Genomic DNA, 72,089 nt, shown 5'->3' with positions numbered 1-72,089 from the left:
ATACTGCCTTTAAGTTGCTATTGCAGCCTTTTTATTTTGCAGGACTCAGAAGCAGGCAAATCAAACAATTTCACATGGCAACTCAGATTTGGCAAGCATTTTGACCATAGTATTTGGTGAGCAATATGCACAGAAGGGCAGCTAGGCTATCACTTCGTTGTGGTTTCCTCTTGGAATAAACAGCTCCATTTCATTATGAAAACAAATCATGGCAAGTGAGTGCCATTACAGAGCTATGAAATTCATTCAGTATATGGAGTCTGCGTTATCTCATGCCTCATCCATGAGACACTATTAAGCAGTGTCTTAACATCCACTGCTTTATGCTTTATGTTTTCTTATAGATTTGTTTCCTGACTAGAACAGACCCAGAAAACACCAAGTGCATTTTCTGTGATATAACTCTCAATAATATTTTCTTTTTTTTTTTTTTAGGGAATTGTTTTTCGCTAAAGGTCATTGCAGCAGCACAGCAGCACAGCAACATTGAGCTTTTGCCCATGATGGAGCAGCTCCCTAAATGAGCCTTTGGCATGGTACCTGGCGCATCTGTTACAATAAGAAAATAGCTGCCAATGGTTTAATCACTAGGACCACTCTAAAATTTGTGAGGGACCATAAACCTAATATTCTCTCAGCATTTTGAAAATTCAGGCCTTGCATGAGAGCCCACTGAACCCCAAAACTTCAGTATGTTTTCCCCAAGAGTTCTCATGGATGTTTTGAAAGTTGGAATATTTTTACTTGCTTTATAATAGCTCCCAGGAGCACCTGCCAAGGACTGGATACCCCGGTGTCATAAAACCATGAAACAACAGAGTGCCTGTAAGTGAAAAGCAGCCGTGGTTCAGAGCAGCAGAGTGCTGGCAGCAACTTGTTGGGCTCTCCCTGCTCATGCTCATGGTGCCCAGAATGCCTTGGTTAGGCCTTTGAACTAGTTAAAAAAAGACCTGGTGCTGCCCAGGCTTTTCCACAACATGCCTGGCCCTGCCAAGTACAGAGTGTGGCTTCCCCTTCACTTGTAACCTTGGGCTGGAAGCGGTCACAGTGCTCATGCTGACACACCAACCTGCATCCACCTTCCCAGATTTCTTGAACTCCTTCCTTACATGCGGCACCCTGTCTAGGCTCCAGGTGGTTCACTAGCAGAAGCAGTGCCCACACCTGCGTGGCTGTGACCATAGCTAAGCTTTTGCTGACACAAAAACATCACCCTATTGAGTCACCATGGAAAATTGACCTCACCCAGGATGACTTGTACCTTTAACAGCTAGAGGACTCATTGCTAATGTGAGATTTGTCCTTTTCTTAACCTTCTGGCTTAGCACACCGGAGTCTGATGGTCTACAGGAAAGGAGGGGGGGGATAATAAGGACATCTTATTAGCTCTTTGCCCACTCTTTGCCTTTCTATGCTCCAGAGCTGCCCTTTTCCCATGACACAGTAGCTTTCAGGATGTTATAAAAGAGAATACTACACTGTGTAGTCCCTCCCTGTTCTGTAATAAAACCTTGTAACAATTAAATACCATATTTGTATAACTACTTAGTACATCCATTTTTCTCCCTGAAGATCAAATAATTAATTATGTGTTCCCCTAATCCCTGCATTTGGCGTGAACTGTTGTATCTACACCAACCTCCAAACTTTCATCAAGTTATGCTCCCTTTGGCATAGTCTCTTCCTTCTGACCTCACCAAAAAAATTATGCCTTTCCCTTACCCCTAGGCCTCTGCCTTTCCCTAAATCAGTTAATTTTGGCCTCACAGCAGCTGTGTGCACCTCCCTGACTAATAGGATAAGACACATCTATGGGAAATAAACAGTAGGATTTAACAGGGCGATAGATAGTTGCTTGCAACACACGGCAGATGAACTTCTGACTTGGCTGAAATCTGTGGCAAAACATAATGAAGGCAGGATTTCTGTTTACAGTGTTGAAAGAGTAATACCGTGCATTATACAGGGTTCTTAACTCTTCCCATACACTTCCCTACCAGGCTTGTAATTTGCTATTAAAATTTACAGGATGTTTCAAAAAAAGCCAAACAAACTTTAAAAAGAATAACTGTTGATCCTTTATGGTAATAGTTTTTCCATGAAATAATACTGGAGTCTTCAATTCATGATTTCACAGTTCCTTTCAAACACTGCATTTGAATAACGTTGACTTACTTAAAAAAAACCAAAACCAAATAAAACCAACCAAACAAGAAAAAAACCAAAACAAACCAAAAAACAAATAAAACCAAAACCAAAGAAAGAAGTAAACTCTTATTTCCATTCCTATTAGAGAAGTTTGCAAGTTGGCTAGGTGAATCTATTAAAAGGATATAATTCTTGAGTAAGTTCTACATCTGAAATCTCATTAAAGCAACCACAAACTTTGTCATTTGTTTTGATGTAAAGAAGATTTCAGGGTACAGGTGTCTTGAGTCAGATGTATAGAAATTCATGGGTGCCATTGTGCCCCACTGTTAGTGATTTAGGAGTTTTGGCAGTTTTGGTATTGCCAAAAGTCCAGATCAGCTTAGAGTCTGGTCCAGCTCATGTAGATGCATATTTTTTCTGCCTTCTATGAGGTCTTTAAGAGAAAGGAATTAGCAAACGCCCAAATATCGCTAATCTCTGTACAAAAACAGCTGCGAAGAGAATCACAGTCCTTCTTCCTCTGTTTTTTTTTTGTGTCAGACATCTTTAGTTTCACCTTCATGAACAAACCTAAGTCCAGCTAAATAGCTCAGAGTTCCAGCTTTCATAGTGAATGATCCATGCAGCTTAAATACTATCCTCAGGCACAAATGACAGAAAGCTAAACTTGTTCATGAGAAGTGGTAGATCTTGGACCTGTATATTCAGAGCCCTCTACCCAAAAATTATAGCCCACCATGTTATCAGCTTCATGGCCATCATCCAAGATGGCAGTAGCACATTTTCAGTACTTATAGATTCCATGGTATCTGTATTTGTAACAAGAATCACCAAATCCTTTTTCTTTATTTTAAATCAGACTGTGTACCAGTAAAGATATAATTGACCAAAATGTGCCTGTCCAGTACCCACTCATCCCAACCATTCTTGCCCAAAGATGGTCAAAGACAATAACTAAAGCTAGGTTAAATCCTCAATCTGCATCATCTGTTGGTGACTAAGGCTTATGGAGAAAGCCTGAGGCAAACCCATCAGAATATGCAACACTGTGCCATCCATGGCTCTGGAAAATTACCCTGAGACAGTAATTTTTCTGCCTCTGTTTTCTCACCTCTGAAATCTCTTTTGCAGAAACTCTTTGAGTCTTTTAGCTGAGTAAACTTTCCTGAAAGCTCAGCATTATAGTAATTAACAACAGCATCTCTGTTACCTCCTTCAAGGTAAGGAGGGCTGCCTGGCCCATGTGAAATAAGTCCTGAAAGAGCACTGCAGAGGGGTGAGGAGAAAGGAGGGATGCCCCATCTCTGTGTGTTGCACTGAAGGTACAATCATAGAATCATGGAATAGTATGGGTTGGAAGGGACCTTCGATGCAGAGCCTCTGTTGACAGTTGTCACCTGCCTACTAGATGGCACCATGAGTAAACAAGGAGGGACATATAAATGGAGATTTGTAACCATTATCTCCACTTTTTGCATTTTCACACACATGTTTATAAGTGCTGTTGTGATTACTGCCAAAAGGTGACTAAATGGGAGGGTCGCTAGAAACCCTCCAGAGCAGAGGTCAGTATATAATTCATATAGTCATTTACAAACAGGCCTCCAAAGATGTACTTTGCTATGCAGGATTTTACAGTTCCTGGCATGTTTAGAGTAACTCTTGCTAGAACACCTAGACTTTTGCTTGATCAGGAACGTCAGATAAATGTTTCAAGAACATTTACAGCTGTTTCCTGCACTGTTTCCTACAAACAACTCTTAGACTAACCTGGTAAAACCCATCCTGGGGAAATGTGCTAAGCCAACCTTGCATCTAAAAGAAAGCATCTGATATCAAAATGTTACAGGTTATTTATGTGTATTGACTTATTCCTGTGCCAGGAATGGAGGCAGAAGTTTGTTTATTTATGTGAAAATCAAAATTTTGCAGAGCTGTTCCAAACTATAAACTTCTAAATTCTCTGATCCTAGCACTCGGCACCATGTCCAACAGAGATTGTATGCATCCAGAGACCACTGTGATTTTGCAGTTGTTGGCTTTGGTTGTCTTTATGGTTGTTTACATAAGTGCAGACCCGGGAGCAGTGACATTATGCCAGCTGGATGGTCTCCCTTTCCCAGAATGGGTGAGGGATGACACAGCTTCTGATATTAAAAGATCTCAGATGATGCCATCACTGAGACCACACATAAGGCAGCTATGTCCTGGCAGTGCCCCCTTGCCATGCCCTAAACCAATGCTGGGGTCCTCTCTTGATGGAGAAAAAGAATCAAACTAGAAAGCTTTTGGCCATCTTGGGATGCCTATTCACACTAAGTCTCCTGGTAACAGAGATGTGGCTCTCTGTGAATTTTTATTGTACTTTCCTGAAAACATCAGGTTCTACTAAGAAACAAGCAGTATTATAGCAAGGGAGGAAAAAAAGGGAAATGGATAATGAAACAGCAATAAAATTGAAAGCAAATTCAGTTTAAAAAGTTTAAATGCTTCCACACATCTCAGCTTCGCTGTGGGAAACTCGACAGTGAAATATTAAACATTACACCATCTCACTGAATTTTATGTCATTATAGTAACAACATTATTAAGCTTAATATGGTTTTATTTTTAATTTCAATGAAACATATTTCCTGATCTTTTCATAAAAATGACCTTTGGGAACCATAGCAATCTAGAAATTTCTTTATTTATCCTGCTGCATCAGCTAATACTTCCAGTCAGAAGCTATATTGAAAAGCATATGAAAGCCCTTACAGGGTACTGTAATGTTAAGAGCTAAATGTTTTATTAGAACATTTTAAATGAGCAAGCTGAGATCTCTCTTTTACGAAATTACTTTATGTGTTACCATGAAAAAGATAGTGTCAATGGATCTGCAGTCTGCTTTTGCAAAGATCGCTCTATAATCTTCTGAAATCTGATACCTGTTTTTTTCTGTCCTGCAAACTTTTGTTTTATAATACATCCTTTTCACTAAGTAAAAAAGGGCAAATATGTAAATATATGTACATATTATTTAAGCTAGCCATTTTTCATCTTCAGAAATTTTTTTTAGATGGTTTTCCATTATACGGAGAGAATATTGCTAACAGTTTCCTCTGTTGGTTGAATTTCATAGATGGCTATAGTTGCTGAAAACTGCCCAATAGGCAAAACACCTTGCGAGAATCAGGAAAACTTGAAGCTTGGGCTCAACCTAGTCTTCCCACTGATTTTCTGCATAAGACTGTGGAATTCATTGAAGAAAAGAGTGTTTGAAAATCAGAGCTTTCCAAAATATCTCAGTTTGGGTTTAATGAAGAGAATAAGCCTAAAAGGCCTAAAGGGCACTGAAAGCCTTGTTTGTGCTTCAACAGGCTTTCTGAGCATTCTGAATATTTGAAAATCCAGCAGCTGTCTAAACTGGACCCAAAAACTGCCAAGTCTCCAAAACTTACAAGCAGCTTCTAAATATGAACTTTTAAATGCAAATCCTTAAATCTTCATTAAATAATGTCTCGAAACCCACTTCAGTATTCAGAAAGTTAGAAACATGGAAAATGATCAGGAAGAGTTGGTCTCATTTTTGAGCATTCAGAAAGTCAGAAGAAGAGCATTAGAAAACAGAAAAGAAATTATCCCATCCACACAGCTTTCAAAGCAAGTCAGGAGTAAAAAGGGGATTGCATTCCACAAGAAACATTGCAATATGGATTGGAAACAGGATTACATTTTCCCCAGAATTGATCCATTAATTGGGAAAAATATGCATTAGAGAAGTTGCTTCCTAACTTACCAAGTGACAGAACGACTAAATTTAACATATGACTCTTCTGTTTCTCTGTTGCAATTTAGGATTTAGTGGAATTTAGTATCAAGCTCACATTTCTGATAGGAACAAAGAAATAATTGACTTGATGCTGGAATTTTTCTGTGCAGTTGTCTTGAATTGTGTGGGTGACCACAAATGGAATTTACTCTACTGCAGTTCTCACTAGAAAAATAAATTTCTTGAGAGAAGACAGAATAGAACAATTTTTTCCTTCACTTATAACATTACCTAGAAGCCTATTTCTGTGTTTACAATCTTGGTGGTGTCAGTCTAATAAAAGGAAGAGTTAGACCTATACCATTTTCCATAATATATTTTGACATCATTATATAATTTTTGGCCTGGATCTTTGTTAGCACAAAAAGCTAATTAATTCATTTCACTGACCACAGCATTATGTTTTGATTAGATCTTATTTAACAGCAAGTCTGCTGGCCTAATATAATTCAGCCAGTCAGGTCAAGTGAGGAATTTGGAAATCTGAGGTATCAAAATAGTTGTAAATACTGTTCTGCAGAAATGCATATGAAGATGCAAACCAAAACTAGGCCTAAACCCAATGTGATTTTCAGATAACACTGTGCACAAATCACTGTATGCCATATCCATCCAAAAGTAAGTCCATTAATTTCACAGGTTTGCACCTGCTTATCTTGGGATGAAGTTTATCTGAGGACATCAATTAGAGTAGGCAAAGTGACACAATGAAATGCTGTGAATCAGCCCATTTTTTTTAACAGAACAGGCCAAATGTTACCTTTAGTTACATTCCCAGGCCTCAGATAACATGAGTATAATTGAAAGAAGTTTTGGTTCAATATTTCTTGTATTTTAGAAGCTCTGGAGCAGTCAAGCAATATGACCTTTAGTGGTCCACCAAAGAATCAAGGTCTGCTCTGTATGGGATCCAGACTAATCAATATCCTATTACAAGCACAGCCTGTTTTTTTACAACTGAGACATACTGGGTATAGTCTGGACAAAGCATTTCTCCCTGCAATGGCTGAGATGCAGCAGATTCACAAACTATTAGCTTGTTAAATCTATGCTTTTCAATAAAATGACATAGAAGTTTAAGCTGTAGTGTATGATATGGTACAAACATATCCAATCTTAACTCACTTAAGCACTCCTTATAAAGCCAAATATCCAAATAACATTCACCAAGACTTTCTGAGTTTGTAATGCTACATCAGTCTATATAAACAAACAAATAAGTAAATAAATAGAAATAACAATCTCAAGTTAGTTTGTCCTGTGTAATAGGGGTATAACAATCAGAAGCATGGGATAAAGTCAGTATTGGTACAAGGTCTAATTTCTCTCTTGGATGATAGAAGACAGAATTCACTGAAGGAAATCTGAACCCCACAGGGAGCCAAGGAATTTCTAGGAGACAGCATATCATCCACCAGCTTCAAGCAGCATGGGGGATTGATAGCATCTTTGACTTGAAGAAAACAGGGTGAAATCCTGCCATTGAAGTCAATAGCATTTCTCCAGCTCACTTCAGAGGGGTTAGACTTTCACTTGTGAGATCAGTGCAAAATAAGGATGGCAGCTCAGGTGTGCCTGAGCACACATTTTGACAAGTAGAGGGGAAGAAAGCACTGGGCCTGTTCTCATTATCACAAGACCATCTTCAAGGAAGCAAAGTTAGCATGACTCCATATGCATTAAGCTGTGCTTTAATTCAGGAATAAGGAGGAAAGAGCACAAACCCTACTTTCCATTCATAATAGACTTGTTTTTTTTTTAAATATGAGATATCCAACAGCCCTGTTACTATAAATAATAATGACCTAAACTCAGATCAGAGTTGTCCTTTTATTTTTAAGATGCCTCCTTCAATGGTGTCGTGGTTTAAGTCCAGACCATAACCCAGAGCCACGCAGCCGCTCTCCCACTCCCGGAAGGATGGGGAGGAGAATCAAAAGAATGTAACTCCCATGGGTTGAGATAAGAGCAGTCCAGTAACTAAGGTATAACACAAATCACTACTGCTGCTACCAATAATAATAATGACAAGGGAAATAACAAGGGAAGAGAATACAACCGCTCACCACCCGTCAACCAATACCCAGCCCAACCTGAGCAGTGATCTAGCCCTTCTGGGTAACTGCCCCCAGTTTATATACTGGGCATGACGTGCTGTGGTATGGAATACCTCTTTGGCTAGTTTGGGTCAGGTGTCCTGGCTCTGCTTCCTCTCAGCTTCCCCTCCTTCCTGGCGAGCATGAGACTCAGAAAGTCCTTGGTCAGAGTAAACATTACTTGGCAACAACTAAAAACATCGGTGTTATCAGCACTGTTCCCAGGCTGAAAGTCAAAAACACAGCACTGCACCAGCTACTAAGAAGGAGAAAAATGACTGCTACTGCTGAACCCAGGACAAATGAACAGGACCTTTAACTAAATCATTGAAGAACAAATTCAGTGAATTTGTAGGTCAGATTTACAAAACAGATGCACTTGCTCTCCCAGTAAGGCTTGTCCTTATGCATTTTGCCACTTAGATTACACGAGCTAGCATGGCAACACTGGAATGAAGGTTAAAAACGCTACACCCCTCACATTAAGTGTTTTGCAGCGAGTCGGGCCCATGAATTGGGGTTTAGCAGGGGTCCCGCAGTGCTGCAATCAGGCCGCAGCACAGTGCGGTGCTGTGCAGGGGAATAACCCGACCAGCAGGGAGTCGGCGAGGCTCCCTGGCTGCAGACTCGGGGGCATCTCCCTCCTGACATCTAGACAAAAGCCATTCCTCTTGTGGGTAAACTGCTCCTTCTTCTCGTGGTAGGTGTGATTTGCGTTGCCCTTGCTACCTGTGGTCAGGGTGAGGAAGAAGGTGGAAAAGTTCGCAGCTCTGGATGTAAAGATTTCAGCTCTCTCCAGAGCTCATGTTAGGTTTTGGGAAGGAAATTTGTTGTAACGAGAATCATTTAGAACAATACAGTTCTTCAGAGCATCCATCCCTCTTGGGCTTGGGTTTCTCTGTAGTGGCTACAGCAGACCATGAAGGAAAACTTGTAGAGGGAAAGACTTTTTATTTAAGCTTCATAGTACACCGTATGTAGTGTGCACTTCCCTGAATACTTGTTTGAGTTAGGAGTAGCTATAAGGACAGTGAGAGAAGAAAGAAAGGAAAAAAGAAGAAAAAAAGGCTTCTGGAGGCTTTCAGATTCCTATTTGAACTTGGCAATGTGCTAAAGAATCGGTATGAAGCAATATTTTTAGATTATTCCTTTATTTTAAAACACACCTTCCTCCTTCCCCACCACAGCAGGCTAGGGGATCAGTAGTACATCACTCTGTATTCTGCTTCTACTTAATCACTTTTTGCTATGCTAATGAAAGCCTAGCAATACTCGACTTGCCTTTTTGAGGGAGACAGGAGTACTTCTGTAAGAGTGAGTGGAATTTTTCAACAGTATTTGAAGATCTACTGGAGTGAAAACCATGTGTCCCTGAGGCCAGGGCTGGAGACCTTGTAAGTCATGAGCTAACACTGTATGCATCCTGAAAACTGAAATAATGGGAGGTCCATAACTGTTGTGGCATAGACACATTTGCTCTAAGTATCTGAATGAAGCTGACCTTTTACATACTAATGTTCCATTGCTGCTAATAAAAAGAAAAAAAAGGCATTTTTTTTTTCAGAGATGGGAGTAGAAAGAAATATTACTAATACTTTAGTAAGATCTATGTATTCTACTTGCAATGAAATAAGAAAGGTCAAATTTTTCTCTCCTATCTTTTTTTTTTTCTGTGTTCTCTAACTTCTCACCCATCTTTGTTGTACTAATGAAATTAAGATATCCTTCATGATATAACTGTGAGCTAGGGGGATCTAAATTACCTTCATCTGGCATCATTCCAGTATACTATAAATGAAGTAATTGTCCTTGACTATAAAATTTGCATTTTCAAGACTTAATTGCTATCATTACATCTTTTTGTAATTCTATTAATTTAACTGAATGGAGCATTTGGTTTTATGGTGAAAATTTGCATTAAAACATTGTACATCTAAATAGAATTTTAATATTTGCGTCAAAAGCTCAGTACAGTTGTCCCACAGGACCTAAATAATTTCACGAGAAGAGAATAGGCAACAGTCACACTTTAGGTCAACAAACAGGTTTTCCTTTGGTGAATATTGATAGAACTTGCTGTGATAGATTTCATGTGCTAAAAATCACTCCTGCCTGAGCTTTGCAAGAGTCTTATTAATCTATGAAATGTATCTGCTCAGATGCAGCCTAGGTAGGATGTGTGTTTGCTCTGTCTGAGAAGGATGCATGTCCAAGAATTCTATCATCTCATAAGGAATCACTCTTTCCCAGAGTCCTTCTACCCTTGTTAGGTTATATGCTTTACTACTGCTTGAGAAAGCTCTGAATATGCAAGCAACACTACCTCTACAGTCTTACTTGTGCATATAGTCCTCTAGTCAAGTTCCCCCATGCTATGAAATGAATTAATTAGTATGTGAATATCTCTCGGGAAAATATTTGTCTTTGCACTGGACCCCCTTCACCCATTACACCTGCTGCAGCAGGACCTCATGTCAGGTCTTTGGAGGTAGCTACGCCACTAGATCCCTTGGGGAATAGGTCTCTTGTGGGTCTGGGGTCCCATGCTTGGGTGTGCTATGCAGGTAATGACTGATACATGAATCAGCAGACAGTATTCCACTTTGGTCAGAAAATTCTATGCTATTTTCCACGCAGTGTGAATAAATATCATTGAGTTGTGTAACATATTATTTATGGAAGTAATCAAGCTGGATTTGTTTTATATTGAATATGTCTGTGTTTTTCTTTCAAAAACATTTTTTTTTTTGCAACATGTGAGTAATGTTTCACAAGAGATAGAGTCTGCTTGTGACAGAAATCTCATTAACCACTCTTAATATATGTTGTATTTACTGGGCTTCATAATCATCATGTAATTAAGCTTCACAACTGGCTTGTGAAGCAGAAAAGATGAAGGATGTCTCCATTAAAGAGATTTATGGGATGGTAAAATTAAAGACAGATTTCTGAAAGTGTATAGGTACAACTTCTCATTGGTTTCAGTGTTTAAATATCTCTGAGGGCCTGAAGCTCTTGCACAGCTGTGTAGTGAGCACTGGTGCCAGGCTAGACCAAAAACTGGGAGCAAAGGGTGAAGCTTCTATGCAAGATCAAGACTTTTGGGCAAGTGCCACAGTCATTTTGCCTTCTGCCCTTGCCTTTTGAATGTGAATCATGCTTTTTCCCTTTGGGGATTGTGTGATGGTTCAGGGTATGCTGGAAATGCAATATAAAAATGATAAAAGCAGGTAACATTTTCCATTTCTTCTACAGCCCTCTACATATGCAGTGTTTCTGTAGGGGTCTGGGCCTTTACTGGAAAAACTTCAGTGTCACAGACAGGGGAGAAAGGGCTGCTAAAAGAGCTATAGTTCAGTGCTGTCTCCCAGTCCTACAGGCATCAGCTTTATTATGCCGTTTGAGTCTGCTGTTATTCTAGGCATGTGCACAGAGTAAGAAGTCTCACAGGGGATCTTTTCTACACAAAGACTGCAGTTTTTCCACTTCAGAGAGGACCCTGTGTATGTTCTTTCTTAATGGGTAAATTTCATTTGATGTGAACATTATGCTAAGGCTGAATTTCTAGGCAGTTTATATGATAGTGCATTCAAAGAAGAAGAAAAAAAACCAAACTACCACCAACAAAAAAATCCAAATCCAAAATAAAACACACATTCTTTTGAAAAATCCAGGTCTAGCTGTTAGCATCAATTATTTCAAACACCTACTGACTTTTCTGGCACATCTATCTCATTGAATCTTGGAAGTGATTTTATGTGCTTTAAGCATTTGATCGCATAATCAGCTTCTGTGAAGCAATGCAAAGGATCCTGAGCATTGTCCTGGCAGATAGTCACGTCAAACCTGACACAGAAACAAACATAAGAGAACAATCGCTGTCAAAACGCATCACATCACTTTGCATACTAAAACATTTGCTCGGTAATCCACCATGCTGACGTGTCCCTCTGCTGATGTCATTTGAACAGGGACTGTATCCTTAAGGCTGACATGTGCATCACATTATAGCAGTGATTTTGTTGTAGATCATCGGCATAATGGATATTCAGAAGAGATTCATAATCTTGAAAGGTGGCTTGAATCCACAGATTTCAGCTATATTCTGGTGACTCAGAGCATTTTGGAAACTCATTTTATAACATCTCAAGCTGGCTTGGGCAAAGGCAAAGTAAACAGTTGCCTAGGGCAGCAGACTTGGGAGAGAAGCAGTCCAAGTCTTGTTTCCTACTTGCTCTCTGTTGACAAGAACAGGAATATCATCCTTTAACCTGCCTTTCCGCCATCCCTCCTGCTCTCGTTTTTCCAGTTTAATTCTTGTGGAAACCTAAAGACATCTTTCTGCCTTCTCCCAGTTGCTTTTTCCCATTTGTCCCTCCCTTTAAAACTCCTGCCAGTTTCTCCTAGCTTTTCTCCTCCAGCAATACTCCACTGCTTCTTACTTAGGCTGTTGGAGTAGTGAGGGATTCCTTGTCCTCTCCCAGCCTCACATTTTTCTGCAAATACCCCCCCCCCCCCCCCATTTTTTGCCACCTTTGCTGAAGAGCCTCAACCAGTCTTGGTTTATGGTAGAATGAGTTATGTGAGAAATACACATTCCTGTGCAAAAGTATATGAGGTCATTTGCCGGTTGCTAGCCGTTGCTTTACAAGGACTTCTTCATATTGGAGAAAAAAGCAGACAGATGTAGAAATCTTTGTTTTCTTGCTTATGATTCATGAGATTAAACGAGACAAAAGTGAGATGGTGTCAGCATGTTACTGAATCACTGTAAAGGTGTGGCTTTCTCTGTTGGTAATACTGTTCATGCAACGTAAAGTCAGATTGCAGAATTCATTGCCATGGGATGTTATAGAAGCCAAAAGACATAAAAGACTTCAAAAGGGAATTAGGCAAATTGTTCCATCAGTGACTGTTGAACACAGTTATCTAGATGTAGCATCAAGATCAGGAAATCTCTAAAACAGTGGTAGCTGGAAGCTATTTGACTATGCCAGTACAAGGATCACCCTCTCCACTGACCAAGAGTTCCTGCTCTAGCTGTGTTAAGAATGGGTTTTCAGTCTCCCTTACTAACATGTGCCTCGTGGTTAAGGTGCACTATTACTGATTTAGTCATCCATAAAGTTATGTCATTTGAAAGTGAAGTTATTCCAAGGGGCAGTTCCTCCTGTCTGTGTTGAAAACACTTTAGGATGAGATAAGTTACCTAGATTAAGCATCCTATACTTCTCTTATGACTTGCACTTTTGTCCAATGAGCTTTGTGGCTTTGGCTGTAAAAATGAGCAGAGTTCAGAAAGGAGTTTGTTCTTCCAAGCAAGAAAGCAAGACCTCAGTCTGTGTGGGTGTTGGTTATATACGTACTGTGTCCTGGATGGCTTTATGTTTACACTGTTTCAAAGATTTGGATTGCCTTAACTTGGCCAATTCCACCTCCTTCTGGCAAATGTGATACTCACTCATTCCCTCAACCTGCACTGAAAGAAGCTGCAGAGGTGTGCCACCCTTTTTAGAATGACAAAACGGCAACCTTCCCTTGAGAGTATTGCAAGTTCCCGAAACCTGTAGACTGACAATTTGAATTATCACTTACCCAAGCGATGACAGAAGTCTCTGTAAGGCTTCTTACACATTGGTGCATGTGTAACTATCATACATAAGAGAGCAGCAGATCCTTCTCTTTTTGACTCATTATTTTTGCCTAAGGAAGTGGCGTTCACATATATAGGCATTAGTTTATTTATTTATTTGCTGCACCCAGATTGTCTCAGATCCCTGCTGGCAATGGTTGTTATCGAGACAATCTTCTGAAGGAAAGCAGGGAAATGTAATCTGCCAAGTGTGAGGTCAAGCACAATGATTTTGCTTACTGCTCTTGAAATCTTCATTAGTGCAATGCCTCCACTAAGCGTTGGAATCTCTTGAGGAGTCAATAAGGTGGTGCCAGTGGTGCCTTGGCAGAGGTTTAAAAAAAGATAGGGAGAAAGCTTTCAAGGTGGCAAATAATACACTGATAATTGGCACTGATCTTGCTCTGTGTTCTTTTAATGCTCAAGGGGGCTCTGTAAGCATGACTGAGGATAAGTTTGTGGCCTGGTGTGAATGAAGTTAATAACAGCTTGCTGGTGCCTTCTGGGTGCAAGGTAGATTAGGGGCTACATGTGCCAGTGGGGTTCTAGCAGACCTTTGCCTGGGGCTCAGGGAGGTTCAACAAGGATTCAAGGTTTGAACAAGCAGAGTTGCAGTGAACTTAAGTGGTCCAAGGAAGCATTGCCTAGTTTTGACATCCAGAACGTAACAATACTTGCTCTTTCTGGGAAGGACGTGTTATTTCTTCTGTTGAGCCTGAGACATCAGTGGGATTGGTATCTCATATTGTTCTTTCTTAGACTATCTTCTGCTCAATCAAGTAAAAATTGGACTCCATATCTCTTCTTCCTTTAAGAAATACGTATCTGTAGATACACATCTCTAAAATAAACCTCCAAACGTTTGGAGGCTTATCTTTCATTAATTGTATATGGCTATCTTTTCTCTGTTACTTTCTAATCTCTTAAACATTTTACTTATAGAAAAGTGATAGGGTTTTAACAGATAATTCTGCAGGTAATGAGTTGGACTTTGACAGGCACTCAGCAAAGAACTTCTGGATGTAAAAATGAAACTGCTGGTGTGAAAGAATTATCTGTACTAACCACTGGAAGCAGGCTGCAAAAATCCAGGTTGCTGAGCAACGCCTGTGTTGCAAAGTAAGAACATGGTCAAGTACAACAAAACGTGTGGTCCATACGCTGCCTCTCCCCGCTGGAGTCTGTTAACCCCTGTAGCCGAGATCTAGATCAATTACAGTATGTATTGTTAAGATCATGTTTCTGCTGACAGACAGGCTCATATCCTACTCCCTCGCACACATCTCAGCCATGCTAGCAGCTTCAAGGCCATTAAGGAGTGATTAACCCTGACTGTCTTCTCAGCCCCATGTGAGCTTGGAGAAAGTTGTTTTTTTTCCCCCCTTGTGCGTGTGTGGACAGCACAGGTAGCAGGTTAGCCTATGTAGACACTATGAGTAAAGCTGGATTTCCTTGGGTGCCATGTGAGGGTTGATATGTAGGCAACGCCACAATGGGCTACACACCAAGGCATACTGAATGACTAAGTAGAATTTTTGAGAAGGTGTAGTGCAGTCTTCAGTCCTTGATACTGATCTGTAGAGTTAAGCTCCTCATGAGTCAGTTTAAGGTTTGTGGAAATAGTTATGCTTAAACAGCATGAATGTTTGTTTTTTTTTCTTTTAGCCACTTGATATGAAACTGTTTAACAAAAAAATGATATTAAATATAATTTTCTTGAATATTCTTGCCTCATAACATTCCAGTCTAACAGCTAAGGCAGAAAATGCACAACCTTTTTACAGCATTTAATGTTGTTACTTTAAGGAAAAAAAAAGAAAGGCACTTTGCTTCTGTAAAGGTCTGTTACTTCATTATAAGTTGTGATGAAACACCAAACAGTTATTTGTCTAACCACTTGTGGCTTAGCCCCACTTCCTGAAGTTTTCTTTCCATGTATGGGTTCTTTTTTTTTTCCTCGTCACCCAGTGCTCTGTTTATGATTCTTACAGCTTAAAGTTTTCTTCTTTCCTAGCCATCAGTTTGTCAGTTATGATCAAGTGTCAAAATGAAAGCAAACATAAGCATCAATTATCAAAAAATTACACGGTCTGTTTACATATTCCTTAGCAGAAAGAATTTCTCTCTCAGTGCATACTGGATGTGAATTGTAACTAGACACGCGAATTGTCTACATCCTCATTTTCACATCTGAAATCTAACAGCTAGGATGGGTAATCCAGAATTTACCTGCCAGGCATGGAGTCCTTGCAATATATGAGCAACACTTTAAAATGTTTTAATACTGAAGGTTATTCAAATATATTTCAAATATCATCTTTTCTGTAGGAAGAATTGTTTAGTCTCTTCTCCATAACAAGGCTGTAATAGCATCTCAGGTTACACAATCTTCCTACTTTAAATTCTTTTGCAATTTTTTTCTCTCTCCCTCCAACACCTTTTTTTGCTGAACAAAATTATATGCACCAGGAAAAATTGCCCTGGTCATGCAAGCTTTACTCCTTTATCTGTCAGTTGCAAAGCATTCTTAACCCACTCTAGAAATGCAAAAAGTTTGTTCTGCATTGAAATGTGCCAGCCTATTTGATGCCCACTGGATCTGCCCAATTCACATCAGCCTGCCCAGATGGAAGAAAAGCAAAAGCCCAGCTAAGTGTTCCCATGGGTTGTCCATTTCCACCTTGGCTTCTGTGCCAATCTTAACTGCTTATTGTGTGAGCTGAAGTAGATCCCTGAGTTCACAGCAAAACTTTGGAAAGGCCTTTGTGGCTGTTTCAGCATAACGACACAGCTCCATGGATTGGATGGCAGGAATGTGGATTTTTTAGACTGTAAACTGGTTTAGGCAACGATGCCATTATTCTTTTACTCAGTGAATGGTGGTTCAAATCATAAGCTAATGCTTTCCACGTAGATGGTAGGGAGAACAGCTGCTGCCTTGAGGAAAAATGAAAACATTCCACTTTTAAAATATCTTTATAAAGCCATATATATACGTTTTTCATTTTGTGTCTCTGCAAATGTTTAAGCCCAAGCAGGGTTAGGAGCAGAGTTGCTGAAATATTGCAGTGAGAGCTGTCAGCAAGCCCTTCCTAGTGTTTGGGTCACTTTGGCACCTGCAGTCTTGAGATTTTGAAGCTTGCAAACTCAACTCAACCTTAGTGTGAATGCAGTCTGTGCTACTCCTTCAGAGATTTGCACCTCTGACAGGCAGTTTTGTTGAGACTGGCAGCAAGCCTGCTAATTTTTGACAGTCATGCCACAGATTGTTTCAATGTTTATTACCCTTAATATAAAGACGGTTTACTGGAATCCATGGATTTTTCTGTTTGAAGCCATTAAACCTTTCTTCACTGGTAAAATCATGTATCCACTCTGTTTTTTCTTATAGCTTCCAGGTTATCAGTACACATGGCTGTGCTGCAGGTCTGTACGGATTCCTAATTTCCTGAAAGCCTTTGAAATGTCCCTTTTCCCAGTCACTGAAATATCTAGAGCACTGCTTGATACCATGAGTGGGCTATACATGGAGCTGGGCTCCATTTGTTATGTCTCTGCTAGTGTAAAAGGATTGCAGAAATGTCTAGGTGTGGATGAGCAGGAGCACAGAGCCATGGCAATCCCTGGCTGGCCAGTGGCCCCTCAGGGTACCGTTTCCGTCCAACGTAATGCAGAGCAGCCTGTAATAACTCGTGTCTGTTTTGGGTATGGAGGCAGAAGAAAGGGAACGTATGACTTTCTTCAATGACTTGCTGCTCTGTAAAAGGATTTTAAAGAATCTTTGGGGAAAAATTTAGGCCTCAGATGCAGACATGTGGATCTCATTGATTTCATAGGAGGCCATGTGAGTGTGTACATTAACAGACAGAATATGGCTTTTGATCTTTAAGAGCAATTAATATAAAATATGGAATTACACTACTGTGTAATAGGATACTTTTTACTACTTTATTAAAAGTACTCCCCGAACTCACATACAAAACAGCACAGCTTCCCAGGCCATGGTCTTATAATGGCTTATCTTTGCCAATGCTTATCCCTTCTGATGCTGTTTGCAAATGCGTTTGGCTGTTACGCTTTGAACTTCTGTAGAACATTTGTACTTAATAAAAAACCAAGACCAAACACTTTCCTATCCTCACATCTGTCTATGCTTGAGAATGACATTATAATTGGAAGAAAAGGGAGAAATAGTTGTCATGAATACCTGCAGGGACTCCCTGTGACCATTCTTTCCTGCTACCATGCAAGACAGAACCATGATGGCTAAGCCATTCTTCCATAAACCTGTGAGCATAGAGCGTTTTAACATGTGCTTACAGATATGAGCCTGTAGATTGCCAAGTACCTCTTGTAGCTAATATCTGAAGGAGTGCAATGGGTTACAGACCTCTGCTGGCATAGACCTGACACCTTGAAGGTGACTCCCCAGGGTCTGCACCTTGGAAGTGCTGCAGCCACATCTACTTGTCTGTGGGTGGTAATAAAATGCGATGAACCTCAACTGGAGGCATCTTTGCTTTCATTTTACCTACCTGAAATTCTCAGTGTGTTAGGCTGACAGATGTATTCACTGTGAAGTCCAAAGCAGCTTCTGCCTGGAAAGGTTCCATAGGGAAACAAGTCCAGAAGTGAGTAAGAGGCATTGAACAGGGTACGCCTGCAACAGGTTTTTAGGGAGAACAGCAAACTCTTCTCAAATTGCTTCTTCATCAGGAAAATGGCACAATATGTCTCTCACAGAAGAAACTAATTTAAGGAGTTTTTAAGTCTCTTTATTAAACTGTTGAGTTGCAAATAAAAGGGAGCTAAACTGTAGAAGTCACTCTGTCAAGGTAACAGTCTGGGGGAGGCAGGGGTACGAAAGAGGGATTGTTGTATCATCTCAGAACAAGAATTTACATGTTTCTGTTTGGAATGAGCTGTGGTCTTGTTTCCTGTTCCTGGGTCTGTCAATTACACAAGAGGCCTTTCTCCTGAAAGGTTTCTTTAAGTCTCCCCAGCCATAAGACTCTTTTTGTTACTGCTTTAGTACTTGAGTGTTTCAGTTTTTTTGGCTGAAGTGTTCAGTATTTATTCACCTTCAGGCAGAAACTAAATCTAGAAAATTTCCATCTGTTGCTCTAAGTGAGATTTTGGGACACTGTGAACAATAGAAAGGAGGGTAATAACAGAAGTGTGCATGCAGACTTAGCCATAAATGGCACTTGCATTTTACCAATAATAAATATGTATCTATTACATATTTCTATTTTGCTGAATCTCTAAGTCCAATAGACTGAATATTTTTTTGCTATTAAGCTTCATAGATTACAGCTGAAATCATAATACTCTATGAAAAGCCACCTAGCTCAGTGAGTTTAGTTGTTTCTAATTTTATTGTTTAGTTGATTTTATCAGATACTATTTATTCCACCCAGATCCACACCTATAAACCATTTAATATTATTGTTGATGAAACTAATGTGTTGTATAAAATGACTTTTTTGTTCTCATCCCTTCAAACAACACTTCCTGTAATATGTTGCTGAGACAAATAAAGCTGTGTAGAGCTTAACCCCCTGCCAAAAGAAACCAAAACCCAAATAAGACAACCCACCGAAAAAAAACCCACCCATGCCCTGTACAACTACTACAAAGTAGTTCTTTTGCAGCAAATTACTATAATTGTATAAGTATGGAACAGAATACTATTGCTGATAGTAAAGTATTGACATAGCTGGAGACCATGTAATATGGATCACTTACCTGTTTGTAGTGGGAAGATATGCTTGCAGTGCTTTGGAGAAAGCAGCCAAAACCGAAAGACACTCTACATAATGCTGTATTACAGTGAACCTTTTCAGTGTATACTACAGTAAAATCCCTGTTATCTGAATTCCATATTCTTCAATTACAGTATCTTGTGATTCAGATAAATGGGAATCACCAAGATAGAAACTTGCAGAGTTTATTAACTCTCTGGATATTAATCTCTTCCTAGTATTATTTATATAATCTGCAGCATGATCTAGCACATAAACACAGAAGGCTTACTTTATTTTATCAATCCAGTACAAAATACCTCTTGCACCAAGAAATGCATTCAAGTTAGATCTTAGTTAATCTGAATTCATCTGAATTTATGTTAACCGGACTTCCTATGTTCAAGGTTTTTGGTATACCCTAACAAATTCATCCAAAAGAAGGATAGTTAGTACAGAAGCAAACTAAGAAATTGCTATCTGTGTTGTAGCATGTGTAGAAGTGGAGATAGGATCTCCTTTCATTCTTTTCCAGCTCCAGGAAGATTCTAGATAGTAGTTTGGATTGGTTCTTTTTCTATTTATGTTAGCAGAATGGAATAGAGAAAGTCTTGGGGCAACTGAAGCCCTGTGGAAAATTGACTGAAGTAGATGCAGATGAATTTGTGAATTTTGTTCCTGGCACTGGAAGTAAGTAAGGATGCTGAAGGTAGCTTTTTTCAACATCAAAGGTGCAGATAAAGTTTATTCTGTGGGTGTTCTGTGGGATACCTTAGTTGAATGTAGAGCTGCTCCTTAAAGATTAGGCCACCATAATTAAAAATGGATGTACATTAAACACTTAAATCTACAGCTTCTGTCTGCCTTTATGCTTAGCATTTGGTTGGTGCTGAATGTTTATTTCATTTTGGGGTTTAGCTTGTTAATGCAGTTAAAGTTTTTCTCTGGAGGAAAATGTGTACACTGTCATCCAGAATGCCTTACCTTCTTTTTGGTGTTGTGCTACCACCTTGCTGATGGGCAAGGAAGGGTCATCATTATTGTCTCTCACAGAATGAGTGAATCAGGTATATTTGGTTTTGAGGTGGGAAGTGTCACCCAATCCTGGTTTTCATTTTGGTACTCAAAGATGACATAGAAACTGTGTGCCAGGGAGGAATATCCACTGGGGGGACAGAAACCAGCTCAGCACTCCTCTGTGATTGGGACTGACTGTGTTGCTGGGTGGAACAGCATAATGCTCTTGCAGCTCCTGTTCCAGCACGGTGATGTTTCTGTTCCAGATTGTGCTGACTCACATTCAAGAAAACATGACACACAGACACAATGCACTGTAACTCTTTTCCTTTCCCCCAGTAACCTCGGTAAGTGTTTGGTTTCTTTTTCCTGTCTATGGCTAGCATGGTGCTAATATAGCTTTACTGTTAGAATTAATAGGAGGGGGAAAGGCAACATTGTAAACAAACTGATAGCAGCAGACAGATTAATTTTGGAGAGGGCATTTAAAAGCAACCTGCTGTTTGTGGTACATCCGCCTCCCTTTAAAGCTGATCAATCCCAATAACTTGCCTGTCTCTACAAACAACACTTGTTAGAGCTGTGTTCTTGAATAGGAGAAGTGCTTACAATGCCCATTTACAACTGTATTCTGTTTAATTAGTCAGCACAGCCAGTGCTGCAGGGGTAGATCACTTGCCTTTAAAGATTTGAGAATGTTAATAGTACAGTATATCATCTTAATTATTATTGGATTAATGTTGTGTCTTGACGAACATCTAATGCAAATCACAAGAAATGGCCTGAAGTGACCCAAGGGTTGTGCTTTATTAGAAAAGTAATATATATAAACATAAAGAGAGGTTCTTTCTTCAAATGTCACTGCACTGGGCTTCTCTGTGTGTGTATGTGGAAATGAAATCCTCTTGCTTCCACTTTGTCCACAGAAAGTTTCTGTAGCTCATACAATAAATGGCTGAGACAATAAGTGTAATACCAAGAGATGAAGAGGAGATCCAAAATATCACTGATGATGAAGACCCATTTCTGAATCGTGATGCTGTAATGTCATCCCCCAGTTCCTCTGCCAGCCCTTTGTTAACCAGCCTTAATGATGACAAAGGAAGCTCAGCAGTGCCAGAAAGACTATCCATCCTCTCCAGCAAGGCCGTGGCCCAGGCAAAAGTCCTGAATGGCCCAGAAATGGCTAGTGATGCCATGGCACAGAGGACAGCCTCTGGGTTGACTGACCATCCTCTGACAGCTGGAAACGCATCGTTAGGGAGCTCATCATACTCTGTGGCAGTCAGTAGCCTGCAGCCTGTGGACATTGCCTCCCTGTGCTCTGAAAGCCCCTGCTGTGATGGTGACCAGAGTTCGAAAGTGCTTCAGGTGACAAGGGTGCCCAGTGGGGCTGGTGAGCCCAGGCAGGTTGTTGGTGACCTACCTGGGACTGACCCCAGGGGCTGCCACATGCAGTGGGCAGGGAGCTATGCCAAGGGCAATATGGCCCCTCTTTGTCTGGGCCAGGTGATTTGGACAAAGACTGCAAAAGTAATGGAGACCTTAGAAAATAAGAAAAAGGAGGAAAAGGAGAAGTACCAGCTCCAGCTAGCTATGTACCGACGGCTTCTGCTCTTGCGCTCAATCCGGAGCTTGCATAAGCAGCTGGAGCAGCAGCAGGCCAGATTGCAGGAATGCTACGGCACAGTGATAAATACCAAGAAAGAAGTGTTGAAACACATTCGCTCAACCTCGCCCTCACCTTTGCCGTAATCATGTTGCTGCATGCAGAAATGAGCTTTGTAATGCCACGAGAGCCATCAGTAAGCTTGCATGCTATAGAGGTGGTGTCTTCATACCGAAAAGTACGTGCCCGTGTGTGCCGAGAGTAGAGGAAAGAGCAGCAGCAGAGCAAGAAGAAAAGGGAAGGTAAAGTGTTGGCCCCTGAATTTATCTGGAGGAAACCAGACCAAGATTGTACCTGTGCAAGAAGCTGACTCCTGACACGTGTTCAAAGCCTCAAGCTGAAATAGGATTTTTGGCATATAAGTTTGTAAAAAAAAAAAAAATACCCATGAATTGGGAAACTAGTCTGACATTTGATCTGTAAAGGTGGTCACATGCAAGAGGTGCTGCCTGCTGAATATGTGATATAACACTCCCTTCTAGTTTCAGCACTAAAAAAACTTCAGCAGAGCTAATTTGTCTGCAAGAATATCTGAATCTAGAAAGCCAGGATATTTGAAACACTTAAGCTCAGGCTTGGTTATATCTACCTAGTTGTCTGTTTTTCACAACACTGCCAAGGCCATTGTATGTTTATGACCCCTAACCTCCAATAAAGTTTATTCAGATTGACTAGAAATTTTGGGAAGGTAGGACAGCCAAGTACATGCACAGGGAGGCAGTGCAACTGCCTAAGCCTTATTTCCTTAGAAAAGCAAGCTAAAAACATAGGTCTCATAATCTGTCACTGCATCAGAAACTCACCCTGGCAGTGCCAGGGGAATGTTTGAGGTCTTCACAATTATTAATCTGCTGGTAACTCCCAGTGGCACTAACATCTGCAAATCGAGCACATTTTGTGCCTTACTGCTGTCATTAAATGGAAGTTGGTGGCAATTAGCACTTTTTATCCAGGTGTATTAGACATGTGGAAAACCCTAGAGCACTGTTTCTCCAATTGCAAGGTTAGGATGCCTTCAGGGAATTTGATGTCAGTATGCAACAAAAACACAGGAAAAATGAAAGCAAAGAAAGAGATGCAACTCCCTTGTATGCATTTAAAAGGCAATGTGAGTCCCTATTATTGAACAGCAAAAGAATACTTGAATATGCTGGTTTAGGATCTGAAGCAAAAAGTGATTAAAGAAGATACTGAAAAGCTTCCTTTTCTATGATTTAAAGTGATACCAAAAACCTGATTTCCTTCAGATATTTATTTCTGATCATGTCACCTTTCCTTTTCATCCTAATTGGGTTTTTTTTAGGTATAAACTTTTAGGTATATGAACAATCAATCAGGGTTTTGGTGTTTTTTTCCACACAAAAAGACAAGTCTGTTATTAGAAGTCATGTCTTCCTGAGAATAATGCGCTACATATATATATGATTTTTTTTGGTGTGTATATAGAGAGGCTGTGTTTGCGTACGCAGGCACATACAGTTCCCTGTATACAAGAGGTTATGAAAAGCTGGTGCTTCTTTTTCTATAGCAGAAGCAGGAATAATCTCTCAAAATAATCTCTGCTGTCTGAGAGGAGTTTGGTTGATTAGATTCACATGCACACATCTGTGAGCAAGGTATTGAAGTAATTCAACAATTGAAGTGCAGCACAACATTGTCATTATTCCGTCTCTGTATCTCCGTGCACCCAAAATTATGGAAGGCCCCTGGGTATGCACAACCTTAGATAGGTTCATTCATCTCCTTGGGCCCTGGTGTAGCCTCTCACAGCATGAACCTATGACTTTGAATGCAGAATTACCATAGAAACATCCTTGGCATCAAGGAGATATTTGAAGAAGCATCTTCTATTGCCTCATTTGGGGGATTCGGGTTGCCAGGGGCCTTTAGTGGGCTGCAGAAGAGACCTGGGGATCACATATAACTGGGAGACATTACTTCTGAGCTCTTATCCCATCAAGCTCTCTGCACAGCCTTAGGAAAGCTGTTCTCTGTCAGTACTGCAGGTTTCCCAAAGAATGCTTAAATACTAAATTCACCTCAGAGGTAACTTGTTCTGTCTTAATCTGCCTCCCAGGAAGGAAAGTTGATCATAGCCAGTAGGGCTATGCAAAGATTTATTTGTTTATTTATTTCCCCCTACTTCATGAGCAAGAAAAGCCTTTTTTTTTCATTAAGAGTGAGAGTAAGTTTCTGTTAAACCAAATGCAAGCAAACCACTATTATGTCATCTTTCTTGGGGAAAGAAGTTTGGGAAAAGAATACATCTCAAAAATATAACAATTTTGAAATCAAATATCAAATTGTTCCCAGTAGGAAAGCAATCACAATGTATAGTTCTGTTAATTTGACCAACCTTTTTTTTTATTATTATTATTATTATTATTTTAAAAAGAATTATCTTCTAAATTAGATTCAGTTTGACTGATATTATCATCATTGAATTTTCCACTAAAATAAAATATATGCACAAAAATATATATTAAAATGCCCCTGGTAACACGAAGTATTTTGCCTCAGTAGCTGTTGAAGTATTATCCTGTATTTGTTGAACTAGAATAACATTAAAAGATACTTCTCACAATACACAGTGCAGTAATAGTTGAGCTGTCCAACTGTAAGTGCTTTGCGGCAGAACTGTGACAATCTTTGTTTTGTGCAATGCATAAAATGTCTTGATTCTAATTGGGATCAGTAGATGCTTCTGCACTATTAATATTAAATACCAAAAGTCTTGTGCGTAAGCAATGCTGTCTGATGCCTAGCAACAAAATAAAGCCAAAACTACTTCTGTGTGTGTGCATTCTTTCCATGTAGTGCTTTTATGCAAAATAAATATTAACTGAGGAAATAACTTCAGCCTTTGCAACCATTTGCTATTTACCTGGTAGTACAATTTGCTATGAACTGGGGGTTCTAGTGTGGCTACTGATAACTGGAGTTGGGCAAACCAATTAAAAGCTGTATGATTTTTAAAATTAGTTTATTTTACAAGCTTGGAAAATGTGGCTAAACAGCTATTTTTTTTTCATATGTTTTAGCAGTTGAAGGCCAGTGGTAAAGTGTCAGAATGCTGCAAGTAACCCAGGGAAGAGTTTTCAGGCATGCCAGAAAAAGCAACAGTCTCAGGCTTAATAAAAGTGTGTCCTCTCAAATCGTTCCATCTCTTCATGTGTTTAAGAGGTAGGGAGGTTTGGATGACATTCAACTGAATTTCTTAATATCTGTTTTTTTATCTGAACTAAACCCACATGAATTTATTGCTAGCAAGAGGTGCAGGCTTGAATTGCTGGAATTTCATATATGTACGTAAGAACTCACAGGTCTTGGGTAATGGCGGCAAAATATGTAGCTTTGGTAGGGTGTTCTTCCCTATTATCTTGCTGCCTGCTAGAACCTGTTAAGCTAAAGATGTCCAGGAGAAATCTCTGATCCCACTGCTTATATTGCCTACTTTGACATCAAAGGTTGAAGTCAAGTTATGCTGCCTGAACCTTAAGGTCCTGCTGCTCACCTAATTGCGTAGCCAGCCTGAAATGATGGAAATAATCATGAGTCCACCATGGAAGACTTAAAACATGTGATGTTTAAAAAGTGCCAGCTCCCTTGGAGTCGTTGCTATCACTAAAAAAGGTGTATCTTGTGCCTACCTAAAACGAGTAGTCTTTAAGAACAAACTGGAGTTATAAACAATTGTGTGACAAAATGCATTCCTGAGATGTTCTCTAACACAAGGGTTTTTCTTCTGCACCTCCAGCATTTCAGTTAGCTAAACTGCTGCCCTCAGACTGGTCAGAACTGTGTTTTTGCTGTTTCTGTTGTTGATGGATTCAAGACCCCTCTCTAGTTTGATGCATTTCTATCTCCCTGCCTTCAATCAATTATAAATGTCTTGGTACTAATCTTTTTCTTTCTGGCAAAACATTTGGAAGTTTTGGGAGAAGAGGAAAAAAAGCCTTCCTATCAAGTCTGTTGTGCCATTGAAGAAAGGGGGAGATGGTGGTTTGGTTTTGTTTAAAAGCTGTAGCAGGGAAGATGGCCATGTGAAAACACTCTGGAGGGTTTACTTAAGTGTCTTGAAAATAACAGCAGTTCCTGCAAGATTAAAACTACAGCTGCAAACAAGTTTTTTTTTAATTGTATTGCTCACCATCTCACACAATTTCAGCTAAGTCTCCAAAACAAACAAAAAAGTTGCCTCAATCTTTGACAAATCAAGTCTCTAAGCCCAAAGTGACTTCTGTGTGCATGAGAGGCAAGGAATTCTTGAGAATCTCAATAAAAGTAACATTTTCGCTTTGATGGGTGGGGGTTGGAAAGGAAGGGGAATGTGTGACCATTCATCACAGCTCCAGGCTCATTAGTACCCAGGAACTTTCTACTCTAAATGACAAAGAGTTTCACTGTCGCCAAAGAGAAATTGCTGCTGACCTTAGACCTCTTTTTGGAAAGTAAAATAATGGAGCACAGGAGCAGAGTTTGATATTTGACCGAATTCTACACAATTATCATGCATGTGTATATAATAAAATTAATTCTGTGTCTCTGCATTGTAGCCTCGGGCAAGCAGCGTACAATCAGTTTTGTATGTATAATAGATCACAGAGTTGTTCATGAATAATACAAATGCATTGAGCAGATACTAGTGAGTGAGGATGTTTGTCTTTGCATGGAATCGAAGTGAACATGTAATATTGTGATAATATATATTTGATGAATTCAGGTCTGACTTGCCTTTGCCATAGCCTGCTAATTCCCCGACAAGGGTTGCCACAATAATTGAGTTTCCAATAACATTATGATTATTTCCACATGATAATTTAATTGTAGGTATTTTTAATATTGTAATAATGTAGATTTGTGATTATTATGCATTTGCATGCAGATTTTAGTGGTGACTTGGAGCACATCCCTACTTTATAACTTAATTTCCTGTATTATTGCATATATATTTTGGGATGAGCTCATTAATGCAAACTAAAAAAAAAGTAGGCTTTTTTAGTCATTTTGCTTTTATTATAAATAGCTGCAAGATTTGCTCGTCTTTTTAGACCAGTCTAAGCAAGTGAATAAACAAAAGACAACTGTAATTCACGGATGGATTAATTTAAAATAATGTAATTACAAATCATGGCAGATTTGTCTGAGGTAATTGGGATGTAGACTGGTACAAATTTTGCTTTACTGAACCAAAACTTATTTAGATGAATCACCAAGTTTAGTAGGGGTTGTTTTCCATTCTTCAAATTCCCCTATATAACCTGTTGGCAAAGTAACATTGGCTCAAAATTAATGGGTGCCTATACAAATGGGTATAACAGCAGGGAAACCTGAACATCTGGACCTAACTAGATCTAACTAGATGTTATTTTGGTAAGCAGTATGCCCAGAAAGAATAGAATTGTGCATACAAATTCATGATACTATCAGAGCTTTTAATCAGTTAATTTGACCACTCTGGAATGAGGCTGGTTGCTTGCCTGATAACAACCTTCAAACTGCATTAGAAAACCTCACCTGATACATAGTGAGGCAAAGGGAGGTAGGCCTTTCCCCAGAAATAAACTGTTCTCATTAACTGAAGCAGACATTTGTATGACCCTGTGAATATCCCACTTCAAATGGGAGAGCTCTCTTCCAGAGCTATCAAATATTTGAAGAGGAGGAAATGTGTTTACCTAAATATTTGTTTTTAAAAGAAACTTTGCAGAGAAAGTGATAAGGGGTTTGTGTGTGTTCACTTTTCTGGTTTGTCTCAAGTAGATGTAGTTGGAGGAATATCTCCTCCACTTTTTATCTGTAAAATCTCATCTTAAGCCCAGCTGAGGTCACAACAGAGATCTTGGTCTTCTCCAGGTTACCCGTAGCTGGCAGGTTGGATTTCCACTGCTGCATGGCAGACGCTTGCAATAGGAGCTAGGAGGACAGTCATGGTCCAAACCTTCAGACATGGAAGTCTAAAACTAAGGACTGGCATACATAACTTACTGCTGTCCATTCACATTGTTGCTCAGTGCATGTGGATGTCATTGCTTTCAGTGTATTTTGGTGCCTGCTTCTACTTTCAGACGTATTTCTGTAAATTAACAGCATACAAGACACAATGAAATTAAGTCCCTTCTCTTTCATCTTCTGTTGCTCTGTGGACCTAAGAGTTGCATGGACACATGAAAGCTTGATATAGACAGTAAAGAGAGCAGCTGTGATTCTGCGGTATAGGATGGTCTTTCTAGGTTTTGCAGCAGAGTGAGTTTGTCTATGTAAATTAGTTTCTTTCTTGAAAAGCAATGAAACCATTTTGATCCGTTGTAAATCCAGTCTCCAGCTAAGAAGCACTTTGGCAGCTGACTCCACTAGAAGCAGTAAAAGTGCAAAAACACAAATGAAGTTCCTCTGGCAGGAGAAGTTCACAAATCTGTACCTGTGCCTTGCTGAGAGCTCAACACAGGGGACCTGGAAGGTTGGTCTAGCTGTTGTTTTGTTTTACAGTGAGCCACTAGCATAAAATTAAAAATGTGTTTTAAGCTGCAGCATTAGATCTTAAATGATTTCAGGCATTGTTTTATACACAGCAAGCACCATAGAATATAAAGATATTATCTCAGTAGGTCCTGGATGCAACATGTAATTCCTGCTTGTTGTGAAGGCACCTAAAGTTATTTCAGATACCAGATGATTTGTAATCAGATGACTGTTTCATTACTATATGTTCCTGGCGTTACTTATACAAATAGGATAGGTGATTGTACATAAAATTAGAAGCAAGTCTGCTGAAAAAACACTGATTTGTGTTACATTTATGAGTAGCTCACATTCATGAGTAATTTTCTCTGACAAAAGAAATTGAGACTAAGCTTTTGTAATGCAGAGGGTGAAGCTGCCCTGGCCTCTCAGCTTTTCCAGCATTGCAGACCTTAGAACTTGGAGGAAAGAGGTCAGTTCCTTTCCTACCTTTACTTGATGGGATTTGATCTTAAGTCACCTACTTGCCCAGAGAACATCATAATTGCTATAATAACTAAAATAATTTAAACTAGGGGAAGTGGTGCAGTGTTCCTCAGCCTCTCCTATTAGTGCTGTTCCTCATTCTGTGAAAAAGTTGAAGCTGGCTCAGCGGCACGGCAGGACTCCAGCTGGGTGGCTGCTGTGCTCTCTGTGGCAATACATGACAGTGTTTCTATAGGAGAAATTAGGAAAACACTCCCTTCCCCTGTTCTCATACACTGAGGCAAAAATACACAATTGCCTGGGGGTCAGCATCCTTTCCAGAACAGGGCAGGGAGTGTTTAGTTCAACTTCATTCAGCAGGAAGGAGATGAGTTTGCATCAAGGTGTCAGTCAGTAGGGTGAGAGGTAAAAATGCCTCTCCTAGCTCCTGTGTCGCAACTTCATCATGTCCTTTGCTTTGCTTGCAGTACATGAGAAGGAAGTGTTTAATTTCAGGTCACTTGGAAGGCTTCTTTTGACACAAAATCATTTGTTGTTGCTGCTTTGTTCCTTCAGCTGAAGGAAAAAAACAACAAAAAATAATCTTCAGTGTTCTTGCAATCGTTTTTTTTCATTTGTAATTGTCTGTGAAGCGGTGGGACTGTGTAATTTCTGCACGAAGCAGGGGTTTGTTCACTTGTGCACAGACCAACATTTGCCAGCATTAATGCTTAAGGAGAGCATTCCTCAAAAATTGTTTAAGTAGGAAGGTATTCATGTATTGCTTGAAAATGCATAATTCATGGCCACTAGTTGTTCTCATAGTGGAAGAGGTTTATTGGCCATAATCCTGGAAGTCCCCTGTGTATCAAATGACCACTGATTGTATTGGAAAAGGATGCCTCAGTGACAGCAGGCAGCCCCTGGGTGGAAAGAGGTGTCCCTTGTCCCTGAGCAATAACCTGTACGGATGATTGAGACTTGCTGATAGACCTCCATAGAAGTCTTAACAAGTAGTCAGAGTTTCGAAGCATCTGACTCGGTGAAGGATTCTTCAGTACAGGATGCTTGAACTTGATTTGTTACTCTCATCAAGGAGGGCATAAAGGTAGGTAAAACCTGAACATGCCTTGAGGCCCAGGCAGATGAAGTTTTACCACAAGCTCTGTCTTATGGTGGGGATAAGGGGGCAGGAGTGAGAAAGAAAAGGCTACTAAAACTTACAAAATATAATTATAGACTAATTTCTTCATCAGCGAGACCTGTAAGAAATCAGTACTGTTTCTCCTGAGAGATCAGTGGTGTCATCTCAAGTGTCCTCAGAGTGCCAAATGGTATAAAACACTTGCTTTGAAAGTACCACACCATGATAAGCTTCAACTCCCAGGGGATGCATTGTGTGTGCATTTTGTTATATGTAATGACACACCGAAAGGGCAGTGAAGCTGTTAAGGGAATGCTGCATAGCTAAAAAGAAGTTATTTTTCTTTCAACCAATAAAAGAAAGAAAGAGTCTTTCAGAAGAGCATTAAAATAATATCATTTAAGTGAAACAACTGATAAAATAACAGCCAGAATTCATCTGTCAAGTTAAGAAATCTAAAACATTAAATCTGTGTAGCATATGTATTTCAAATTGGACTGTTTTCCTGGTAAAGAAATAGACGACCTCTTCAAAAAGCTTTTAAAACAGTTGATATATGTACAAAATGTTGAGGCTGACACAACCAGTGTAATGGCAACAATTATTCAAAACAGTAGATTTGAAAAATAAAGCATAAAATGTAGTCATTTCATGTAGTTGTTCTAGACAACATATGAGAAGCTGTGAGAATCAGCAAGACCAGAGTTGGTTGTGAGACTCTGGCAGTTTTTTGGGGAAAGTGATTTTGTAGTAAAACAGTCTAGTGCATACAGAAAAATACCCCTAGAGATGTCTACAATGCTAACAACAATATTTTGAAATTAAGCTAAAGACTCATGTTCCCTTCAGAAAAATTCCACCTGGGCATATTCAAAAATTCTGTATGGCCTCAGTCTGCTAGGGCCATTTTCTAGTAGAAATATTTTTTTAGCTACAAAACATATAGAAACGTATGTGAATGTTTTCTTCTATTTCTAATGCAAAAGTAGTTGTCTTCTTTAAACTTGACAGAGAATGAAATTTGAGGATATGAAATCCCAGACAGCAAGGTAACAATTGGGAAAATGTGTTCTTGAAGAACTTTAAAGGCAAAATTCAAATTGCAGAAATAATTCATTTGACACTAAATAAACAAGGACTCAAATAAAGAAAAGTGAATTGTTCAGAATGGTGCTGTTGTATCTTCTAAGTACTGGCCATCAATCACTGTCAGTTAATTATCATTAAGATTGCATTAAAAAAGCCCCCTGTGGGAGCTGGATAGTCTGTGAGCTTTGTTCTGTCCTTAAAATGAACATAAACTGTAAGTTCTCTTGTTGGTTTTGTTAGGGTTTTTTGTTTGTTTTTATTTGGGTCCTTTTGTATACAAGCAAGTTGTGTGAAAAGATGAATCTGGAAATGCGTAATTGTAGTGAGAGTTACCATATGTATCACAGAGAGAGGGCAATAGAACAAGGACTTAAAAATTAAAGTTGTTATTTCTCAGGAAGAGTTTAAAGGGTTTTTTTTCCTTCCCCCCCAAAAAAAACCACAAAAACAACAACAACAAAAAAAAACAGTAGGACGTAGGACTGCCAATGGCAGGGGGGTTGGAACTGAACGATCTTAAGGTCCTTTCCAACCCTAACTGTTCTGACTCTGTGATTCTATGATTGACGTTTCTAAGGTGCAAAACTGATGGGATTTATAAAAGAAATGCTTGCTTCTTAGTTAACTGTGCTGTTTTCAAGCCTCAAGGGTTTATATTTTTCTGTGCAGCATTCAGTTTTGGAAACTTTCATTTAAAAAAAAAAAAAGAATACAGGGTAAAGTCACGTGGCTCCAAAAGGTGATTCTCCGACAGAACATGAGCCAGCATGAAATTCAGTAGGACTTGTGAATACAAAAATTTTCAGAGCTTATGAGCTGATCTGAGGCCTCTTGAGCACTTAGCTAATGACAGAAGCAGGAATGCAACAGCTATTTTTATTTCCAGGGTGCTTCCCTGCACTGCTTAGTAGCAGTTCCCACTCTTAAAAATACTGAGGTTTATTGGTAGCTCTCATCAGCATCACAAACAGGAGCTGGTACCTGAGCTCTCTGCAATTTATGCCTTTGATATAAAATTGGTTCTGAGTCAGCTGGTGCTTGTTCATCCTGAGGATCACAAGAGTCTCCTGGCAGAGCTCTCTCTCTGCAGTATGTGGCTGCGGAGATTAGAGTAAACCCTTATGAATTTTTCACATCTCTAAATACTTATTTATTGTGGGAATATGTATGTGTTACAGACAGATTTTGTTTGTTTGTTGGGATTTGGGTTTGTTTCTTAAAATGAGGCTTCCTTGTTAACCTTTTCTGCCCTGAAATGACTTAAGTGAGAGTGCCTTATGAACAAGACCAGTTTAAAGGCTGAAGCTTTCAAGACCAAAGGCCTCTCTGTTCAGCAAATTAACAGTAATACTAATTAAAAAAAAAACTTACATTTTAATTAACCATGTTTTGGCCAATTGCTCAAATAAACCTCAGAGCTGGAATCATGTAAATGCAAGTGCTCCTACTGAGATGTCAAAGAATCATAGAATAGTTAGGGTTGGAAAGGACCTTAAGATCAGCTAATTCCAACCCCCCCGCCATGAGCAGGGACAACTCACACTAAACCATGTTGCCCAAGGCACTGTCCAACCTGGCCTTGAGCACTGCCAGGGATGGAGCCTTTACCACTTCCTTGGGCAACCTGTTCAGTGCCTCACCACCCTCACAGTAAAGAACTTCTTCCTTATATCCAATCTAAACTTCCCCTGTTTAAGTTTTAACCCGTTACCCCTTGTCCTATCACTACAGTCCCTAATGAAGAGTCCCTCCCCAGCATCCCTATAGGCCCCCTTCAGATACTGGAAGGCTGCTATGAGGTCTCCATGCAGCCTTCTCTTCTCCAGGCTGAACAGCCCCAACTTCCTCAGCCTGTCTTCATATGGGAGGTGCTCCAGTCCCCTGTTCATCCTCGTGGCCCTTCTCTGGACTTGTTCCAACAGTTCTGTGTCATTTTTATGTTGAGGACACCAGAACTGCACACAATACTCCAGGTGAGGTCTCACAAGAGCAGAGTAGAGGGGCAGGATCACCTCCTTCGACCTGCTGGTCACGCTCCTTTTGATGCAGCCCAGGATACAGTTGGCTTTCTGGACTGTGAGCGCACACTGCCGGCTCATGTTCATTTTCTCATCAACCAACACCCCCAAGTCCTTCTCCACAGGGCTGCTCTGAATCTCTTCTCTGCCCAACCTGTAGCTGTGCCTTGGATTGCTCCGACCCAGGTGTAGGACCTTGCACTTGTCATGATTAAACTTAATGAGGTTGGCATCAGCCCACCTCACAAGCATGTCAAGGTCCCTCTGGATGGCATTCCTTCCCTCCAGGGTATCAACCGAATCACACAGCTTGGTGTCATCGGCAAACTTGCTGAGGATGTTTTCGTGTGCTCCTTGTCAACCTCCTCCTCCTGTGAAAGCCTCTTTGCCTGCACATGTCTAGACTGCAGGCAGCACTTACTGTGTGATGGGCAGCCAGGTGGTCATAAGGTAGAGAGACCTGTATTCAGGTCAGGTAACTCACACTGTCAGGGCATACTGTTTTTCTTTTTTGGGTATCTTCTGATGTGTCAGGAAAGATTACATCTCTTTTCTACTCTCATATCTTTTCTCCCTCTGCCGTATGTTGAGTTTCTTCATTCTTACTTAGCTATTGGAGAAGGAAAATCCCCCAGTCCTGATTTTATTTTACAATGTTGGGCCAATTTTAGCAGGTCTGTAAACCAGTAGAAGGAGGAATTAGGCCACAGCAGAAAGGGACAGTGCATGTTGAAAGAAAACTAAGAGGGAAACCCTAACCTCTTCTAATTTACATATGGTGACATTTTGCAGAAATATTGTAACATTAGCAGTGGCATAATGAAATTCTGCCTATCAGCAGTGGAAGGAATAATGTTACTGTAAAGGTAACCTGTCCACAGTTTGTTATCAAGAAAATATTCATGGCAAGAAACATACATTTACCAATGAGTGTTAAGAACAGTATTTTTTCCTTATATTTTTTTCCTCATATGCTATCCATCTTCCCCTCCAGATTTACTGCATGATCACTCCCTTTACATGCTAATTATGTGCAGCTTTGGTGAATTTGTTAGTAGTGACACTTCGGGCACCCAGTGGGACTGCAACTCATTATGTGGCAATGTCCAGATATATCAGATATTATTAGCTGTCATTAATCTGCTGAGGAAACATTGAGTGCACAGCCAGGAGAGAGACCAGGAAATAGAGTAAAAATGAAGTCTGCAGCCACCCTGGCCCCGAGAAGGTCAGAGGGCAGATCAGCAGGGGAGAAGAATACACCTTAAAATGGCCAGTGCTTAGCAGCAGATTTTTAACCCATTGTAACCCAACATTGTTAAGAAGAAGAAAGACAAAAAGAAATGATATTGTTTGTAATGTCTGTACATCTACGCTTTGCTGGAGGAAACAGGGGTACAGACTGTCAAACTACTGCTTTCTAAAGCTATTTTGTAGAACTGCTTCTCAGTGATTAAAATGTGAAGAAATTGAGTGAGCAATATTCAGTATCTGTCCCAATGTGGATAGTGCCCAAGCATAAAGCTTTGAAATTAGGCACATGTAACTCAGAATAGGATTACTGCCCCTACCTTCCACTTGAAGGTCATATTTCATAGAACCAGACCTGGTAGTAGAAGACACTCTGAAGGAGTGAAGAGCTTGCTCTCATTGTTCATCCAGACCTGTAATTCCTTTATAAACACAGGAATTCGCCTCTAGATTGCAGATACAGTGCTGACCAGCCTCTGCTGTGCAGCTTAAAAACACAAATCACAATAGGTTGCATTTTCTTCTCAAAATAGGCACTTGTAAGAGTTATGCATATCTGTGCTTGTGCAGTATTAATTACACGGCTTGGACTGCAGAAATAAAAACAAAATAACATTCTTCCCAGAAAGCTCCAAGGTCTTTCCTGTCTCCAAGATGACTTGCAGAGTACTGCTCAGGACTGTAGGGAGTTGCATCTTCTTTCTTTATATCAGCTAATCGTATGGAAGAAACCAAGCAGGTTTTCAAGCAAAGAGGGTCTTCTCTGTTCTGAAATAGAAACAGAAAACACTGAAACAGAGGCTAGGAATCTCTGAGTTTAGTGGTGATATGTTAACTAGACAATTTTCATAGCAGGGGAAAAGTAATAGGTTGGTTAGTCTGCCTGTGTTGGTTATTTGTGTGTGACTTTTGCTGCTGTTAAGGGGCAACCTGAAAATTCAGGGACCTTAAAATTAATGTAAATAATGAGATAAGAGACAAGAAAAACTAGATTTGATCAAAGGAAGTAAGAATAATCTTTTGTTTCCAAGTTTTCAAGGACCTATGCTCCTTTATCTAGAAATTGCATTGCTCTAATATAGGAGGTATATGCAAAAACTTAAAAGGAAGAAAATCACTCTAAAATTCTTCAACAGATGCAGCTTATACTTGTTAGGGGAAGCTGAGATTAAGTTCTTCAGCCAGTTGTTTGGAGATTTCCAAGTGAGACACTCATCTGAGTTTCCTGAAGGAATCTGTGAAGAATTGATTTTATTCCCACTAAAGGGATCTAATCAAATGCTTTACAATTTTTCGCATATTATGACAAAAAAAAAAACCAAAACAGAAGGCCTGAAGTTTTATTTATAGACCTATCTTCAATTAGTCAAACTGCGATAAACCCATGCAAAACACCAACTGTGAGCTCAGTTTTAGGTTGTTTAAATTCTTCACAATGCCGTAAAAGAGAAAACAATGTTAGTATTTGGTGAAATGACCCCCATTAATACTTCCTAAACTAACCACTACTCATGAACTCAGGTTCTAAGAGAAGATTTAGAAGTCATTTTGGTGGCATTGTGGGATTTGCAGAAATACCCAGAAGTGTTACAGAGTACAGTGTTAGCCATGGGGCAGGTGGCAAGTACCCAGGGAAATAAAGAAGCAGCAGTTTTATCATTGGTCTTGGACCTTTGTAATTTTGGTGTTACAAGAGGGTTTGTTTATTTTTATATGAGAGCAATGCAATATCAAAGAAGAGTTACAGTCTAATGGCATTAATGTTGACAAAAAAGTCAAGAAAGCCATTCTGAGTGCCGTATGAATACATTCAATAGGTCAGTTGTAGATTCTTTTATAGTCTTCTTTTAGTGTATGTGAAATTTTACAAATATGGCACACCTTGCCCTTTTTCCAGGGGAGAGGAATAAAAATTCATTCTAGTTTCTTTTTGCTTTGAGTGCTTCGAAGAACTGAATATGAGATGAATACTGTTTAAGTGAGTGGTACATAAATAAGTTATAGGTTAGGCTTATAGTGCAAAAATTGCAGTCAGCCTCCATGATGCTGTGTTTGCCAAATTTGCACTGATGAAGCTATTATGGCAGGGTTACTTTTTTTTTTTCCTTCATGGAGGAACATGTTTGTTAGTTGCCCATCAAGATTATGCTGTCTTTTCAGTGCCTGTGTTGCTCATTACGATCCTGCAGGCACTTATTTTCACATTTAACGTGATACGCATGAGTAACCCTCTCTTAACTGGTGCAACTATTCAGGTGCAAAATTCTGATGTATGTACTCTGTAATCCTAGGGCCTGAGTAAACTCCACAGAACTCAAAAGTGTTACAGTTTACAGAAGTCTGCATCATTTCTTATTCCATTGTTCATAGCAAGTTGAATAGGTAGGTTTTATCCAGATAAACCTGTATCAGCAATGCTATCAAGGATATCTGCACAGCTGCCTTTGATCTTAATGTACTGAAAATGGTGTGTTGAATATTAACTTCAGTCTTTTAAAAGGTGGCTCTTCAATATATATGCTTGGAATTGTTTTCAAAGTAAATTCCTAGGGATAGGCTTAAAATGACTGTAAGTTGTAACAGAATGCGGCAGGAGAGGTCATCACCTTGAATTTGGAGTGTGGAGAGAACCAATAAACAGAAAGTGCTGGATTGCTCTTTTCCTTGTGACTCAGAAAATTAAGAAGTATAGGGTAAAATCCCTAATAGTAATTTTTACCTTACTGAACAAGCATGAATACCTTTAGGAATATCCTAATACATTTGCTCTTTATTTTGTCATCTGCTTTGTAAAAGCTAATCATAGTTACAAATTTATAAAATGTGCAGTTAGTTGTAATTAAGGCTATATTGAGCATTCTGAAAGTTAAGAAGCAACATCAGCTCTGAACTGATGTGTTTACGCAGGAGTTGCTTTGGTGTGTGAGCCATTAATTGCAATATTCTCAGAGGCTGTGGGAGGGCCTTGCCTACCAAACTTTTGGGTCATAACATAAGGGTTTGATTCTGCAGTTCCTCTGTAAAAGGTAAGTGGCAGAGCTCTATCACAGCTCTGCTCTTCTTCATACAGTACTTTCTATCATACGACATTGCCAGCAGAGAAAGTGGTGCCATAGATCACCCTATCTGATGTAAAGGGTAATCAATATTTACTGTGATTCACTGTTTTTGTGATGTTTACTGGGAAAAAAAATACAAGGACAGAGAAGTTTTAAATTCATCACAGCTTTCCTGATGTTTTCTGTCATTTATTCATTATCATCACTCAATTAGGTGACTTATGCTCTTGCAGAATGAGATACTAGTTAGCATGAGTGAAGGGTTGTCAAGCACTGGAACAGGCTGCCCAAGAACCTGGTTGAGCCACCATCCCTGGAGGTGTTTTAAAGTCATATAAATGTGCTACTTAGGGACACAGTGGGGTGGTAGACATGGCAGCTAGGTTAACGGTTGGACTCAAGGATCTTAAGGGTCTTTTACAACTTAAATGATTCTATGATTCTAAGCAGGAAAAATCCAACCAGAAATTTCCAAGCTGTGAGTTGTCATTAAACGTTTTATTTAAAAGGATTCTGGTGCAGCTGAGACAGGAACAAGAAAATGCAACCAGAACAATAACACCACCAAAACTCAGGGCAGTGTTTCAAGACCATTTCTTGAAATATCTGAAGATTTTTACTGTCTTTTCCAAAGTTACAGATGTTGGTTTTTTTTTATAATTACTAGTATTTTTATTTCATTAACACTAAAAAATGGAAATTAGAACCCTTTTGCTGCTCTAGCTAGAAAAAAGGTAGGAGTTTTCTGAACTCCAGAAAACATATCATCTAAATGGATAAAATAGCTTAAAGAAGGGCTGTTTAAAGGGCTTGGAATGATGAACATTAAATAATTCATGTTTTACTTCAAAAAACAGTTGCAGAAATTGGCTTGTACATACCTATCCATGTGTCTCTGTGTTTGTATGGGCTGAAACTGCACATTGTTGTATCAGGGGTAACAATTCCACAAGTCTCCAATAGATAGTCCTAACTGCTCATTTCAGATGCAAATTATTTCACAACAAAATACAGATAAAGAAACCTTAAATTCACTTGAGTTTCTTTAATGAGAAATTACATTATGGAGTACCAAAACATGGTTTCCTAGATATCTGTTTCTAAACATATCATATGTTTACTGGGGTTTTGTTTCCTTAAAAGCATTGTGGCTATGCATTCAACTTTTGAACCTCATTCTGCAGTGTTGTAGAGCTAACTAACTCTGGAAAAAACAAACCTCCCCAGCCCCCTTCCCCCCCCCCCCCCCAAAAAAAAAAGAAACACCCAATAACAAACAAAGAAAACAACCCCAAAAGAGTGCTGTTTTTTCGGTGGGGGGTGTGGGAAGTCAGAGGCTTATGTAGTAATTTTGCTATTCCCCTTAACAAAACCAAGGTCCTACTCTGGCAGCATGGACCTGGGTCTAGCATAACACAGCTTTAGGCAGATGCTTCTTCGGGATGTGTTAAAGATCTTAGAGATCTCTCTCACTTTCTTCCTCCTCTATGCACCTGAATCTACCCTTGATAGCAAATTTTGTCAGCGTCCCATTTGAACAGCTTTATACGATTGCTTCCCTCCACAGGTTACTTTATTCAAGTGGATTTGCCACAGAGCATTTGCCCATTAGCAATCTCTTCTGCAGCCTGCTTTAAAATCTGCTTGTGGTTATGGCCAGATAAAAGCATGTGAGGTCAGTTTGGCAGAGCGGAGACAAATACTTTAACATAAGGTTTTCTATTCTGTGCAGGCAGCTAATAAAAGTGCCCGCAGGTGTTGAGAATTATCCTTGTCTTGGAGATTTCTTTACAATCTGAACCTAATCTTGGCAAAAGCTTTGGCAAGGATATCTGGCACATTAATTAAATGACTTTCCCTCCCCCACAGGTCTTATGCTGTAACTTTGATTAACCGCCTCTGTGCCCAGGAAAGGAACTGCTGGATAGGCATTATCAGTTTTGCAGGTGTATGGATGTTAGAGATAACATGGGATTCCTCCTTTATCTGGACGGATGCTCCTTACTGTTTCAACACTACACAGCTTTTCCCCTAGCTACAGCTACAAGGATCCTGCAGGCATGTTATGAGATTTTAGTATGAGGACTTTTTATTCAATATGTATCTCTGGATGGCCTCTGCTGAGAAGGTTCAGATCTTTAGAGGAAAACGCCTGAATTCTCCAGAGCTCCCTCTCTGTTTAAATGGCTTTTCCTTGCTGCAGTATCACAGCTGTGACACATCAAAGCTAGTAGGTGGTGTGGCAGGACAAGCAGCCCCAAATCAGCCTCAGTGACGAAAGGTGATTTGCAGTGGCAGGTTTCATATCTTACGGTGTCATTTTCATGAATGACTTGGCTAATTAAATTTAATGTGGAACAAGAGCTTGCTTACATTCTGCCAGGCTTAAGATGTTCTTACTCACACCTTACATAAGGAACAATTCCTACTGTTGAATAAGGGCTCCAGGATTTAGCCCTCTGTTAGCAGTCTTCCATAAACCCTTTGTTTTCCTAACATGTTAAAACCCAAGGCTTAATGGGTTCATGATGACATCAGTTATCAAGATTTGTGTGGTGTTGGCAGATGTTGAATTTTCAGTGGAAAACCATTAAACAGATTTGCGTCAGGGCAAGTTTCACAACATGCACATATTATACCGGTGGTTACATGTGTTGACTTCAGCTTTATTTATTACAAAGGAAAACAGGCCTGTACTTATACAACCACAGCAATGAGAAATTAATCTTCCTAATAGGAAAATCAGTCTTGTCTTGTTAAAGGTGCTCAAAGTTACAGATTGAGTGTGCTGAGCTTGCAAAAACTATGTCTGCAACTTTCAGATTTAATAAATCTAAAATTAAATATTAAGAAAAAAAAGAAAGAAACAAAAGATTTTTTGGGTACCTTTATTTTTGGACGACCAGAGTAAGGGAAGCAAAATTTCAGAAAGTGTTGAAAGTCCATTCTTTGACAGTCTTTCCAAAATGTCTCAAGTTAAGCACGTTTTTTTTCATACCTGATTAGATTTGTTACTTTTGAATGCTGATTACCCATCAGCTCAGAACACGTCAATTCTGTACTAGTTCTAATATTCTTTAACATTAAAAGGTTTCTTTTTGTCATATGACTATGAAGTCTGCCCAGTGGTATTGTCTATACCAGTGATGGTACCCAGGCCTACATGTGATGTGATATGTGCATAAGAAACATATAACTTATGAAACCAAATACATGGGGAGAAATGATTTTTCAAATAAAATCTGTCCAATACAGCAAAACCATGAAACACCACAGCAATCCAAACTAATAACCACAAAAAATCAAAGGAAAATAGTTCCATTTTGTGTGTATATATATATATATATATATGTATGCATGGTAACTTGAAAACAGAGGGTGTTAGTTGCTGCAGTGTTTGGTTCATACGTTAATTAGGACCTCACTTTGGAGATGAACTCAAATCTATTGCATCTCACTTTTATTCAACTGTAAACGTGTTGGAGAGTTTGTATTTTCTTGGAAACTAAACTTCACTCAGTTGTCATGAAATACTTCAGGTTCTCCTTATGCATCAGGAAGCATCTACTCTTGGTCCTTCCTGTTAAAAGCTACAAATAAAAGTTGTTCTTATAATGCACCATTTCACCCCCAAAACAGTTGTCTGAGTCTTGTCAATGCTGCTGCTAAAGCGTAAAGTTTTTTGAAAGTCAGAATTAATTCTGATAGTAACTGGAACGTTTCAAGGGGTAGACCTATTCTTTTTCAATCATGCAGTGCAGTACATAGAGGATCACTAGAATAAGTGGGGATATTGTACTTCTGCATGTTTAAAAGTAAATAATTAAAAAATTAAGTAAAACCCCTAACATTCTGACTTTTTTTATAAAGAAGCATTTAATTTTCTATTGTTTTTCTTTCAAACACTTAAAACTTTGCTTTTGAAATATGCCGATTTGTAAAAAATGCTTTATTAAAAAAAAATAAAAATAATTTAATATTGAAATACTGGCTTTATATTTTGGGATTCAAACAGATTTTTAATTTTTGACAGCCTTTCACTTTATTTTCTTTCTGTTTGTCTTTTTAATGTAGCTGCACAAAACAAGATTAACATGATTTGAACAAGTAATGGAATTTTCCTTTAGAGTCAAGTTCACTACTTTAGTTTTTCTCCAGTGTGGAACGGGGCAAATTTTTCTGTCTTGCAGTCCTGCATAAAACAAAACTGTGACTTCAAGAGAGCTCTATTTTTCATCAGGCAATCAGACAAAAGAAATTCCTTTACTGAGTGCATGCAAAACCATTGTTTCTTCATCAGCAGAACTTTTCCAGTACCTGAAACCAACCACTTGATAAAAAGGATATGATAAACTTTGAATTAGGACCTTAGTTTTCACCGGCTAAAGAACAAATGATCATCCACAGATGTGAGTGTGCAAAAGCAAAACATACCCTCCCAAACTTTTCAAGTGAAAAACAAATGATTAAATAAACATTGGATAATTATGATTTCATGAGTTACGTGATCTCCTAATAATTACAAATGGGCAAATAGAAAGATTTTGATTATTTACACTGCTGTCTTGCCATTCATTATAGTCGGTAATGTTTACAGCAAATTTTTTCCTAACAATAACATTTATAATATTTTAATGTGTGTGTATGGAGGGAAATAGCACATAAAAGAATTTCAGCACAAATAAATGTCAACTGTTTTACATTTGGAACTCCACTGTATTATTTTAGGACCCTACTGCTCAAAACACTTATGGTTAACTTTATTCACACAATTCCAATGGGACAACTCATATGTAGAAGGCTAAGTCTTTTCTTAAGGGTTTTCTTCTACTCTTTCCTACCCCACCCTTCACTTCCTGACGTGCACATGCACAGGATGGGGTAGATGCATCTGAGCGGTTTCCTGAGCAGACTGAACTGTCTCTTCGTTCTCTGTGGTCCTCTCTGGAATCATTCTAATGAAATAACTATACAGGAGTTTGTGTATGGATGAATATACATTTACTTGCACAAGTATTAATTAATTTATTCTGTGGGTACCAAATAATTATCTGTTTTGCTTCAAGGGCAATTTGCTGCCATACTAAGCAGAAGGCATTCTTTTACCAAAAAAACAAGCATAGCAGCATTTTCAGCCATGTGCTGAAATGTGTGATTAGTACTAAAATGTGTTAAGCATGGCATCATTATTCTAAAACCAGCCACAGAGATATAAAATGCACTGTGATGTTGCAAACTGAGCACAGTTTGATTGTAGGACACCCCGGCAGAGGGTTTTGCATTAGAATATACATTGTGTTTATAATGCCTTCTTCTCTAAAATGTAATTAGGTTTTTTTTATGAACTGGTAAAATATAGTATATAAAGGACTTGGGGGATTTCCATAGAGCCACATTTATTCCCACACATCTTTCCAAATCATAAATGGTTGTCTTCCTTGGAAATGGATTAGGACAAATTGCATTAGGACACGATTGTGAATCTGATTAAGGTGGAACCATGATCAGGTTTTTTCTTTTGGCCAACCATGTTTTCTTATAACAACCAGAAGACAAAAAAGCCTTTGGCAAGATGTTTCAAAGGCCGTTCTCATATGCACATAAAAGCAGTTTTCATGCTAATTCAAAAATTGGTCCACACCTATTATTTCTTTATATAGCCAAGACAAAGCTTTGGGCAAAATTTTGCAGTAGTATATTTTTCAGATACAGACTTGTGGTTTCAGTAAAAGCTCATAAAAAGGAATTTCCATGCATAATTTCCTTAAGGAGAAGACTCTGAAGGCAAGCTGCAAGAGAGTCGAAAGATCAGGCGTTGATTCCGAATTGGTTCAGTGAGAGAACGCTGAGAATAAAACCATTCCCAGTGGAAAACTGATTTAATATACAGAATAAATACCTTTTCAAATTAACAAACTCTTAGAAAGGCCCTAGCCCCTCCTTTTTTTGTGTTAGCATCTGACCCAAACTGAACACATTGTGTGACATTTGACACGGAAGGGAACTAACACATATGTCTGTTGATGGGCAGAACTGCAAATGTCTGGAAAAAAAAAAATGCCAAAAATGGTTGTCACTTTCTTCTCTACTCCTCCCCTAATTTTTTAAACAGTATTCTCAAATCCATAAAGCTAAAGGGAACCAAATTACAGCGTTGTTATTTCTGTGTTGTAGTCAAATCTGTTGGTGCTCTGTTGCTAATTAGTAGAAAACAAGACTGGAAGAGGCTGAGAAACTCATCTTTCTTTGCCTCCTTCTGGCTGCACTGCATATGAGTGTTTTGATCTTCCAAACTAACACATAGGATTCAGCTGAGAAGCAGGACTCCACTGTGTTAGGAACAGAAAGTCTGTGTAAAGAAAGAAGGTTCCTGTCTCTAAAGGCTAGGATTTGGCATATGAAAAAAGAGAGAACAGGTGGGTCTAACGAATAAATTCTGAAAGCCTGAGGAGCTCTATAACCTTTGTGCTTAGTATATTAAGTATCAGTGATATTACACTGTCCAAGTAACTGCAGCCATCTGCTTTACTGCTAGCTTTGCTGGCTTTTACTTTTTTTTTTTTCCAGTTTAGACCAAGATTCAGTGATGTTTATTTTAAATCGTTTGTTTGACTTGATATTGACATTGTTTTGGGAAATACAAGTAAGAAACTGAATTCTTCATGTGTCTCATGCAGGCAGAGACTAGACAAAATAGGAACAGATCTGAACTGTGATCTAAATTTCAGGGTGTACCCATCTGAAGTACATTCTTCCTGAGGCTGGAAAACGTCTAGTTATCTCTTGTCTGTTGTTGTTGGCATCTTACTCTGGCTTCATCCAGAAGCTGAGGGCCCAACACGAATGTGGTTGGAAGCTTAACCTAGTGGCACAGCAAGTGAATCTTCACCATTTTCCAGGCTGACAATCCTTGGGTACCCCTCCAGACTTAGCATGTTTATATAAACTGAGTGTCTAAAAGAGTTATGAATCAGAAACATTCATTTATAGCCAAATTTCTGTAAGTGATAATGACCAAACGAATGCAAAAAATATGTGGGTGGTGGTATTTGTGGGTTTTGTTTTTTTTTTTTTTAACTCCCTTTTCTTCCTCTGGCATTTCCAAATGTATTTTCTCACACCTGAGATTGTCACATCTAGAGGAAGATGCCATTCAGAGAGACTGAAAAACAGTAGTGGTGGGGCAGATGTCTGGATTTCTTACCCAAGCTGGGAATCAGTCCTGAAATACAAGCATGCATGTTCTCCCTTGGACACTTCAAAGTAGAAGTTCAGCTACATTTCACAACAGTAATTTTTGGCTGAAGCAACGGAGGTGCCAAACACCTACCTACCCTTGTGTTCCCAGACCTCCTCTTTTACAATACCCTTTACAAGAGAACATGTTGGCCCATGCCAATACAGTCATGGTTTGTTGTAGATCTCAGGTCTTACTACCATTGTTTAGAAACTGCAAAGTCCAAAATAATTATAGTGAGTTGGGAAATAATTGTGTTAATAAAAAATAAAATAAGTTAAAAAGGAGAAAGAAAAGTTAGCCAAAACTGTCACACAATTTTTTTTTTACCTATTAGAGTTTGTCTTAGGTTTGTTCATCAGGTTTATATGTGTGTATATATATATATATCTAAACAGAGAGCGAGCAAGATGTATACACACACACATGTATGTATGTAGAGAAGAAAATGTTAAGATCAGAAATCCAGAATCTAAAATTAAATTATTGCAAGATATAAGAATCAGAATCTCTTTGGTAAATTCATGAGCTAGATAATCTATCTGTAATAGCAGCTTATTATTTGCAGAAAATTTAGTCTTCTTTTTCTCAGTAATAATTAGTCTTTTCAGTGCAAATTTTATTGGTTTAGGTACATAAACATTTCTGTGAAAATTAGATCTGGCTGGGAAGTCAGGTGTTGAAAAATATCTATGAAAACAATTTTTTTATGTGTATTTCTGATTATTTTTCCCAAGGATGTGATGGAATCACGGTGCCTGGAAATGTTCAAAGCCCATGTAGATGAGACCCTTAGTGACATGGTTTAGTGGTAGACTTGGAAGTCCCAGGGTAAAGGTTGAACTTCATGATCTTAAAGGTCTTTTCCAAAGTAGCTGATTCTATGATTCTGTGATTTAGAAGTATATCTAGAGGTTTCCAGAAACTTCCCAGATCAAATGCTGAGCTATGTACTAAAATGGGGAAAAAATTTACTTTGTGTTTTTGCCACTTATTTTTCATGACCATTTCAGCTTTTATTTCAAATTGATGATGAAGCACTTCAATAGAACCAATTTTTTTTTCTTTTCTAATGGAATTTTTGTCTTAAAATATCAAATGAAAAAAATTTCAATTATGTGTCATGTAAACAGTATATATATTTGATTTTCCCACAGATCCTCTGTTTGGAATGTTCTTTAGAGAATTAAATAGTTCATACAATCAGAGTGGTTATCTAAATCATGAAGTTTTCTTATTTTCTCTGATTGGGTAAGGTTTTATAAATTGCTTTCACTTCTGCCTGAATAAGGCTTATTTTTTTCACAAAATTATTCTTATTTCACGACTGAGTCTCAGCTCCAGTCATAATTATGCATTCTCTTGACACTGTGCTCACATTAATATTTGTTAGAAGTAACAAAAATGAAGCAAAATTCAGTGTTTCTTAAAAGGGTCATGTTTGAGCGTTTTCACTGTTCATTCACTGGTTCCTTGCATCTTGGCCATTGCTGCAAGTCTGTTCTTATATTTCTCTACAAAAAGCGGCGAATTAATCAACAGGAGGCCCTGCTATTCGAAGTATGTATAGAGAGAGACTGGAAAACCTGACTCCTGTTTGTAATTATTGAAATGATTTACCTGCAATCATGTCACTTTTATGACACTTAAAAATATGCTACATCTATTTATGCAGCTAATTTCTATGACAAATGTAATTAAATTCAATAGGGTAGGGTGCTAAATTCTTAGGTACCTTAAAGCTTTATGGAGTGATATCAGGTGGAAGATCTGGACAAGGAGGGGTTTGAAATGGAGCAGAGCGGTATGATCCTCAAGACCATTTTCCACTTTTATTGTTCTGGTTATATTCTAAATGATTTCTAGTGAGGAGAAGTACCAGAAAGGTTGACAGAGTCATGGAATAATTCAGGCTGAAAAGGACTTGAGGAGGTCATGCAGTCCAACTCCTACATACAGCTCCAGTCCTTGACCTATCCAGATTGTCTTTAGAAAGTCTCTCCTCTTTTATACTGTTCTTGTATCGAAGGGCCTAAAAGTAGGCACAGTAAGGGATCTGCCTTTTCATGGTCATTATTTCCTATCTCTAACAACTACAGTAACATAGAGATATTTTTGTTAGGCTTGTTTCATAGTACTGACTTCAGACCATCTGAACTTCTTGCCATTGGAAAAATTTCCAAAGTTTTCTTTAATTTCTAGCTGAACATCAATAATTCCTGACATTGGAGAGCTCTTCATCCATAGATATATATTTGCATAAACATGTATAGTTGCCATATCCCCCCCAGATACTCCAGACATGCACAATCCCACCTATCTGAGTCAAAGAGATCACAGGAAGACATAACTCTGTTAAAGGAGGCTGTGAAGAATGTCTTGGAACAAGATGACTAGGGAGGCGGTTTCTTTCCTGCTCCAAGTTAGTGATGGGTACGGCCTATCTCACCAGATGCACAAGCCAATGTGTAAGTTCATGAAATTGCCATCCACCATTCCTTTTTGCTGCCAGGTCAGCCTCTTCACTAAGGAATTCTTACCCCCCTGTCATCATCTCAGGCTCTAAATTAATTTTGTGGCAATCTCCAATATGAATATCTGCACAATGGTAGATCTAGTACATCCGCTGGAATTGGGAATAGACCAAGAGAAAACATCTTGAAAAGAAAACTGAAGTCCTGGATGAAATGCCTCAGAAGTTGACTTTAAAACTTTGAAAGTGACTGGGAAGAAATCATTCTGCTCAATGACTGAGTGAAGGCAAATCAGAAGTATGCATTAAATATAAGTGTGAATGTACACGTGTATATGCATATATATGAATGCACACATAACATTTGATTTTTTCTTCAATATTTTATCAGTTTATATCAAAAACCACAGAAATTTAGATAAAATGCACTTTATTTAGTCACCTTGCAATTACAAGGTTAGATATCTTAAAAATGAATAGATAAGTCATTAATGTGGGACAGGCTGATAATATTAAACACAAGAATTTAACTGATATGGTTCATATTATGTCTTACAGCTATAAATTGTTAGAAGCAGTGGAGTTTTCTGACAATACTGTTGTGGAATAATTATGGGATTAAAAAGCTGGAATAAGGTTATTTGAAAACTGGTGTAAGGTAATGTGAGCCAGAACTCTCAAAGTCCCTTAATAGGTGTTCTTAACTCAGCATTAATACCTTATTTAACGTAACGTGCTGTGCACTCTTTAAATTGTTAGCTTGGAACAGATTATTTATGTTTCTCTTGCATCCAAACAAGAATTAATGCCCTTATCCTATTTGACCAGAATTGTTAAGCACTTTTGTTCTTAGGCTTGTATCAGAATGATAACAAAAACATAAAATCAGCAAGCTTTTTAATGAACATGGGGTTAACTTGAAGTGCCCTGATTTACAGATATTAAAGTAATAGTCTCTTTCAAGTTATTTACTGAGGTGTTAGAAAGTTTGTGTTCCCATTCAGCTCAAACAGTTACTTTGAGAAACTGCAGTTTCTTTGTTTCCAAAGTATTAGAAAGGGGCGGTTAAGAAAGCTATTGGAACTAAGTCCCTTTTTAATATTTTCTTTTTTTTTTTTTTTACAAACAATGATATCTTTCATTATGTTTTGAGGAAATCTGAAGTGAATGCCACAGCTAATTCACCTGATCCTACTCAGATCTTGGTTTTGCAAGTTTCTGTTGTTTTCCAGGTGTTGCCTTTATTTTTTCTCTCACAATAGTTTAGCTTACTTTTGTATATTTCATACCTGCATGACAATTCACTTGTCTGCTTTTATTACTTTTATTGGATATCCATGGTACAACTGCATTTTGCTAGCATAAAAGGAAGTCAGTACAAGTGCAGTGACTGATGCAGTTACTTGTTAGTATTTTGCTAACATGTAGTATGGTCACCTGTACAGAAGACTTTCACTCCATTTTGGTTTAACTACTGGAACAAATGCATGCACTTTCTTTTCTGCTTATTCTCTGCCTAGGTTTTGCTGGTAAGAGCAACAGATACTACTGTCTGCTGTCCTGCTGCTGGTAGTTCGAGCTGTTTGAAGAAACTAAAGAATAGGTTCATCAGGACTTACTAAAATTTTCAATCTTTATGAACAAATCTTATGTGCAGAATTTTAAGACAAGCTAAACTGTTTTTATGATTGACTTAATGGCATATCTATTAAGAACTACGTAAAGCATCTAAGTGATGACATGCTTAGATATATTCTTAAAAAAAGAAGAGGAGAAGAAATGTTGGCCAGTGAAAGCTTCATGATCATTCAAGTGAAAGGAGGAAAGGAGAAATGAAAGTTCGAGTCATGACAATGAGAAATTGCATTTCCTATGAGCACCATAAAAATGTAGAACACATACATGGAAAAATTCAGAGAGAACTGTAAGATGGCATCACTGAAATTGTCCTGAGATGAAAATTTGACAGTATTTAAGGCCGGTGGGATGAACACCAGCAGAGAGTCTGATGTTTTTCCAAGCCCTATTAGAGTACTTCAGCTTCAAATGCTCTACCAAACTTGCCTGAATATTCATAAGAATGTGATTTCTGACAATTGTTATGTTTGATAGCCCACCTCAGTCTGAATTCTAACAGGAAAGAGATTGGTGAAGATAAAGAGGAAGTATATCAGTGTATTTGAGTCTCCTACACTAGCTAATTTAACAGTTTTTATTTATAGTCTGATGTGGTCTTTCCTTGCTGGATTGATTCTTTCAGTCCTAAAGTATGTACTGTTTATTTAATACTGCAGCAGGGTGAGATTGCCATTACTAATGTAACCTGAATGTCTGGGTTTGGGAGGATATTTCTTATAAATCAATGCAAGCTCCCAGCACTTTATATAAAAAGCATATTACTTCACTTCCTCCAAGTATAAAGGTCTTCAACTTGTTCGGTGGTTGTCTCCTTACTTCTTCTGCCTCAAGAATTATAAAATACCTAAACCCCCAGTCTGAGAGCTGAGAAATAAGGGAGAGATAAATCACACACTTCTCAGGTTTGTGTCCTTCAGTTGTTGAATTCATCATTTCATGTGCCTGGTAAGAAAAGAATTTGGAAAAAAAAAAGATGGGTGTTTCAGAACTACTGTATCTCCTATATCTAATTTCAACTGGATGACATAGCTGTCTGAAACTGGGCTTGCAAAACTGTGGCAGTCCATATAGATTTCCTCTAAACCCCGAAGTTTTGTGCGGTAAGTCCTGGGACAAACTAACAAATCATGCCATATATATGTTATATCAAACAGCTTTGAAGCTCTGAAAGGATCAAGATCCAGAGATTCCACGAAGTCCCTTGAGACATTTATTTTTGCCACTGGTTGTACATGCAAAACAGTTAGATCTCTGGAGATAAGAAGTAGAATGAAAGCCTGAGGAAATAGCATCCATTTCTGAAAATGTTACAAAAAGTGACTTTGCCAAGGTCGTGCAGGGAGTCAGACTATATAAATCCAAAGTTTTTAGTCATGCTAGACCTCCAAAAGCAGCTCTTTCTTTCAGCTGGAGCTGCCACAAGCCACATTTGTATTCTAGATGTTGTCCAAAAGAAAGAAGAAATGAATTTTCAAATGTTTATTTTGTTGCTTTGTCTGTTTACTACACAAAATGTTGTTGCACATACGGCCAGGATGTAAAATGAGGCAGGGACTAATGTCTTCAGTCATAATGTGAGAAAACAGAGAAATAGTTGGACAGTAATTTCTCACACAGTTCTGCCATGGCAGTTCTTTCTGCTATGATTTAAGAAACTACAGGCAATGGAAAAGGTTCCCTTTGAAAGTGTTTTAAATGTCAAATATAAGATTCATTTCTATACTGCTTTAATCCAAATGCCAGAGTTCTGAGCTAAACTATCAATCTGATGAGGACTCCATGAGCTTTGCCTGTCTAAACAGCTATCTCATGAACTGGAATCCCACTAACACCAATGTATAATATCAACATATTTTTCAGGAAAAGACGATCTTAATTTCTTTGTGATCATGTGCTACAGTATTCTTTAACTTGCTTACTAGGGCTGTTTGTGAGAGGCGCATAGTATCTGCATTGTGCCTAGGTGTTATATGCTAGAGCAACAGGCTGGGAAGCCAATGCTATGGGAGGTAAGAAACCCTGGAATTATTGAAGGAGAAAATTGATAGGGTCAGGGATATTTTGTGTAGAGATGCTAAGTCTAGAACTGATCACTGCTATCATCAGATTTGATACTAGATCTTTTCCTCCATGATAAATTTACTGCCTTCTTCCTTTTTTCCTTTTTTTCATTTTTTTTTGTCATATATTTCAGTTCTTTAACTTTGACGATCTCTTGCTTCTTAGATTTCAGCGGAGTGGAAACTTTGACAAGAGGACAATACCTTTCTGATCTGTGAGTAGTCCTGAAGCAAAAAGTTCAACACCATGAAGTGGCTTGACCACAGAAATTGCTGTCTGATGCTTACTTCTACTGAAACTTGAAGGTCTGCCAAGCAGCAGAGTCCATGTTTTCTAATGTTAAATGGAAAAATCTTAAATCATTGGAAAGTCTGTGCAGACAAGCAGAGATCATGTACCTGAAATATTTATCTTTTTAAACAAAAAAATCTACCTAACCTTGTGATTTACCTAAATCACGAGTAGATTATGGTTAGTCATCCATTCTCCTTCCAGGAAGGGCTTCTCGCTAGCTTTCTGTTACAGGAAGGCAATTATATTCTGTGAGAACCAAATTTTTAATCATTAGAGTGCCAATGGTTAGGAAACAGCTCAACCACATCTTACTGCACCAGTTTGTCTCAATGACTTTACAGTGTCATCTGTTTCTCAGTAACCTTTTTTTAGCATGAATGTCTAAGTATGATTGTTTCCAGAAATACTGCCAGATAACGATTATTTCCTAAGGCTAATTTTGTTAGAGGAGGCCGTGTAAAGCAAGCATAGACATTTGTTTCAGAAGTGACCTCAATAGCGTTCATCAGCTCCCATTTCCAGGTACATTCTGTCTCCCAACTATCTTGCCCATCAACCTAGTAACTCTTGTAGTCAGTATGGGTATTATTTTCACACAGGCCAATTTGTCTCGGGTAAGCCAAGCTGTTTAGGTACTGATTAATCAAAACTGAGGTGAGTCACCCAGACTGAAATTACACTGACCACCCATGGGCCTTGCCTTAGTTAAATTAAGTATTTTGAAACCCACACCAGTGAAGTTAAAGCAGCTACAGTGTAAAATAGGGTCTGTGGAGGTTTCCAGCAAAATACCAGGGAGAATCTCTTTTTGCAGAAGACAGTGGGACCAGAAGACCAAACAACACTTTAGGCAGGAGCAGATGTGCTTTGTATTAACCTGTAGAGGTAAAGTGCAAGAACCTTTGCTTTTCTTGAACAGCACTATGCATGTACGACTATCTATAAAAATGCAATCATACTCTTAGACAACTAATACCATAGGTGTTTGCTATTTTTCTCTAGTGAAGTCAAATAAAATAATAATTAAAGGTTCCCATCCTCTTCAAGCTTTTTTTTAATATGCAAACAAAATGTCTTTGCAAAAGTTCTACATAGGCATGGTTAAAAGAGGAAGGGAGGGATAGATTATTGCACAAGCTGTTTGAAGTTTTCTTTTGACCACAATTAAATTCAAAGATCCAATCACTGAATCTTATGCAGCAGCTTTTCTTCGTGGGAAATGTTTCCTCCTTGAAAATTAGGATATGAAACACTGATCCTGGAAAATAATGCTGAACACTTCAGATGACTCAGGAAGTTCAAATATTCATCCTAAGTAGCTGGATTATAATGTATGCCTCCGGTGCAAAAATCAAGACTAGGCATTTGTTAAATTTCTTAATTTTTTGCTGATTTGGATTTAGCACTTGGTTTTGGAATGAAGTGTAATCCAGAAACTGATTTTTATGTGGATTTTGGAAAAGGAACAGGAGATCTGAGAGTTGTTTTCTTTTTGTTGTACTTGTTACTTTTGGATCAATGTCAATAAAGGTGAACAGACAGCTAACAGAGATCTGCATTCATAGTATCTTGCTGCTAAGCATGATCCCTTATATATATGTTCAGTCTGGTATGAAATAAAAACACCAGCAATGCAGAGATTTTTGTTGTTGAGGAAGTATGATAGCACATTTATGCTGTGCGGATTTTTTTACTCTCCTAGGTGTTTAGTTTGAAAAGGTTTGTTTTTTTTTTTTCTTTTGGTGTTTTTTTTTGTTTTTTTTTTGTTGTTTTTTTTGTCTGCCCTCTTTAAGCAGGCAGTTCTATAAAACTAAATACTAAGTGTACTACTCTGCTGCTGGCAGATGTGCCCTGTATGACCCAATGTTCAATTCTTGTGGTTAACAGCAGTTAGGACTTGAAGCATGTGAACTTTAGCAAGACACATACGTTTAATTGTTTTTATTGGCTTATCGTAGTGTGTAATTTAAATGCAATATGATATTTGGAGAGGCAGCATATCCTGTAGGGAATCCATTCAGATGGTGAGCACAGCCATGTCTAAAATGGGATTTTTGAACACCCCCCCCCCCCCAAAATCCTATTCATGCCTTTGCGAAGGAAAAGAGACAACCAGAAATACTTGACTTTTCTTAACAGAGAAATTCTCCTATCAATCTAAAGATAGATAAACAAAATATAATGGGAGGGTTAAAGGGCCCACCTTGTTGATTTTATTCACATAAATATTTCCACTGAGTAAGTGAATATACCATATCTAAATGAGCCCATTGCAAGCGGCAGGAGGGAAAGTTGTTAGATGGTCCTACTGGAAAACAGTGTAATCTTTCAATGGCAGAAGGAGTCCAAATTTCCTTTCTAACAGACAGGCTAATCAGTAGCAATTAAGAGGCAAAGTAGAAGACTAATAAAGTACACTTGCCACCAGTTGTCATCTTAGTGATCAATTCACACCTCCACAACAATAACATCGACCCTTCAAGTGCTCTAATGACCCTGAATCCCTAAAGTGACGGGAGGATTAGGGCAAAGATAATGTGCTGGAAAGGTGCTAATGAAGTGGTGGGATTACAAGATGAGTTCCATCCTTGATAGACAGCAAAAGGGAGTGTTCAATCCCACTCCAGCAATGAGGTTCACATGGGTAGTCCCATTGACTTCCACATCCAGTCAGGATCAGGACCTTAATTTAATTAATTAGGGTTTTTCATTTCTTAGTTAAATCTGAAATATACAAGTGTGGCAGCTCCATTTCACGAAAGTAGCAGATACTAGGTAATTAAGTTTATTCTCCTGTGTTATTTTTCTCTCCGCAAATTGTATTTTGCAGACATTGATTGCTTGTATCATTTTAATTTTGTGCAATTAGTTTTAGAGACATTTAATTTTTTTGAGTAAAATGTACACAACTCCTTTCCCATGCACATGCACTGCTTGTTTTAAGAAATGAGAAACTGAGTATGTAATTAGAATGTAATGTCACATGTTCGGTAACAAAAAGGTGTCGTCTTCTTGCTCAGCATTACAAGTGTATATGTATATTTATAGATACTGTATGACAGGAGTGGTTTGAAGTGCTAATATGGAACTAGTATTCTTGTAGATATTATTGAATATGCATATTTTAAAATGTCCAGCGTGTTTACCAGATAATCAAAACAATCATTAAAAGCTTTCTATCTATTGTTAAATTACACTTGAACCATATCTGTAGCACATTTCAAAAGAGTATGTCAATATCAGAGTGGGAGAAAGGGTACAACAGGCCACTTCTGGTATTTTAAGCCCCGGTCTTCATTAGATATTACTCTGCTGCTTCATTGTAGCTAATTAACTTGTATATTGAAAACCCTCTAGAATGATTTGATGTAGGGAGATTTGGGAATACATTGTGCTGGGTTTAGCACATTTATATTGCTGTAGCTGCGTCCCTGCTGTTTGGGTGCTGGAGGAGGTAACCATTTACAAATTTAGCTATATTAGAATCATTTTCAAGTGGTATAAATTCTACTGACAGCAATTTCAACAAAATTTGCTTTACTTGAGTGGAAGATGTACAGATAGATTTTTTGCCGCTTCACACAAGAATGTCAGAGGCTGCCCTGAAAGATTAGTCTTGAGAAGGTTTATTTATTTTTGTTATTTTGTGACTTTGAGAAGTAAAAAGTAGAGGCTTCAAAATACTGACATTAAAAAGTGGGATTTTGAAACAAGAATATTATAATTTCTTTGATCATCAAAATGAAATTTTAGATACATCTGTGTCATGCCCTCTGTTCTCCTCAAGAATTTGAATTTCCTGGTTTTTGGCTTTACAGTTAAGCACTCAAATAGCTAGGTGAGCATGCTGTACAAATTTATTCTTTTCCATATTTTATGCAATGCAGTACTATTTATAAGCCTGTAAAATGTTGCACGTGTGCTAATTAATTGACTTTTCATAGAAAGCATAACTTTCTGTGGAAAACTTGCTCTCAACACTGAGGCTGAAAACTTATTTTTCCCCAATAGTAAGAGAAAAAAATGAAAATTTATTGTAATACAGAGCACAGGTGCGAAAATCCAAACACCAAATTTAAGCCAAAGAACACATCTCAGGCATTTCTAAGAGAAAAGTTACAAGCGACGTGCGTGAGTACCAGTGGTACACCCATGGGGTAGCATGGACTTGAACCAGGAATGACTGGTATTTTCTAGATTGTTATTAAATGCGTCTTTTTAATTACGTGAATTAGATTATAGTGCATTTAGGGTTATTCTTTAAAAAAAAAAAAAGAGTAATTTCTGTTCCAGAACTTAACCTTAGCTTGCAATAGTAATTTTGAGGGAGTTGCTGTGATGTGTAATTTCTTTACATGTCAGAGGAGAAATGTTTTTCTCCTGTTTCATAAAAACTACAGAATAATTTTGGGAGGAAACTGACATTTTGTCGTTCATTGCCAGCCAGGAATAGAAGAGTCTAGCAGATGAAAGCAATATCTCCATGCCAATTCCAATCCACAGATTAAACACACCCTATGAGGAGTAAATCCTAAACTGCAGGTTTTTGCTGTGGGTATTTTTGCCTTTGATTTGTACAGAGATCAGATTCTAGCACTTCTGTAATGTTGCTGAATTTGGTACCTCCCAAACGTGAGTGAATATGCAATAGCAATGTATTGCAGGACTGTGGCCTGAAATTAATATTCAATATGCATATGTGTGAACTCTGTAATTTAAAGTTACAGACCAAGTTCTGATCTTTCTTTATGGTTGCAGCACATTGGGGTAGAGGCACTTTTATTTTACTTTGATATAGCACAGTGAGCCATTTTTGAAACAATACATGAAGTCAGTCTTTTATTTATTATTTCCTTTCGTGCTCAACAGATTGCCCATTCAAAATGGAAGAGCACGAACACTGTTGCCTCCTCAGTCACCTTGCTGTGAAGTTGTAATATAGCAAATGGTAAATGTATGCATACATGCGGGGACTGTTTTAACCCACATTTCACACTGCCATAATTGATTCATTGGTTTTGAAGAACAAAACAAAAACAACAGTCCTTGTCCAGCTGCAGCAGGCAAGAGGTAGGACATATGCTGGTGTAAAAGAGGGGGTAGGGCAGGAGACCCCTGCCCAAAACATTGGAACAAAGGGAGTGCAATTGCCTTGGCAAGGCATGAGATGACTTAAATACTCTATTGTATGAAATATGAATGGGTTGGCATTGTGAATTATGGCATGGGGGGCTCCTCTGCGTTGCCGATTAGCCACACAATTACCCAGATTACATGGGGAAATGACTAAGGTAAATAAGGCCAGCCTTCTGCCATCTCTTCCCCAGGGACAGGAGCGGGCTGCCCCAACCCCTTCCTTGATACTGGGAGCTGAAAGGGAAAGGGGTTCAGAGGAAGGGGAGCAAAGCCATAAGCCCTGCGGTTAACAAAAATAAAGATTTCAAGGGCGAAAGCGTGAAAACGTCTTTCTGGTCAAGTGATGTATGGGTATTGTTCCCTGTTACCACACAATGTGGAAATAAATTGCTGGACCAAAAAAGATCTCTTATCCTCTCTGTCCTCCCACATTAAGGGAAACCCATGGTGATGATCACAAAAGTGTGTGGTTGGTGCAGTCTGAGTCCTGAAATCTTCTTTCTCCTCCATATTCTTGCACACAGATGAGTTCTTCTTTCCCTCCTAACCATGCAGCTCTTATGGCCATGGGTAACACTGTGAAAACTATGTTTACCCAGCCCAGGGCAGCTCAATAGTGTAAGGATAGATTATTTCCCTGTGCTGGAGTCTTAAGGCACCTATCATCAGCTGTGATCCAAAATAAACTCATGTCTGTATTGTGGAAGATCAGGCTGGAGAGACTGCACTGCCAGCTGCCTCAGAGTTTTCAGTCTTAAAAATTTCTCTGTTTACTTTGCCTAGAAAATCAGCAGTAAACTGAACTGATCTGCAGTGTTGACACTGCCGAAGTCTCAGCTTCTGTGGGATTTTCTCAAAAGAAGCTGTATCAGAAGTGATACAGCTATGCATATGTATGTGTTCATAGTATGAAATGTATAATGTGAAATACATATGTATACGTTATACATATAGACTTAAGCTGAGCTGTCTCAAAAGGGGAGACTTTTGTATCTTATACTAGCTTTTCAGTTGAAAAAGCTTCTGATATTTTAACATTTTGTAGCAACTTTTACAACCCCAAACTCAAGCTCTTTTTTCATGCGAAGAGTTAAACTGAAGGCACTGCGCAACATCCCATCTCATTGAAATAGTACTGTTGGTGCCTAAACTAAGATGTAGCGTCCTTGCAGGGAGGAGCCCTTATGCAAGGAGCTCTTTGATGCAAGGGATGTCCAACTCCAAGGCACTCAAAACCAGCTGGGGTCTCAAAGGAGACTACTGCTCCCTGGGTACTTTTAGAGAGATTTTGGTACCTAAAGTTGCAGTTGCTCAGAAAGTATTTAAGTGGGTTAAACTGAGACCTGATTTTCCCTGGAACAGAAAAGAAACAGTTCGAGACAATAACTGGAAGTATGGTTTGAAATGAGGGGAAAGGGGTAGTCTGACTTTTGTGAGCTTCTTCCTTTTTAGTTTTGGGTGACCTATTAACAAAATTCAGCACAAGTTTATGAATAGTTTGGCTTGGCCCAAATTTGCATTCTTCCCTAAATAAAATATTCAGCTGAAACTGTGCCTGAGACTAGCTTGGATGACTACGATGAGATTACCAATCAATAGCAAAACAGATGAAGAAATGGGCTAAGTGAATAAGAATGGTAAGCCCATTAATATTCCATGGATTTTTGTTCACAAGTATTCAAAGAGTGCTCTAGTTACGAAAATATTCACCAGTCTTAAGAGAACACAGAGAAAAAGGTGCGGCTTTCGTATTTGGTTTGATAAACAGTAAAATGTACTCCATATTCAGTGTCAGTGCTACAGAGACCAAATAATTGAAGGGGGGGGGGGAAGCCCAAACCCAAAGTGAAAAGATATTCAGAAGAACGTAAAAAATAAATAAATAAATAGGACCTGTTGCTTTTAGCAGTTCTTATTTTAAATATTTACACTTCTAAACAGTGGAGAACCCCCTCAAAATATAATCTCACATTTACTTCTGAATTACCAGATGGAGCATTTAGTGCAGTTTGCCTAACTTCTGGTGGAAGTGATCTCCCATTGCCCTTTCTTTGCTGTGAGTACTGATGTCGGCATTGTAACCAATTTGACTATTTGCATTATTTAGTATAATCTAAACTTCTCAATTTGTTCATTTCGTGCTCTAATCAGGTGAGCGTTGCTTGTTTGTCTAGTTATATGGTATTTCACCCAGGGTTAGACGTTTGCCCATGCTGAAGGAGTCTGTGGGTTTGTGTCTGTGTGCGTGTTCTGTACAGAAGGTGCAGCCTCTTAAATAAGCTTGTGCTTTTCTAATATAATATTTCATTACATTTTTGATTTGCAAAGACATCTTAAGTGTACTGAACTTTATTGACGGTTTCTGGTTTACAGTCAAATGAAAAGTCCCTGGTTTACAGTCATTTTTGATTTCATAGAATCGTAGAATATTTTGGGGTGGAAGGGACCTTAATGATCATCCAGTTCCAACTCCCCTGCCATGGGCAGGGACATCTTCCGCTAGACCAGGTTGCCCAAAGCCCTGTCCAACCTGGCCTTGAACACTGCCAGGGATGGGGCATTTGAATAATTTTTTTAAAACTCCTGCATAGCTCTCTCCATTTCCAATTTATGGGTGTCTAGAGCTTTGTATATGGGCACAGCTTGTTACTTCTATCAAACCAAATCAGAATAGTTCAGTGGAATAGAATGGTTTGTACAAGCTGTATATTGTCTAAAAATAATGCACTGGAGTGAAATTTTGCATGCATTTCTGATTTAACATATAATTCCACTGCTTATCCAAACAGCTGCAATATTATTGGAGAGAAAAGCGCAGTTCAGATCTTTCTGTTGTTTTAAAATCCAATTCTCTACAGTATTGTTTTGAGTGCTTGCCATGCTTGTGTGCTCAGGAAGTTCCTGGTTAGCCACTTGTACATATGTAGCATGCCAAATAAAAGAAGAGAAGCTTCCTAGGCCTGTTTGTTGTTTAGCAGATGCAGAGGAGGAGTATATTGATTAAGCAGGGAGAAGGAAGGGTGAATTGATCTGATAGTGAAGAGATGCATTTTTTGCTGAGAGGTGGATTTTTCTGATGGGGAAGGAACAGATTGACTTATTGGTTAATTGAAGGAGAGAATTGACTGGGAGAGCCAGTGAGAATGTGATGAATGTTAACTTCACGAAAGAAGGGTTTTGCAAATATATGCACAAATATTTATTTCTTTACTTATTTGTTTGCCTCTCTCTAAGAGGGTAAATGGAGATGGGCAGCTTCACTTTGACTCTTTTTGGAATGCTGCACGTTTCTTGGACTTCTACACAATGGGTAGGCCTGGCTTTGTGTGAGACTTTTTCTCTTCTTAAACATGGCTGGAAATATTCCTGCATTAAAGTCTGCAAAAGTTTGTTGTGATTTGGGGGTTTTCTTTTATTTGTTTTATTTTTTTTTCCTTACTAAAGCTGTGCCTTATGCTTCAGTTTACTTACGCTGCCAGTGAATGTTCTTTGCTACTAGGTGTAACTGTTTAATCCAGGCTTGGATTTTAATGCATGTTGGGCACCTAACTCCCACTGAAAGCAATATGAACTAACTTTTCCTTCATTTAAATAATCTTATAAATAAACTAGATTTCAGTAGACAACTGTCTGCTTTGGTAGGACCAGAACGCTTCCATAGGTACAGTAACTGCTCCTTAGTCCTCTGGAGAAGGGACCATGATTTGTTCTGTTTGGCTGGTGCAATGGTGGTTTTATCTGTGGCAAGGGCTTCTAAGTGCTACAGTAATAAAAACAATAATTAAAATAGTAAAAGTGACACCAACAACAGTAATAGTAGTAGTAATAAATAGTTACATATTGGTGCTATATCAATATTAATTACTCCAATGCTTAATTTAATTTCTAATTAATTTATAATTAATTTCCTAATTTCTGTCTGGATGAGGCTGCCATAATTTTCATGTGGTGCCTTTAGGAGACCAGAAGTTTTCTCATTCACATTTTACATAAATGGCATAGAAGGCCTGCAAACACTTTATTCTGAGGACCCTTACTCTTAGAGTGACCTCAAGGAAGTTTCTGTCTTCTCATTGGGAAAATTGTGATTTTAATGGGGTTAGGGAAGGAGCCTATTCAGGGAATTTTCCATGTTGTGGGACGGCAAACAGCGGAGTCCCTAGGGATCAGTGTGGTTATTGGAGCTCAGTGTTGTAATGTTACAATAATTTCCTTCTTGCAATGACATTACCCTGGGGACTGTGGGGAAACTGAATACTACAGACTCTTTGACTTGGAAGAAGCTGTCTGTCCCTTCTTCCCCTTGTACCCTTCCAGTCTGCTCTGACATGCTGCGGCCTTTTTGTGTCATCATTAGGTGAGATTCAGCTGTATTTACAGTAATGATATTGTAGGAATGAGCTCTGAAAATAAATAATATCATAAATTTTAAACTCCTAAGGGGGGGTGGGGGGGAGGAAGGACCTTTACTTAGCAAACAATAGGCTTAGCCCATTAAAAAAAAAAAAGGAAATAAAAAAATTGCTATGCATTCAGCTAATTTACACATAACAAAGAATTCTTGGGTATGGATGGAGGGTTGCATCATTTTGAAATGCATTTAGTATTTTAAAAATATAGGAACAGCTTTTCTTGAAGTCACTCCTTCCAGGCAGCCACATTTAAGTCTGTGTGTTGGTGAAGTAACACCAGCGGTTGGTGAGGGGGGTGAAAGGCATTTAGGGAAGTTTGTGCAGCTGGAAAAGATCTTTAAATTTGAATTCTTAATGTGAAACTTATGAACACACCAGAGCTGAACAAATATTTCAGTGTGAATAATTTATACGACAATGCTACTAATAATAGCAGGCTGCTGCAATTCTACGGTATGGCTAGCAGTTTGGCTGACAGAAGAGGAGAGGTGTCACCATTGTACAATAGCCCTTGCTCTGTCTTGTACTGCCTGGGATTTCACCTTGGACTGAGCCAATCCATCATCCTGCTAAAGGAAAAATAACAGCTGGGTTTATCCATAAAAGAAAAGAGTGTGACTGAAAGATGTTTTTCTCCATTTTCCTCTGTAATAATTTACAAGTTTTCCCTTGTAGAATGTGGAACCTTAGGAAGTTTCTTCAAAAATCAAAAGCTTGCTCACAGATTGACTGTTAAATGTGCATTGTGCATTTGTCAGGGATGCTCTAAGTGGTACTGAAGCTGACAGAATACAAGCGGCAGCTGACACCGCCACTCCAGTTACAGCTGATTAAAGGATGCAGGGGTCTGGAGGCCCATCTCAAAAAAGAGGACCACTGCAAATTCACCAAAGCACTTCAAGTCTGTACGTTTTATATTGGCTGGCACAGAGTAGTCTAGCTATTGCACTTGGTAATTAACTTCTGCCTCCAATTTTGGAGTGTTTGACAATAGATACAGAAAAGAAGTTAAAAAATGCAAATGAGAATTACCTTACATTATGTATGTACATTTCATTACACACAAGTGACAGTGTAAAATGTAAGCATTACGTATGTTAAACCTCAGTGTATGTTTCAGAGCCATGTTTCAGTGGCTCTAAAGCATGACACAGAGCTTGAGATTGGGTGCACTCCCAGCCTTCTCCCTATTTCCACACCAAGCCACATACATTGAGTCCTTGCAGGCTGAGCATACTGGCTGTTCAGCTTGGGAGCTCTTCCCTAGGCCTGGTAGCCACAGCATTCAAGCACAGCTAGGGATCCAGTGTGACCTAACCAGACCCATTAAAAAAAATCTCAGTATCAAAGAGTGTTTGGCAGTGTCTGGAAACAAGACAGAGGACATCTCCGGGTCTTCTGGATGTTCTTATTTACAACTTCCAACAGCTAGCAAGTACGTATTGCCTGTGTATGCTGTACGTGCCTTGCGCCTTAGCCTATGCTGAGTAGACATATAATTGCGGAAATCTTCCTCTCTGTTCTGTCCCAGGTCAATTTTACATTGCAGGTATTTTTCATTTCTTCACTAATGTGAAGGGAACATCCCAAACAAATATCCCCTCTCAAACATGGGTAATAAGATATACCACTTTTGGTGTTTTTTTTTAAGTTTTACTAAAATCAGTAGAGAATTTTCCTTGCATTATTTCTACCAGGAGCTTCCTATTAAGCAAAACAACTGCATTTCTTTCTTCTGCACTAAATTTCATTTTTGCTTTATTGGCACCAGAGGCCAGAATCTCAAAACTGCTGGTTAAAAAAAATCCATGCAATCTTTAGAGCACTTTAGCAAGGTACTTTTAAAAAATACTTGAAAATGAATCACAGTGTGTGGCTGAGTAATCAGAACTGCAGGCACAAAATATAGTAAGTCAAGTAGTGGATGTTTGTTAGCTTTTTTTTTCTACATTAATCCATGAATGTATTTTTAGAATTGCTAAATATTTAAAGTTCCAGACTGAGAGCTATTCTTAGGGTGATATCCTCTCTTAAGTTCAGGTGATACTTTTGATCTCCATTCTCATTCACCTAACTGGAAAAAAGTTTTTTTTCAAAAATGGGTATTTGTTGAAAGGAAGACCCACAAGATGTGCCTACAAATAAAAGGAAGTAAGAAGACATATTTGTTCTGAACCCTTAGTGCTGGGAAGTTGTTTATAATTAATTTAGGCAAACTGTTGAGCAGTGTACCAGAGTATCAGCAGAATCTTTTCATAGTCCAAGTCCTCTTGCTTTGATTTTTAAAAGGCAGCCAGTGAGACCTGGGCTCTTTTAAAGTGCAGAACTCAAGGAATTTGCTGATTTCCTTCCACTGGGCAACAAAACAAGAGCCCTACATAAGGGTATTACACTAGGTAAATATTTACAACCATCTACCCACATATTTAGGTATGTAGATGAATGTATGTGTCTGCATGTATTTTTTCAAGTACATACACTTATTAAGTGTATATATACATGTATATATAAGCTTACGTATATATGAAACATATACCATGAATACAAACATGCATACACATGTATACACTCCCTTTGCCTCCTGTTCTCGCAGTCTTCTTTGAAACTGTCTTTATTTGTTTTAAATCACTTTAAAGATCTGCTGGACCTATTAAATTCTGCCTCTGATGGTATTTCAAACTTAGCTTAAATTAAAGACAATACAAAAAAAAATTAGAATGCTAGCAATAACAGGAGAATATAATCTCCACTACTGGAACAGTTATAATTTTTTATAAACACGAAATAAGAGATATAAATTAGAATCTCCACATTAAAAATGGGCCCTCTCCGAAAGGGACACCGTGATGTTTTGACTAGGATAAGGACTGCCCAAATAAGAGAGGATGAAGAGAGTGCATGTGAGAGAGACTGGAAAAGAGAGAGTTTAGGAAAGCAAATGTGCTCTGCAGAAGTAGTTCAGTTTGCATAATTTATTTTAAATATGGATCCTCTCTGGTGTGTGAGTACTCCCTCCCTCAGCTTCCGTCTCCCCCCCCCCCCCCCCCCCTTTTCTTTTAAAAATAGGAATTTCTGTGCTGCTTGCATTCCAATCTTCCAGTTCAAACAGGGTGTCTGGTGGTAGTTCAGCACCTGTGTACTTGACTACTTACTGCTGATGAGCCTTGCTTGCCGGTAATCTAGATTTATGGTAAGTCTACCCTTTCCCTTCATCTACAAGGTCCAGGGACATTTGAGTAGCCAATCTGCCCTTAAATATGTCTCTGAGGAAATGGTGCTAATTAGTAGTGGAATTTACAGCCTTCCATTTTATTGACTTGTCCTACTTTCTTCGATAATTAACTAATGAGTAAAGTAATGAGCTATGTTAGTCAGTCATGATGTTCAATTAAACAGCAAATCAATTATTGAAAATAGTTTCGGACAGCTCTTGTATCGTCACAGGGATTGTATGTGCGTATGCATGTGTGCATGTATGTTTCAAATGTGTGCCCTAGATACAGCAGCATTCCTCCCCAGAGGGCACTTGGCAGAAAGGGAGCTGTGTGATCACAGCCAAACCCAAACAGCAGTCCCTCTTGCCGACGTTGTCCACCTTTATCTCCTCTTTGCTAAATAGTGCCCTGATGCTGCATCTTACTGAGCGGAGCCTATTTGCAGGGAGTCGGCAAACCTGAGAAAGACAAGACTGCTGTAAAACAGAGTGTTTTTCATGATGGGAAGGTTGGCAGAAGGAAGTTAGGAAGCAGGCATGCCCATTCATTGCTGTGACCCCTCTGCCTCCTTTCTTGGCTCATGCAGCCTTTCCCACTGGTGAGCAGGGTCAACTATCCCAGAGCCTGGCATTTCAGCAGCGGGAGCTAATACACAAATATTAGTCCTCAGAGCCCTGTGTCTCTTCTGACCACAGCAATACCCAGGTGCAATGGAGAGGATGGCAGGGAGTTAACAACTTTTCCCCTCAGGGCTTTGCATATCAGCTTGAGTAGCAATTGTCCTTAGGAAGAGGCTTTCAGGGCCGCAACAGGTCCGGTCACAGTTTGCCGGGGCAAAGCAGTGACTCTGGGTCTGCCCTCAGTCCTTACAGCATAGATGACTTTGTTTGGCTGAGAGAAGATCTTTTTTGTCAGGATGGGAAATAAACTTTCATTATCTCCCTAATGATGTGAATGCAATTTTGCCTAGGAAGTGTAGAGGGCAGTTCCAGCAAAGAAAGCTGTAGGTGACATAATTCAGTAACTTGCCAGCTCTTCAGGTTTAACTATTTGAACTTCTTATCCTTCCTGTTTCCTTCAGGTCTTTTGTTTCATCTTGTCTGCTGCACTAGCACTTCTATGCCTGCTGCCCATAACTGTGCATGCTTTCGAGCTCGTCCTCTGTAACAGCAACAGCTTGTTGCATTTACTGCTACTTTCAGTACTTCTTTCGGCATTAAAGGGTACCATGGCATTATTCCCACATAAAACAAGCAAACCTGTCCTGAAAATTCAGCAGTCTAGGAACAACTTTTACAGTCCTACACTTTAGTCATACAAATAAGAAATTTTGACTCGACTTGTCAAAAGACAGCTGTGCTTTGGGCAGCAGCGGTTTTTAGAGGTGCCAGTGATATTGCTTTAAGCAATAAAAATGTCAAGGTTATCAGAGGGAAAATTTGGGCTGGGCTTAAAAGTTTAACATAACATTATCACATACACTGAACCAGAAATAACACTCAGAGAGACTTGCTGTGCTCTCACTTAGTATTGTTTGGGACACAAAGTGGCATAAATAGTGCCATGCTGTGCTAGTAGGCTCTGTAGTCATACAAACGAGCCACATAATTGTTGTTAATAATAGTCATCATATGATGATTTTTTTTTTCCAAAGGTAGGGAGCATGGAGAAAGCTCCCCCATCATCTAAATTCAGAAGGAAAAGCAGGCCAGTGAGCAAGCTGCCTAAATATGGAGAGAGGAGCCTGACTATGTTGGCCTTAGCCATCCAATTGAGTTGCAATTCATTAGAGAAACAACAAGCCAAAACGAATCAAAGGCAGTTAAAAAAAAAGGCAACATAAAGTTTTCATTTCCAAACAGTTTTAATTCACTGTTTGTGCTCTTTACTGAGAATATACAAGAAGCACAAACATTCCCATATGAATTAAATTACAATTTACATATGAATTACATTAGAAATATGAGCTACACTAAAGAGATAATTAGTGCTGTCCTGGGTTATGTGAGCACAAACAAAATTAAATAAGAACAATTTCAAAGCCAAGTTTTGCTTTGCCTTTTCAACTAAGCTGGTTTAATCAGTGATAATGACTGAAATAAATCCACTACATATAAAACAACACACCATATCATACTGTATGAAATGCTATTACTAAGTCCCGAGCCTTGGTAAACCACACAGTCTAACAGGAGTACAATGTCACTGATATGATGCTATAGAAAATTTGCCACTTTTGGGTGCTCATTGTGGAAGGTGGTAGTCTCTGGGGCTGGCAAGGAAGGAGGACCCATGACAGGCCAACGTCACTGTGCTGCTCCAGAAAGAGTAGGAGCAGAGGGGTTGGAGGGCTATAACGGGGTGTGTAAGGTTTTTTAAACCTTACATATGAATGAGGGAGAGCTGCCACAGGAAAAAACACCAGTGCTAGCAGAGAGCAGTGAGAGGGAGGGGAGCTGGAGGGGAAATTGGGGGGAGGAGGGACAGGAGAAAGTGAGAAAGATAAAAATATCAAGCAGAAACAGACTACCTATGCATCAGTGCTTCAGCCCCTAAATAGAGCTATGGTTTATGACTACCTTGCCTAATGAGCTAAACTCTGGTGACCATAAAACTGAAATATAATTATGACATTAAAGATGCCTATATTTGAACTTAATTATTAATTAATTTAATGAGAGAATAGGAGGTTGTAAAATTGCTAATTAAACGGCTCTGTAAAACTGCAGACGGCAGAGGATTTACCAAATGATGAATCCCACAACAGTATTTGGGCTATATCAATATTCTATTAATATACAGTATGCCAGAGGTACTGGCTAGTACACTACTCACAGTTAAGCCGATGTGACAGGCATACGGAGTGAAAGAAAATGAAGGACATAAAATTCCAGATGACAGCAACCTTGAAGACGATCTCTGCCCCCACCTCTGTGGCAGTTTCTGAAATCAGTTAAATAAACTCAGAAATGCAGGATAAAAATCAATCTTACCATCACAAATGTGAATAAATTGGCTTGAAGCAAATGACCCACCTATGGTCTTAGGCACCGTGGTGTTGTCGCTCTCTGCTTGCATGCGGGAATGGTCAGAGCTAATCTGGACTTAAGTGCAAAAGAACGGGAGGGATGCAGCATGAGTGTGTGTGTGTGGTGTGTGTGCTCGCATGTGGAAGAGAAGCTGAGCAAGAGCAAAAAATAACTGTCCCCGTGTGATTAGTGATATTAAACTCAAGTGAACCTTCAGGGGCTGAATTTGAGCCTACGGGGGACAATTTTAGAGCTTCCCACACTCCACTATCAGCATGTGAGGAATTTCACTGTAATGTTTGAATGGCAATGCCACTTGGATGACATTCATTTAAAAATACAGAGGAAGAGTGCAGGAAAGTGTTTTCTTTTAGTACTGAGTCTAATTTGAGAAGCATGAAAAGAAAATGCAGGGTGTCTCACTGTGCATGTCCTCAAATGTCAATCATGACTAATTACTGGGATAAAAGCAGAAGGAAAAAATTAAGTATCCCTTTGTAGTTTTGTAGGAAACAATGAAATAACCACTGGGCAGTGTAACAGAAAAACACCAGTAACACTAGGTTAAAATGCAGAAGGCATGTTTTAGTATTTGCTTGAAACTATTGCTGCCTTGTGGCATAGCTTTTTATTTACACATTTTGGTTTTTAAATGTCCTGTTGACAGCCGCAAGAAGCAATTTGACAAGAAAGATCAAAGATACGATATCGAGAAAGTAGGGTGGGAAGAGACTCACCCCACTTTGAGGAAAACAACACAGTCAGTACAGTAACATCTCCCATTTCTGGAAAATGGATGGAGGATCTTGAGGCTAAGGACAGGAGCTGTGTTCCCAAGTCCTTTGTGAGTTCTGAAGGAATTACATAAACTTTCAGTGCCTGAGTTTCTGCTTTCTAAGCTAGGAATAACAGCAGTTTCTTGCCACTTATAATTCATATTTCAGATCATTAAATGGAAGCTTGCAAGTAATTTCTGAGAAAGTGATCTTTAGAAGTCACTTTTTATTGACTGGTTTGGGACAAGACTTTAGAAAGCATCAGTTCTTGCTTGGGTTTGGTTTTTGATATCCATCTTGGGACATATGAACAAGGTAATTTTAAGGAGCTGTGGACTTCACATGATGGTCTTGTTTGCCTTATCTCAAATATTAATACAGTTTACAGTCTCTCGATACTCAGAAACCTCACTGGTGGGTTTTGTATGAGAATCTGCAGCTAAAATTGCTGCTGCTCTAAAAAATCTTGATCCCAATTTGGAAAAGTACTCTGGCTGGTTTCTATCTTATAATCTGTATAATTAATAAATATGAAAGCTTCTATGCATTTATTATTGTTGTATCATGCCCTGCAATTTTATAGATCCAGTTTCTCAAGAAATGACTTCTTTTACCAGAAACAAAACCAGACAGATTTCTTCTCTTGTGCAAGCAGCTATCAAGCCTGCCCCTTGACTGTAGGCTTTTGTGAGATTTGATCTGTGTTTCACTCACTCAGGTTTCAGTCCCAGCAATTAAGTCAATGAGTTAAAAGTTGGAACTGGTGGGTTTTTAGTGAAAGTAAATGCCAAATGACTTGTCATCACCACGTTGCAGGTTATGCATGTCGAGCATCACAGAAATTGCCTCTTTACCTCCCCCAGAGCTAACACGGTAAACTTTATTTCTGGTAGGCTGCACTCTTTGCTAGAGAAATTCAACCTGCAGCACAGTGGATGGCTTAAACAGAAGAGAAAAAAGGACAGGAAATCTGGGAATGCTTTTATCTCCAAACTTACTTTGATGCAGCCATTGCAGACAGCTCCCTGTGAGAAAGAAATATTTGAGAAAGGATAAGTACTGGTGAGAGTTATTGTCAAACCAAAAGCCTATTGGTTGTTTTCAGTGATGCTTAACTGCCACACAGTTATGAGGAGATCATGGGCAGCGACCTCCTCATTGCAAGGAATGTGAGAGATCCATCTGACAGCTCTGAACCTGAAGTTCATGGTCTTCTTTGTGAGACTGGTCACTACAGACCCTGGGAGAAAATGATTTTGCTACCTTGCTCGGCTCTGAAGGAGGAGGCTGGTCACTCACCTGATGGTGATCATAGGGTGAGCAAGGCAGGTGTCTCTCGGTGCCAGCCGCCATGGTAGCAGTGCTGCTCCCAGCCTTGTGTAGTAATCTGGTTGCCATTTATGTATGTCACAGTTTGCAAACCTCTGAGATTCCTTAACATTCCTTAAACATTATGGGTAAAATCCATCTGTGTCCCAGAGCTAAATGATGCAGTTGACAGGGTAAGATAAGGCGTGTTTAACTACTACTGGTGTTGCAGGTGTTTGCCAGGCCCTCACTTCAATATGTATGAAAAGTATGTACAAACCCAAAGCTTTCATTGATTTGATTTAACTCCAAAGTATGTAAACTGTTTGTTTCAATCATGATTTAAATCATTAAGGAGGTTTACTTGGTTAAAGTTATCTGTTACTCTTGTTTGCATTTGTCCTTTTTTGTTTTGTTTTGGTGGGGTTTTTACCCTTCGGAAATATTTCCCTTTTTCATTCAGTTGGTGAGCTGTAATATATGTGAGTTAATATATCCTACAAAGTAAGCTGCCCATTTCATGTATTTGTCACTGACCAGAAGGGTACTTTATATCTTTGCCCATTCAGTAAGCCAGCTTTTTAATTTAATATAATTTAACTTTTTAATTCTTTACATAATGTTAGAATATGGTGAATGCTGTACCTTCTTTTCATTGGGTGAAAACTATTTTTTCATTGGCGTTTGCGTTAAAAGCTATTGATATAGAACTCTCAACATCACTACAACTGCAGGAAAAAACACTTTAAAATAGTTCTCAGTAAGTAAATAAAGCTATCTTAAACTTGATGGTTGTGCAGAAGGAAAAAATATATTTACTTAAACATATTTTTCTCATTTATACTAAGCATGTTAGATGAAAGAAATAGGTGTTTCTGTTCATAATGTCCATCAAGGCCTTCAAAATGGTAAAGTTTAACCTGTTATATCTACTATATGCATAATAATTGAAAACCAAACCCAAGCTCTGTTTTACTGTTGTTTTTACTTCCAATTGGTTTCTAATGTAGATTGATAAGAACTAACTGAACACTTTGAAATGAAGAAAAATAAATTTTGTAATTCCTGAAAACAAAAATTCTGCAGTCAAAAATGCCAAACTGAAATAGAAATGCAGACGTTATATTTTAATACTAATTTCCACAAGATCGATGTTTGACTTGTTTGCAAAACCTCAGAGTGATACTAGCACTGCTTAAAACAATGGGTCATTGCAATGCTAAAAGGATAGAGAAAAGACAAGGCACAGTAATAAAAACGTAAGTTTCTTTATAGAGCTGGAGGTCTGCAGATCTGAAAGTTATAGCCTGAAAATAGAGGATTGCTGTATTTATCAAAAGACAAGAAAATTTGCACTAGTACCTGTTATTGCAATCTTTCTTTAAATCAAAAAAATGACAGAGAATGAATATGATAGGAAAAACATGGATTTTACTTTTCCCTCTTAGGAAGACATGCCAATTATGATATTTGGTTTGAAATCTGAAAGCTGAAAGATGTTCTCCCAAGTATGTGCATCAGCAATATGGCATAAGTTTGAATTGGAATTAACAATTCTTTAGTTCCCCAGGGTGAAAATAATCAAGATAGCTCCACTAACTAACAGAACTAGGTTAGCAGTGGTGAAATACACAGATATTTTTCAATGCACAAGTATCAAATAGATCTGTGCAGCAGTAGGATGCTATTTTTGTCAGATGACTTATGATTACAGGACATGGGGAGAAGAAAGAAATCTTATTTTTTGTTAGTTACGCACAAGACCACAAGTTGTTCTGGAAGAAAGATAAAGGAGACAACTTTGGGGTTTGCAATCTAGAGAAAACTCATGCTTTTTATTTTGACAGTAGATTACACCTTTGTTTTAATCTCTCTTCTGGCCCTCCTCACTGTTTATTTATGAACAGTTTATGAACTTCTCCATACCACAAATTAGATAATTATCATAAACCCTCCTCAAACGCAAGCGTGTAGAGAACCACAAACAGATTTCAGCTGCTGAAGCAAGCTGCCATGACCTCTGTGGATATTTTTCTGCAGGGAATTACACAGCTTTTCAGATGATGTCACAAGGAAGGTTGAAGCCTGGCAACCCTTCATGTTCTTCATGTACTAGAAAAATCTAGCTGGATACTTTTCTTTTGTTCCAAATCACAAACCAGGCAAGTATTATAAACAAGAATGAGTCAGTCTTTCTGCTCCCAAACTCCAAATGTGTTAATCTTTTCCTTACTTTGTCAGCTTTGATTTAGTTCTGGAGAAAAGAGAAGGTAAGAAAGCAGCCTGGCTCAGGTTGGCTGCACTCTCCTGCAAACCTAAAGAACCAAGATCTAATCTCTCCCTCCCTTTTCTAGCACTTCAAGTCTTCTCCACACAGGAAGCTAAGGCAGATAAGACTTTGCTCTAGCATTCAGGAACGGTTGTTCCACAAACCCTGGGTGCTTGGCAAGGTACTTCACAGCATGCTTTGCTGCATTAGCATGCTTTGGCTATGGTTTGTCCAACTGAGGGAAGCCATCAGAAATAAACTCACCCTAGACAACCCAGGATAACACTTGAGCCTATTTTTTTATTCCTTCTCATGGTTGTTAATTGTGTTATGCTTGAACGCAAAACTTGTTACAACCCCAGTTGGTCAGAAGAGTGTTTAAAAACTGTTCTAAATACAGTTCGCTGTCCTAGATTTCAGAGGGAATATTCATATAGCTAAAACTACATGCCTGTTTAAGTGCCAGACTGCATTTATAAGCAAATTTTAGTCTTTAACCCCACCTTAATCTTTAGGGCTTTTTCCTTTTATTTTGTGAAATTAGATAATTCTTATTTGCTGTATAAAAAGCTTGACTTCTATATTAAAGGCTTACAGAGGAAGCCATGGCCATGCATGACAAATGTTAAAAAA

General features: G+C 38.7%; 1 protein-coding gene and 1 long non-coding RNA gene across 2 annotated transcripts; one reads left to right on the top strand and one right to left on the bottom strand.

Moving 5' to 3' along the window:
- Positions 1-20,361: 20,361 nt before the first annotated feature.
- On the top strand, positions 20,362-23,254 carry LOC134163094 (UPF0500 protein C1orf216 homolog). Its single transcript, XM_062617656.1, has 2 exons — positions 20,362-20,798; positions 21,378-23,254. The coding sequence occupies exon 2, from the start codon at positions 21,403-21,405 to the stop codon at positions 22,204-22,206; it is 804 nt and encodes a 267-aa protein (XP_062473640.1). The 5' UTR covers positions 20,362-20,798; positions 21,378-21,402; the 3' UTR covers positions 22,207-23,254.
- Positions 23,255-35,089: 11,835 nt separating this feature from the next.
- Positions 35,090-67,308, bottom strand: LOC134163093 (uncharacterized). Its single transcript, XR_009964566.1, has 3 exons — positions 67,110-67,308; positions 66,910-67,017; positions 35,090-35,317 (listed from the first exon to the last, which is right to left on the bottom strand). It is a non-coding gene; the product is annotated as an uncharacterized LOC134163093 (long non-coding RNA).
- Between the last annotated feature and the right edge of the window lie 4,781 nt (positions 67,309-72,089).

Source organism: Pezoporus occidentalis, unplaced genomic scaffold (assembly GCF_034315485.1).
Source record: "Pezoporus occidentalis ecotype Australia unplaced genomic scaffold, CSIRO_AGI_Poc_V1 ctg2, whole genome shotgun sequence".
Lineage (NCBI taxonomy): Eukaryota > Metazoa > Chordata > Aves > Psittaciformes > Psittacidae > Pezoporus > Pezoporus occidentalis.
Note: the sequence above shows the minus strand (reverse complement) of the source record. Positions and strands in the feature narration are given on the sequence as shown.

Excerpts from the sequence above, each read along its gene's own strand:
- LOC134163094 (XM_062617656.1), top strand. The coding sequence starts at position 21,403 with ATGGCTGAGACAATAAGTGTAATACCAAGAGATGAAGAGGAGATCCAA.